Below are 69,887 nucleotides of genomic sequence, written 5' to 3'. Positions count from 1 at the left end.
TTAGTTTTTTCAAGTGGTACAGGGGACCTTCAGAGGTGTCTTCTGAGCATCCTAGAGGAAAACAATTAACATGTGCAGTACATGTTCGTGAGAGTCTCACCAGTTCAACGAGGGGTCTCATTAGTGTGTCGCCCAAACTGTTTGGATGCTACAGACAGAAATAGGCAGATCACCTGTACCGACTTGTACCGTCATAATAGTTTGTAGGCTAAACCGTTCGGACGCTACAGACGATTTTGTGAGAACACCGATTTTTGGGATGTCTCATGGTCTGTCACCTTTCACTGCAGATGCGGAAGTGCGACATAGATGGATGCGGTGGATTGAGATGCATCCAATACAAAATAAACATATCTCTAGCATAAACTGATTTGCATGTGGATATTTTTATTACGCTAATTAGAGTTCCCCTGGGGCGCAGACATCAACCATAAGGTATAAAACCTAATGAGACTAGTAAGGGAACATTCTCTAAAGTTCTGGGAACGCTTGTTGTTAGCTGGGGTGGCCGTTTGGGACATATCCATAATGTATTGTGGGCTGCAGTGTTGGTGTCTGTGGCCACAGCAGATAGCAGAGTGTCTGTGTGAAGAAGGTAGAGCTGTAGTTTCACTGCTTCAGGCTTTTTACCTCTCACATCTCCCTCTGTTCATGTGTGTGTGTGTGTGTGTGTGTGTGTGTGTGTGTGTGTGTGTGTGTGTGTGTGTGTGTGTGTGTGTGTGTGTGTGTGTGTGTGTGTGTGTGTGTGTGTGTGTGTGTGTGTGTGTGTGTGTGTGTGTCTTTTACCACTCTACATCTCCCTCTGTGTGGAATTGGCTTTTCTCCCCAATGACTCCGGTTCCCTCTCGCCATCCTCAGGCAAGCGTGCCTAGTGTGATTGGATATCCTTAATCGTGCCGTCCCTAAATTGCTTTCGGGAAGTGAGGAGTGCTCCTGAGTTCTCTATCTGTATGCCCCCAGGGTTGCTGAGATACGCTACAGTTTTTTGTAGGTTTTTTTGTAAAAATGAGTACTCAACAAGTCTGTACAGGGAGAGAGAAAGACACAGTAAGAAACAACTCAGAGAGATATAGTATTGTACGATGTCTCTCCAAAAGCCTATAGCTGGTTTCAATTCTAAAGAGATCATTTGGCTCACTCACAGATCTTAGAGCGTTATGACTGAGTGAAGATTCACCCTTTGGGAGTAGACAAGACAAGTAGAGAAGTGTTGAACAAGATAGCAGGGGACTCAATTAAATTGCACAGCTCACAGATAATGATGGGTGGTATGAAGAATGGTTAGGTCTACTACTGTTTGTTAGGGAGCTGGGTGAGAGGAATGGTGTTGTGTATTTGTATGTGTGTGTATGTGTGTGTATGTGTGTGTATGTGTGTGTATGTGTGGTTTGGTAACATGGTTTCTTGTGACCCCCGGAGGGCGATACGGAAATGGTTTCTGTTACGAAGTGAAGTGAACGTGCTGCAAACTGCTCTCCCTGTTGGACAGCCCCGGGCTCGCTCTCGCGCACTCTCTCTCTCTCTCTCTCTCTCTCTCTCTCTCTCTCTCTCTCTCTCTCTCTCTCTCTCTCTCTCTCTCTTTCTCTCTCTGTGTGCTCCATTCATCATCTCCTTCTGCTTGGTGACATTGTGCATCATAACAAACAAACAAAGAAACAACAAAACAGAGTGGAAGAGAAATATAGAAAGGAGAGGTAGGGGAGGAGTGGAAGACAGGGTAAGTGTTTTTAGCATTTACAGCATCTCATGGTTGATTTCAAAAACAAAATACTTATTACAGCTCATGTTGTGTTTCATCCCTGCAGAGCTTTGCGTGTATATACATTATAATACCAGAATAAAACGTATAAAAGTACATGAGCGAGTGTCTTATTATCTTACTATATTGTTATTTAACTTAGATGATCAAATTTGCTGTATTATTCAACTCTGCCTTCGGAAAGTATTCAGACCCCTTTACTTTTTCCACATTTTGTTACATTACAGCCTTATTCTAAAATATATTTACATAAGTATTCAGACCCCTTTACTTTTTCCGCATTTTGTTACATTACAGCCTTAATCTAAAAAATATTTACATAAGTATTCAGACCCCTTTACTTTTTCCACATTTTGTTACATTACAGCCTTATTCTAAAAAATATTGACAGAAGTATTCAGACCCTTTTCTATGAGACAAAAAATTGAGCTCAGGTGCATCCTGTTTCCATTGATCATCCTTGAGATGTTTCTACAACTTGATTAGAGTCCACCTGGGGTAAATTCAATTGGTGCATGTCAGAGCAAAAACCATGCCATGGTCAAAGGAATTCTGTAGAGATACAGAGAGATCCTTAATGAAAACCTGCTCCAGAGCGCTCAGGACCTCAGACTGAGGCAAAGGTTCACCTTCCAACAGGACAATAACCTTAAGCATACAGCCAAGACAACGCAGGAGTGGCTTCAGGACAAGTCTCTGATTATCCTTGAGTAGCCCAGCCAGAGCCCGGACTTGAACCCGAACGAATATCTCTGGAGAGACCTGAAAACAGATGTGCAGCAACGCTCCCCATCCAACCTGACAGAGCTTGAGAGGATCTGCAGAGAAGAATGGGAGAAAGTCCTCAAATACAGGTGTGCCAAGCTTGTAGCGTCACACCCAAGAAGACTCAATGCTGTAATCACTGCCAAAGGTGCTTCAACAAAGTACTGAGTAAAGGGTCTGAATACTTATGTAAATGTGGTATTTCATGTTTTTTATATTTGAAATAAATGTGCAGAAATTGATAAAAACCTGTTTTTGCTTTGTCATGATGGGGTATTGTGTGTAGACTGAAGAGGGGAAAAAAACAAGGTAATACATTTTATAATAAGGCTGCAATGCAACAACATTTGGAAAAAGTCAAGTTGTGTGAATACTTTCAGAAGGCACTGTATGCATTGATGATTTTTACAATTCAAACCTGCCATATAACTTGAAGAAAAACCCAACAGTAATCCAATTACATTAACATATGGTCTACAACAGTGCCTCAACTACTATAGCTACTGTATCACCACAACCATTACTGACTATTACTACAAACCTTACAACCTATATGCCAATCATGGCTATAACCACTATAAGTGCGCAACCTGCTGTACAAGCTAATCAGTATGGTAATCAGTAATGGTATGGTCATGCAATACACCCTGTTCTCGTGAGTGAGTGGTGTGATGGCCAGGTAGCATGCTCAATGTTCAACAAACTCTCACAGTCTTACTGCAGACTTAGATGTTTTTGCACTTTCTCCGAACAAATTTCGAAGTTGCTCCAAACGTCAAATTTCGAAGTTAAGGGTTAAGATTTTAGATAGGGTTAAAACAATATGTTTAGGCATTCATTCCAGATGGTTAAGTTATAAGTTCATGTTTGGGATAGGGTTAAAACGAGTGTCTATCACTGGGATTGCCTGAGGACCAGTCAGTGTGAAATTCACTGTCTGGAACGTGACCATTATTTGATTCTGGAAATGGTCCTCTCAGGTGCTCTACAAGCCAGAATGTTGAATACAATTATATTTTAACTTACTCTGCCGATTGTCCATGGGGTTGGTCCTTCAGCTGCTCGAAATTTGAGATAAAATATCCACAGGAAAGTATTTTTTACCTGACTTTTTAGATAACCGGTACTGAAGTTGAAATTTCGATCACCTGGCACAAGCGCAAATCCATGTAAACAGCTGTAAGACTTCGGTTAGTATGTATGGTTCATGTTCATGTACTTCCGTCTTGTGCCTTCAGTCATGAGCAAAACATCTTGATTGCCGAACACATTGACCCGAGTTTTGAAGTCGGTTTAATCATACTTTCCTGTGGATATTTTGTCTCAAATTTAGAACCAATACCACGGACAATCGCCAGAGTATATTTAAATACAGTATATTCAACATTTGTGACAGACAAGGGACGTTTACGATTTGTCTATGTTAATGTGCGTGGTGTTGTCTACATCATTTTTAGACATCGTCATATTTCGTACCTACTGTAGCACTGGGATTGGAAACGCCACGGGATTACACCCATCCACCATCCTCGTCCACAACACCCAGTCATGGGTTTACGCCCATCCACCACCCTCGTCACAACAACCAGGCAAAACCTAAGTTTACTTAATGATAATAGCCTCCAGTAGCTGGTTTTATAGACACTTCCTGACATCTTCAGGACATGGACAGACGGCCACTTTTGAAGTCAATCTTGAGCGATCTGGCTGTCAATGTTCTAGGACCAGCCAGCCAGACAGAAGGATGGCCATTAGGCAACATCCTTAAGGAACTCCATCCCACACAGGGCACAGTAGCGCCCGTCCAGAGGTGTGACTGTCGAGAACAGGATCAGGTTGAGAGGTCACTTACACCTGAATCCCCCTCCGCACCCACCCAATGACACACACAAACACCTGAGTATAATGCACACACATACACACACACCAAATACACACACCCCACCCCCTCTCCTGAACAGGGAACGGGAGATGCTACAGAAGACACTCTTTCCTCCCCCTCCTCCCCTCCTCTTCCCCCTTTCCCTCTCCTCCTCTCTTCCTCCTGAACATCTGTGGTAGCTACAGACGGCGCTGTGCTATCTCTGCAGTACAGGAAGAGGCTGAACTGAGCTACTGAGCTCTGATTAGATTACACAACAGCAGAGTCACACAGCAAGTGTATGGAACCAGCACAGGGACACAGGCAGGGGGAGGTGTGTGTGTGTGTGTGTGTGTGTGTGTGTGTGTGTGTGTGTGTGTGTGTGTGTGTGTGCCTGCACATCCTTCAGGGTTACCACTTTCTAATACCACAGAGGAGGCATTGACTAACCCTCAGGAAGCCTTCTCCATACACAGACACACACAGACAACATATTACGGTCTCCTCCAATGAGAATCAAAGTAACACTTCTTCAACACGTAATAGAAATGCATCCTTCCTTCTGCCTCCTAGTTCATATCACCATCTCCTAAGGAAGAAAGACAGAACCCCTGTATTTTCTGTGTTATTTACTTTGTTCATTCTGCTCTCTTTGGGGAGATAAGATACTCTGTTCTTTGTGGCTGTGTACGGATGGTGGGATGGAGTGATGGAGGGACGAGGAGTGGATAGAGAGATGAAGAGTGGATGAGTGTTAAGGAAAGGCTGTAAAGGGAAAGGAGCTGTGGCCTGCCTGCTATTCTATCCGGGTCTGTAGATGTGTGACTCTGTGCTCCAAAGACCTCTGTCTATATCACTCTCTGTCTCAGGCGCTGTCCCACTTTCCAAGGCTAGCCAGAGAGGCTCGCTTCCTTCAGCCCAGAAAAGACAACACAGGTCTATCTATTTTCTTATCTCTCCCCTCTTCCCCTCTCTATCCCTTTCATTTCCTCTCCTGCTGCCTTTCCTTCCTGTAGCTTCCTGTAGCTCCCTCTTTTATCTGTTATCGCTCTCGCTCTCTCGCTCTCTCGCTCTCTCGCTCTCTCTCTCTCTCTCTCTCTCTCTGTGTGTGTTTCTCTCTATCTCTGTTTCTCTCTCTCTCACACTCTCTCTGTTTCTCTCTCCCTCTCTCTCTCTCTCTCTCTCCCTCTCTCTCTCTCTCTCTCTCTCTCTCTCTCTCTCTCTCTCTCTCTCTCTCTCTGTAGAGGTGTAAAGAGCCAGGAAGGTTCAGATAGCTCTATCTCTCCCTACTCCAAGCTGTCAGCTCCAGCCGTTGCCACGGCGACTGACTATTGTCATGGCAACCCCGGTGGGTTGGAGGAGGAGGGAGCGAGAGGCTGAGTGGAAAGAAAAATGAGAGAGAGTGAGAGAGGGAGAAGTCACTGTTTTTTCTCATTAAACGATAAAGAAACCACTGTGCCTCTAATCTGTGTTTCGCTGCCACTTTATCAGCAAAAAATATCAGGGCCGCTTCCTTCGGAGTAAATAGCAGTGGGCCAGTCCATTTGGTAGTCTAATGATAACCATTTATTAATAGTGATGCCAGAATTAACTGGGCCTCAGCATACATACAGCACTACAGGCTTTTCACTATTTCTCATTGGTGCGTAATGAGAGAGATAGGAGGAACAGTCATCATGTTTGGTTAGGCTCCTGTTCCTTTTTTCCTGCCTCTAAAGAGCAGGGCTTTCGTCCTGGGTTTCAATTGGGCCATAACAAGGGAGAAGGGATGCAGGTCAGTGGCTCTGTATAAATACGTTTAACCCCATTACCGGCTGTGTGAACGTGAATACAGCCAGCCTGAGTCCACCGCCACCCGCACTCTCCCCAGGGATAACCTCGGCGCTCATACACACACAGAGACACAGGCACACAGACATGCATGCACAAAGGCACACACACACAGGGGCACACACATGCGCTCACGCACATGTACACACAGAGTCTCACACACACACACAAAGGTATACACATGCATTTATGCAAGCACAAACACACACACTAAGAGGCGCTCTTACATTGGTCCTTCACCAGAATAAAGTGCAAGTCAGGCATAGAAAATCAATATATGATACATTTTCTCATTCCGCACAGCTGGGGCAACACGGCTCAGTGCCCCCCTTCTGTGTGTGTGTTTGTGTGTGATGTAGGCACTCTATGTTGAAATAGCACCTAATAGAAATGCATTAAAAAGACTTCCGAGCTGCGGCAACCGTGCAGGCGAAGGAATAAAAACAGATAACCTATTAGGAAGATTGATGGCTATACTGAGCGGACAAGTCTATTCTCTGTCTGGCCAGTGTCAGGTTATGCACAGTAAGAAAAGCCAAGCCTATTCTCTCTCTTTCTCTCTCTAGATTTGTTGTCTTTACGTCTTTTTTTTCTTCTTTTCGCTGAGTCCTTGACTTGCAGTCTCAGTCGCTATGGTCTAATTTTGTTTCAACCTCCTCCACCTCTAAAATAACATTGATTCCTTGGCCTCACACAGGAAAGGCAGGTCACTCTTATTCCTCTGTCTGTTCTGTGATCGTCATTTCACAGCGCTGAAAGATAATTATATCGACTCCCCTAACAAGGTCAGTGCTGTCCCAAATGGCACACTACATAGTGCACTACTTTCAGTGCACTACATCAGGAATAGGGTACCATTTGGGACTATTTCCTACACAGTGCACTACTTTTAGCGCACTACATCGGGATTAGGGTGCCATTTGGGACTATTCCCTACACAGTGCACTACTTTTAGCGCACTACATCGGGATTAGGGTGCCATTTGGGACTATTCCCTACACAGTGCACTACTTTTAGCGAACTACATCAGGAATAGGGTGCCATTTGGGACTATTACCTACATAGTGCACTACTTTTAGCGCACTACATCGGGAATAGGGTGCCATTTGGGACTATTCCCTACACAGTGCACTACTTTTAGCGCACTACATCGTGAATAGGGTGCCATTTGGGACAATTCCCTACATAGTGCACTACTTTTAGCGCACTACATCAGGAATAAGGTGCCATTGGGACTATTCCCTACACAGTGCACTACTTTTAGCGCACTACATCGGGATTAGTGTGCCATTTGGGACTATTCCCTTTATAGTGCACTACTTTTAGCGCACTACATCGGGAATAGGGTGCCATTTGGGACTATTCCCTACATAGTGCACTACTTTTAGCGCACTACATCGGGAATAGGGTGCCATTGGGACTATTCCCTACACAGTGCACTACTTTTAGCGCACTGCATCGGGAATAGGGTGTCATTTGGGATGCAGCCCAGAGGCCATCATCCTCTGATGTGTTAACAATGTGGAATGGAAGGTCACCCAAGTACCACCATTGCAGATTTTATTACCCTTGAGCTCTGAGCCACCGACGTGGGCCACTAGGCCACCATTTTGTGCCTCACATCACAGTCGCGAGTGATGGCCAGGTTAGATGGATGGTCAGGCCTGCAACTGGCAGTTGGTCTCGGCTCAGTGAGATTAGCATCGTAGCGGATGGCATCCATCATATGGCTAGCAGGCCAAGCACCCCCCCCCCACACACACACACCTGTGCTGTATATCTCCTCAGTTACAGGGGGATGGAGGCGAGGCAGTGGGATTGAATGGGGGAATGTGTTGGGGATTCAGAGGCAGGGACATGGCTTGTTTAGAATACAACAGGGATAAAAGGGTTGGGGGTCAGACAGAGTGGTAACACCACCACCACTCTGCCTAGACTTATTATAATCTGCCTGACGGGGGGGGGGGTATGACATCCCACATCCCAGCCAGGGTTAATATAGCAGGGCTGCCTGTATGACGTTCCCTGTACTCTCCTCTCCTTTCCTTTTGATGTGTCCGTCATGAAAGAAAACTCCCCGTTCGCATGCCGTCTTTGGAGGAAAGTAATTACATTCAGACATACAAAGGCCTTTCTATAATACCCAAAATTCACCCAGGCCCCTGCCTCCCTTTCTCTCTCTCCATCCCTCCTAACCCCTCCCTCTACCCTTCTACCCCTTCCTCCGTTGCCAAGCTTCTCCATATCTGCAGCTTCATGCTACTACAATGTGTCTGTCCATCAGGAATGCTGGCATGCTGCAGTATGTAGCATACCCTCTCCTCCTCTCCTCCCATCATTTCACCATTCGTCCTCTCACCCTGCATCCCCCCGCCACCCCATCCTCTCTCTCTCCATACAACCCTTTCTCTCTCTGACGTGGTCATGAAAGTACGGCCGCAGTTCTAATCAGACTGATAATTAGAATAAATTAGGCCCACTGATTCAATTAACCTTTTTCAAATTTGTCTCCCTGCGATGTAGCCAGTCGTTTTTACATCCTGTCAACATGGGCTCCCACAGCACAGGACATCAATCAGGCTGGGACGGGCCACTGGAGGGTACGGGAGGGTTGGAGAGAGTACAGGACGGTTACAGTGTCCCTGCCCATATTTAAAATGGGCAGGGACACTGGAGTGATAGAGGTAGATATGTATAAGCGTGAAGTGACTAGGCATCAGGATATTCTGTATGATAAACAGAGTAGCAGCAGAGTATATGATTACTGTATGTGAGTGGGTGTGTGTAGAGTCAGTATAAATGTATGTGCATGTTACGTGTGCGAGCAAATGATGGAGTGAATGTTTGTATGTGTGTGGAGTGTCAGTGTGCGTAAGTGTGTAGGGCCCTGTGAGTGTGCATAGAGACAGTGCGAAAATTTGACTCAGATAGTCCGTGTAGCCATTTTGTTAGCGATTTAGTTAGCTATGGACTGCTACTCATTTCCATTTCTCCAATGCGCCATTACAATCTTTCTTTTTTCTATTTTTTCTCAGTCGTTTTCAGCTTGAGTCAGAGGTTTGAACCTCTCCCTCCCATCCTCCCTGAGTGACAAAGGTGATACCACTCCTCCTCAAGACAAGACAATGGCCAAGCTACTTTGCATTCATCTCTGACTTTGCATCCAAAGATGACTCTCTCTCCTCTGTTCTCATCCTCCTAGATCTATCTGCTGCCTTCGACACTGTGAACCATCAGATCCTCCTCTCATCCTACCTGGCAGGTCGCTCCTACCAGGTGACGTGGAGAGGATCTATGTCTGCACCACGTACTGTTACGACTGGTGTCCCCCATGGCTCGGTTCTAGGCCCTCTCCTCTTCTCTCTATACACCAAGTCACTCGGCTCCGTCATATCCTCACATGGTCTCTCCTATCATTGCTATGCGGATGACACTCAACTACTTTTCTCCTTCCCTCCTGACACCCAGGTTGGTGACACACATCTCTGCATGCCTGGCAGATATCTCAACTTGGATGACGGCCCACCACCCAAAGCTCAACCTCGACAAGACGGAACTGCTCCTTCTCCCGGGGAAGGCCTGCCCGCTCATAGACCTGCAAAGAACCTTGGCGTGACCCTGGACAACACCTTTCATTCTCTGCAAACATCAAATCAGTGACCCGCTCCTGCAGGTTCTAATCCAGGCACATCGGTAGAGTACGACCCTACGTCACACAGGAAGCGGTGCAGGTCCTAATCCAAGCACTTGTCCTCTCCCGTCTGGACTACTGCAACTCGCTGTTGGCTGGTCTCCCCGCTTGTGCCATCAAAACCCTGCAACTTATCCAGAATGCTGCAGCCCACCTGGTTTTCAACCTTCCAAAGTTCTCTCATGTCACCCCGCTCCTCCGCACACTTCACTGGTATACAGTCAAAGCTCGCATCCATTACAAGACCATGGTACTTACCTACGGAGCAGCAAGAGGAACTGCCCCTCCCTACCTTCAGATTATGCTCAAACCCTACACCCCAAACCGAGCACTCCATTCTGCCACCTCAGATCTCTTGTCCCTCCCACCCCTACGAGAGGGCAGCTCCCGCTCAGCCCAGTCCAAGCTGTTCTCTGTCTTGCTACCCAATGGTGAAACCAGCTTCCCCCTGAAGCTAGGACAGCAGAGTCCCTTCCCATCTTTCAAAATCATCTGAAACCCTACCTCTTCAAACAGTATCTTAAATAATCCTCCTCCCCAGCCAGCTATCTTAAAATGAATGCACTAACTGTAAGAGCTTCTGCTAAATGACTCAAATTTAAATGTACAATGTAAATGTCGCAAAGATGTCCATAAACTTCCCCAGTTTATCATGTCCACTAAATGAATGAGGTTGTCCAGTCCCCACTTCATGTCCATGGCAATAATTTCACAGAAAATATTTAGTAATTTAGCTTTGAGGAATGGTGAAGACCCCTCATCCTCCGAGGGCCGGCTGGAGCCATGCATCTTACCCACCCGGCGTGCCTAGAGATGATCCATTCTAATCGCATCAATTGCACATTACTTTAGGGCCTGTGATGCATCGCTCGTCTTTAGCCAATCCATTACATATTTATCACACACACGGAAGGGCACCTGTGTCGGTGGGTCGGGCCCCTACCCCCACCCCCTGCTATGGCGTGACAGGGAGCTGATCAGTAAGATTGATTTGGTGGGGGCTGAGGGGGGGTATGTGGATGAGAGGGTGAGGATGGGTGTGGGGGTGGGAGGCATAATTTGGGGTTTTATGTGTGTGTGTGTGTGTGTGTGTGTGTGTGTGTGTGTGTGTGTGTGTGTGTGTGTGTGTGTGTGTGTGTGTGTGTGTGTGTGTGTGTGTGTGTGTGTGTGTGTGTGTGTGCAGGGGCGTGTGCGTGTGTAGTTGTGGGCCTTTGGACTAAACACTATAGCGCTGCGGAGCAAAGCAAGGCGAAGGGCCTTCCTGTGGGATTGCACAGAGAACAGAGGCTTCTAATGGGCCTTATTGATCCACACACACAGCCCAGTGACTGATGACAAAGTAAAAGCCCCCTCCTTCCAATCAACTGCCCCCCTTCATCCCATCCCTCCCCCATCCCTCCCTCTATCTGATCTCTCCTTCCCCCATCCCACCCCTCCCTCCATTTCTCCCTTGCATCGCTCCCTCCATTCCTCCCTCCCTTCCCGGGTCCATCCGAGAGATAGTGGGTTGTCTAACGGCTTGCCTGCTGAACATTTTATCACAGGGCATTTCTGGTTGGTAGTAGTGCTGTCTCGTCTGGGGCTCTAATGAGGAACAGGGTTGGATTCCAATATGTGAGCTGTTGTATATCACCACTGTGAATACATAAGCAGCTAGACAAGGCCAGGGCTGTATTTAACCAGAGATGTGATTTGTGTCATTGGTTGTTCAGGTACCAAACCGAGGGTCCTGAAGCACACACACACAGACAGACGGACAGACAGACGGACAGACGGACGGACGGACGGACGGACGGACATACAGACAGACAGACAGACAGACAGACAGACAGACAGACAGACAGACAGACAGACAGACAGACAGACAGACAGACAGACAGACAGGCGCACACGCACACGCACACGCACACACAGAGAAACAGAGAAACAGCGTTATTCAGGGTCCCTGTGGGAGCTGTTAGCTATAAACACACAGGACAGGAGCCTGTCTCTGATGACGTTAGTCCCCCAGTGAAACATCACCATCACCACCATTGTGGTGGGTCTGATTTCCTACCATCATAAAACATTGACAGACATTTATGTCCAGCACAACGAGTCCACTGTTGTCATTACTTCTGTTGACATGACAACAGTGGGGGGTTCATAAGTGTGTGTTTGCAGGCTCCCCCTGGGATTGGTGATGGTGGACGATAACATGGACTCATCATCAGCTCCACCATGGTATCCATGGTAATGATGAGTCAGTGCCAGTTTTCCAAACACTCATAATTAAACAGAGAAGAAGCCACGTTTGAGTTGCGACAGACTAGAGAGTGAAAGGAGAGATTGCCTGTTATTGAGATGACGGTAAGGAAAACAGCTCACAAAATGCCATTATGCTTGTTGGTGTTGTTGTATCAGGGCTCACTGTTATCAGATTAGGTAACAGTGCCAATTATGAAAGCCTCTCTCGCTGCTTCTCTCTCTCTACCTCTTTCTCTTTCTCTCTCTGCTTTTTATTTCCAAATCAAATTAGTGGGGGGCAAAACACACTCCCCCGCTGTGACGCAAAACACACACACGCACACACACGTTAACAAGAGAAGCAGGGGGAAAAAATCTCTTTATTTTATACACTGTACGTACCCACAAAAACACCCCGGCACACACATTCTACAGCCCACTACTCACACACCCCATCTCTGTTCTCCAATCAGAGAAAGTGGATCCCTGGCATATGCCTCCTCACCCTGGGCAATCACAACATTAACTTCCTCAGTTTCATGTTAATGAGAGATCCTGTTCCTGCTTAATAGCTGGCTGTGCTCGACTCACAGAGAAAATCAATTCTCAGTCATTTCCACATATCCCGTCTACTGCTGCTTTAGTCCCTTCAGCAGCAACAGGGACTGCCACAGAAAACCCATTATGGAGAACAGGATAAAGAGATACAGAGAGAAAGAGATGGAGAGAGAGAGACAGAGAGAGAGGAGATAGAGATGGAGCGATAGAGGGAGATAAAGAGCGAAAGAGGGAGAGAGGGGGTGGAGAGAGGGGGAGAAAGAGGGGGAGAGAGAGAATGATGGAGGGAAAGAGGGATGCAGAGAGAGAGAGAGGGATAGGGATGAAGATACTGAGAGATGCAGGGAGGGAAAGAGAGAGAGGGGGGCTAGAAATGGAGAGAGAGGGAGAAAGAGAGGGGAGAGAGAGAATAATGGAGGGAAAGAGGGATGCAGAGAGAGAGAGGGATAGGGATGAAGATACTGAGACATGGAAGGAGAGAGAGAGTTACAGAGAGAGAGGGGCAGAGAGAAAGAATGAGAGTGGGAGCATTTGTCAGGAAGAGAGACAGGGAGATGAGAGGATGAATGAAAGAATGGATGAGAGGATGGAGAGAGAGGAGGAGTATGGAGACAAAAGGAACAACCAATCCCTATGCTGTCGGGCTGATGGGGGGGGGGGGGGGTCTGGAGGAGGAAGGGATAGAGGGATGGATTGATAAGAGGTTGGGCCTATGTAGGCCCCTAGGGATGAAGGAGAGGAGAGAAGAGGAGAGGAAGGCACTGGCCGATTGATGGGGAAAGAGAGAGACATAAGCATAATGACACATAATAGGCCCCTAACACTTAACAACAAACAGCCACATCGCTTCTTCTGCTACATGCAGCGCAGCACGGCTCGCAGCATTAAAAAAGCATTTTTCTCAAGATGTCGGTACCAGTAAGCTGCATCACACACGTGGACAGGGAATCATATCGTTCCTGGAGCACAGTGCTCGATGCAGGATAACACAGCAATAAGCAGTGTGTATTTATGTAATACTGGCCAGCTAATATTCCCCATCTACAGAAGCATGCACAATTGGGAAATTAGAACCATAATTGAGAAATGTGGAAAATCCATATTTCGAGGAAGAGGAGCATGAAATTCTGTATTAGTCATATGTTAGATGTTATTATTCACAGTGAAATGTAGCCATGGCTATGGACTCACCTAATCCCTAGGAATAAATGAATGTTGTCATCAGTGATCAGATATCATGTGGAAGCTGAATGACGAAGGAAAGGGGGCAAAGATAGGGAGAGACGGGAAGCCACAGAGACAAAGGAGCAGTAATACAGAGACCATACATATACTGACTCAGGATCAGGAGTAGTATGGAAGCAGGGAAGCTAGATGAGCAGGAGTAGATGTAGAGGCTTCCTCAGAGAAGAGTCAGTGTACTGTAGTTAGGTTACACCGTGCTTTGGAACAAGGCAAGTGGAAATTGATAGACTGGAGTGATTCACCAATTGGACTGACAAGATCCTTTGTCCGATTCAATGGCAACACTGCAGTGACCCAGATCAAGTGAAACCCTCCTATCTGCTAGTGCTTGAATGGTAACCTTTGTAATGTCCAAGTGCTCAGACCCAGACTCATCACAGGGAGAAAAGAATGAGGGAGTTTCTGACCTTTTTCAGAGTTTGATAGTTTCTGAAAGACTGATAGTTACTACGGTGAAAAGGGGCGAAGACAGGCAATGACTGTACGATGATGACTCAACAGCATGCAGCCACACAATGGTCATAGTCTTGGTTTCCCTGGCTGTGACACTCATAACGTCCAATCAAATCAGTGTCCTATTGGCTGAATTTGAATGTGAAGTGGATTTGCACTCCTTGTGGAAAGAGACGTGTATCATTGTGTGTGTCTATCTGTGAAAGTGACAGAGAGTAAGGAAAATAGGGGAGAGAGTGAAAGAGAGAGAGAGAAAGACAGAAGAAAACGAGAGAGAGAAGAAGAGGCAGAGAGGAAGAGAATATCAAAGACATGTCTAGGGAGAGAACATTAGATAGACTGACAGCGGGACCATATTTTCACACTCACAGCAGTGTGGGAGTCCGTAGGGTCCCCCTCCTCGCCACTACATTGCCATCGACCCGGCCACTTCCTAGTTCACCTGCTAATGGAGAATGGAGCTGACTGGTTTAGCAACTCACTGTTAACAAGCCCCCCCCATGCTGCTATATTGGACCATACCAAGATGTCTTAAAGGGTTGAGGGTAGAGACGCAATAAATACCCAGACTAGACATCACACGTCATACTGTCTATTGGTTATTGATGGTCATGAAACAGGATGCGGGAGTGATTATCATTATACTGTGGCCCCTATGGCACCTGGCCAAAAATAGTGCACTGTAGAGGAAATAGGGTGCCCTTTGTGTGTCCACAGTATGATGGACGTCCTGTCAACAGTAGCCCACATTGCAGGGTTTTATTTACTTCTACAGAATAACACAACGCTAACACGATAATAACACAATAATGACACAATGCTCTATGTCCCATGGCACATTTGTCTAACTTCTTGAGAATAACACTCATTTTACTGTATGAGGCTCTCTGTGTCCCACTACCCCCAATGAGTAATCCATGTTTACACTCAGTCTGTCTGGACCACAGATATCATACAACACAATACAATAGAACACGCCAGCAGCGTCATCCCAGTTGGGCAATTAGCAAGACAGAGATTAGAGATATAGCCCAGTTCTTTTACAACAATATCACTGTGACGATGACTCAGTGCCCACCCAAATGGCACCCTATTCCCTATGCAGTGCACTACTTTTGACCAGAGCCCTGTGCACTACATAGGGAATAGGGTGCTGTTTGGGCGGCAGCCAGAGTAATTCCAGCACATGACGTTCCTTTCTCCTTAAGCACTCAGACACAAATCAGCACGGCGTTGAGTTTGGTCACCACACCTCCACTCCAGACAGCAGAGCTAAATGACTTTGCAGTTGGCAGGGAAGGATGTCTCCTGCTCTGTACCCGGAACAACTCATTCACTCACACTCTCTCCCTCATTTCCGGGATGTCGGTCGAAGGGACACTCTCACTGCGGTGTTCCTTGAAACTAGGGCTCTGTACAGGCTGAAAGACTCAGCGGTAGGACGGTCATTCAGTGGTGACTGCTGTTGCGTTTGTCACTATTTGACCAACCGAGTTTTGAAACCAGGTTATCTGCAGTGGCTTCACTGTTACATAAAGAGTCCCTTCCCAGTCACAGATATCCCCTCATCAGCACTACTGATCATTTTCCAACATCGTCTCAGCAGGTTTATAGTGTGCTATTATACCTACGCACGTTCACAGTGGTATTTTTCCAATCCTCTGCAGCCCTTATTTTGTGTGTGGGGGTTCAGGTCCGATGGACACCCTGCCTTGTGTCAGTGGGAGTGAGACAGAGATGCAGACACAGTGCATCAGGGTAGGAGCGTGTCTGGCAGCCTGTCTGTAAGGTAGCAGTGCATGATGAGATCTGGGTAAACATTGCCTTAAATAGAGAACACGCTGCACTGGTGACAGAAGACAGACCGACTGATAGGCATTCATCCATCTACTCTCCTACCTCTGTATGCTTTCCTATACAGAATACTGTGGTGTGTGTGTGTGCATGTTTTTGTATGTGCATGTTCAGATGTATAGGTCTCTTTGTGTGTGTGTTAGCATGTGTTTTTGTGTAGATATGTGAGGCGATCAAAGAGTTAATACTCTAAAACTGTACTGGCTTGCCCCCTATTGGAGGACAGCATTCATACCAAATGAAGTGAAAATAAACATGAATATAAAACGTTTCTCACACAAACCATGTTTTCTGCAAATAATTATTTCCACAATAGATATTTCAAAAATGACTATTACCTTGCATTGTCCTAACACAGAATGTAACAGAAGAATCTCCGGTCTAAGACTACTTTAGGACCCAGTCTATTGCAGATGAGAGGTTTGCAGTGAAGGAGACCATGCAGGGTGAAAGGCAGAACATGTGTTCACCTTGGTTCATTCTCCCCTCAGCGCCTGCAGCCTTCACTTTCTCCACAAGTCATTATGTATCAGTGTGAATTGAAATCATGTTTCGTTTCCCATTCCTTCTCTTTCGAAATCAAGTATAAAAGACTTCATTTCAGGAGACCTTGGATCTTTTCAATAGCTCCCAAATGCACACACACACAAGCATGCTCACATAAGCGAGCATGTGTGTGTGTCTGCGTACACACACACACACACACACACACACACACACCTCTGCACAAAGCAGGAGGGATTTTGGTGCTACTCTGCACCTGTCTGTGCATAAAGACATTCCTTCTGGATGTGCAGTCTATTCATTGCATTTAGTGTGCCTACATACCTTTGGGAGAGAAAAGCATTGAATTACTACTTTTTCACTGCAATCCCTAAAGGAACTAGCAATAGCAAAGGAGAAGGAAAGAGGGCTGAAAGAAATGAATTATTCTCCTCTCAAACCTCATGTAATGTATTCTTGCAAATAAACATTTTCTTTCCAACAGTGCCATCTACTGGTAACATACCCAACTCCACTCAGCTATGCAATAAGTAGACATCAAATGATGAAAAGCATTTTTATTTAAACATATATCGAATGTTATATATCGAAACATACAAAATGCACATGCATGAAAGACTACAAATATATAAAACTATTATTTGCATCCATGGCTGCAATGTAGGTTACAACCATCAAAATATTTCAGACCAAAATTGCCTTCCTACAATTTAAACCTTCCAATTGGGCTAGCTGCTGTATTTACACAGCAGTCTTAGTAAGCATATATTACTGTATCATTAAACACATGAATCAAAAGCAGTATAATAAACTAATTGAACAAATCTCATAGGTTTAAAATAAAAGGTAACTGGCATAATTTCAAAAGCAATCAGTATTGTGGTATAATTTTCTCTGTAGACTAATACACATTAAGTAATTGTTAAAATGTGGAACACAATCTTGATTTAACATAGGTCATTTTATCCATCTAAAATACATGTTTCCTTATATGTTGAGAGTTGAATAGATCACAGCACTTTCCTGTATGTATGGACATGAACACCAGTTAAAAAAACAAGCACACTACATTTAGACAGATATTACAAATAGTAACTATATATATATATATATATATATGCAGTACCAGTCAAAAGTTGACACACCAACTCATTCAAGGGTTTCTTTACTTTTACTATTTTCTACATTGTAGAATATTAGCGAAGACATCAAATTAACACATATAGTATCATGTAGTAACCAAAAAAGTGTTGAACAAATCAAAATATATTTTAGATTTTAGATTCTTCAAAGTAGCCACCCTTTACATTGATGACAGCTTTGCACACTATTGGCATTTTCTCAAACAGCGTCACCAACAGTCTTGAAGGAGTTCCCACATATGCCGAGCACTTGTTAGCCGCTTTTCCTTCACTCTGCGGTCCAACTCATCCTAAACCATCTCAATTGGGTTGAGGTTGGGTGATTGTGGAGGCAAGGTCATCTGATGCAGCACTCCATCACTCTCCTTCTTGGTCAAATAGCCCTTACACAGCTTGGAGGTGTGTTGGGTCATTGTCCTGTTGAAAAACAAATGATAGTCCCACTAAGCCCAAACCAGATGGGATGGCGTATCGCTGCAGAATGCTGTGGTAGCCATGCTGGTTAAGTGTGACTTGAATTCTAAATAAATCACTGACAGTATCACCAGCAAAGCACCCCTACACTATCACACCTCCATGCTTCACGGTGGGAACCACACATGCGGAGATCATTCGTTCACCTACTCTGCGTCTCACAAAGTGATGGCGGTTGGAACCAAAAATCTCAACTTTAGACTCAGACCAAAGGACAGATTTCCACCAGTCTAATGTCCATGCTCGTGTTTCTTGGCCCAAGCAAGTCTCTTCTTATTGGTGTCCTTTAGTAGTGGTTTCTTTGCATTAATTAGACCACGAAGGCCTGATTCACGCAGTCTCCTCTGAACAGTTGATGTTGTGATGTGTCTGTTACTTGAACTCTGTGAAGCTTTTATTTGGGCTGCAATTTCTGTGGCTGGTAACTCTAATGAACTTATCCTCTGCAGCAGAGGTAATTCTGGGTCTTCCTTCCTGTGGCGGTCCTCATGAGAGACAGTTTCATCATAGCGCATGAAGGTTTGTGACTGCACTTGAAGAAACTTTAAAAGTTCTTGAAATGTTCCGCATTGTCTTAAAGTAATGATCGACTGTCATTTCTCTTTGCTTATTTGAGTTGTTCTTGCCATAATATGGATCTTCCGTATACCACCCCATACCTTGTCACAACACAACTGATTGAATGAAACACATTTAGAAGGAAAGAAATTCTACAAATTAACTTAAGGCACACACATTAATTGAAATGCATTCCAGGTGACTACCTCATGAAGTTGGTTGAGAGAATGCCAAGAGTGTGCAAAGCTGTCAAGGAAAAGGGTGGTTACTTTGAAGAATCTCAAATATTTTTCTATTTGTTTAACACTTTTTTGGTTACTACATGATTCCATGTGTTATTTCATAGTTTTGCAGTCTTCACTATTATTCTACAATGTAGAAAATATTAACAATAAAAACCCTTGACTGGTACTGTATATAAATAACAAAATGATCATTTTAATAAAGTGCTATTCTTACCTGATTTGACCCTGCTGTGACTCTGTTGGGATCTGAAAAAAGGAAAATCATATAGTTACGCTTCATCTACACAAGTTACATTCAACAAACCATTCTGTTTTTCCACACACACACACTACTCACCGACAAGCCTGGGTTCACCCAAAGCAAATTCAGAGTAATGAACTTCCTCATTCTCATCTTCACCTGTTTGACCCTTCTGGCTCTCTGGTTGTAAAACATTTTTGCCAAAATGTTAACACAGTTGTAACTTTTGTGTAACTTCCTATATCGGTTGGCACTGTGGAACATTCCGAATGTCATCTTGAAAGTCATCTCTACTTCCTCCTTACTGTACCAGTGGAGGCTCCTCAGAGGAGGAAGGGGAGGACCATCCTCAGTGAATTTCATGCAAATAAACTGTTCAAATATTGTCTTCTCTCTCAATGAGTCAACTACTCACCACGCTTTATGCACTGCAGTGCTAGCTGGCGGTAGCTTCTGCTTTCAGTATTAGATTCATTCTGATATTTTGATTGGATGGACAACATGTTAGTTAATGATGCAAGCGCTCTGAGGTTGGACGACGTCCTCCGGAAGGCGTCATAATTACTGTGGAAGACTATGGAAGGGGGTGAGAACCATGAGCCTCCTAGGTTTTATATTGAAGTCGATGTAAGATAACTGTACTCCGGCTACAACATGGTGTGACCCTACAGAGTACTGTTGAGGCTACTGTAGACCATTGCAAAACAGTGTGTTTAAATCAGTTATTTGGTGATGAGAATATTTTTTGTATAATTTTATCCAAAAAGGATAACTTTAATGTTTCACTATAAATAATAGTGGATGGTCCACCCATTCTTCCTCTGAGGAGTCTCCACTGCCATATCTATATTGTACATCATATTAGACCCAAAGTGGAGAAGTGTATACCTTGGACTCTTCGTGAATCTGTGGTGTTATCGTAGACTGGGTCATTCTTCTGGGTCAGTGGTAGGTTCGTCACAGCTTTGAAAAAAGCGATCATTGCAAAAACGTTCACACAACTGTTGAAATAGGCCTAAATTTAAGATGTAGCAATCCAACAAGTTTGATCAGCAATGTGGTCATTATCAGTGTATTTTACCTGTCTTCTTCCTCTTCAGGTAGAACACCAGAGCACCAACCAGGACCCCAGCAACAGCCATAGCAATGCAGGCCACAATGACCACAGTCTGCAGATGGTTATCTGTGGTAACCAAAAAGACATGAACAAAGAGTATGAGAGAGAACATGCTGGGATATGATACCTGAGTACTTACTACACAGCTGACGCCATTTGCTAAGTGTAACGAGTGTGCTGAGAGTCGGGAAGCAAGTACAAGGAGTGAGTTTTTTATTAAATAAACACAAAAAACACAAAACACAAACACACCGACATGAAACAGTCAATAACACCTGAGGAAAGAACCAAGGGGAGTGACAGATATAGGGAAGATAATCAAGGAGGTGATGGAGTCCAGGTGAGAGTCATGAGGCGCTGGTGCACTTGACGATGGTGACAGGATCAGCAGTCTGATGACCTAGAGGCCGGAGAGGGAATATACGTGACAGTACCCCCTCCCTGACGCCGACAAAGGGGATGAACCCGGGGATCAGGAGCGAACCGGTCATGCCGTCTGAAGCGCGGAAACCTGGCGATCCGGCTGGGGGCGTGAGAGCCAGGCGATCCGGCGGAGGCATGAGAGCCCGACCAGCCGGCGGAGGAATGAGAGCCCGACGAGCCGGCGGAGGAATGAGAGCCCGACGAGCCGGCGGAGGAATGAGAGCCCGACGAGCCGGCGGAGGAATGAGAGCCCGACGAGCCGGCGGAGGAATGAGAGCCCGACGAGCCGGCGGAGGAATGAGAGCCCGACTAGCCGGCGGAGGAATGAGAGCCCGACGAGCCGGGCGGAGGAATGAGAGCCCGACGAGCCGGCGGAGGAATGAGAGCCCGAAGAGCCGGGCGGAGGAATGAGAGCCCGACGAGCCGGCGGAGGAATGAGAGCCCGACGAGCCGGCGGAGGAATGAGAGCCCGACGAGCCGGCGGAGGAATGAGAGCCCGACCAGCCGGCGGAGGAATGAGAGCCCGACGAGCCGGCGGAGGAATGAGAGCCCGACGAGCCGGCGGAGGAATGAGAGCCCGACCAGCCGGCGGAGGAATGAGAGCCCGACGAGCCGGGCGGAGGAATGAGAGCCCGACGAGCCGGCGGAGGAATGAGAGCCCGACGAGCCGGGCGGAGGAATGAGAGCCCGACCAGCCGGCGGAGGAATGAGAGCCCGACGAGCCGGCGGAGGAATGAGAGCCCGACCAGCCGGCAGAGGAATGAGAGCCCGACCAGCCGGCGGAGGCATGAGAGCCCGACCAGCCGGCGGAGGAATGAGAGCCCGACCAGCCGGCGGAGGCATGAGAGCCCGACGAGCCGGCGGAGGAATGAGAGCCCGACGAGCCGGCGGAGGAATGAGAGCCCGACGAGCCGGCGGAGGAATGAGAGCCCGACGAGCCGGCGGAGGCATGAGAGCCTGTAGCGGCTCCCGGACCCGGTGTCATTTACATTGACACAAAAAAAATGCTTCCCTTAGGTGACGTGTTATTCTGTAACGAGGGCGCTGAGAGATGGGAAGCAATTACAGGGAGTGAGTGTTTTAATAAATAAATAAACAAAACAATAAAAACAAAACCCAAACACCACGACAGATATAGGGAAGATAATCAAGGACGTGATGGAGTCCAGGTGAGTGTCATGAGGAGCTGGTGGGCTTGACGAAGGTGACAGGTGTGTGGGATAATCAGCAGCCTGATGACCTAGAGGCCGGAGAGGGAGTATACGTGACACTAAGACTCTAAATTCATCACAGTTTAAATTAACAGGGGCCCAAGGGCAATCCAGAGACATTGATTTGGTTACTTGTATGATGTACAGTATGTTGTTTATGATGATGTCATCTAACTGAATCTTTAATAGATTCCAATCATTCAGATGGAGTGATCTAATGTAATCTACAGACATGTGTTACCTTTCAAAGTCAATGTTGATGTAATGAACTCTGATCTTCCAGCAGAATCACTGAATCTGAGGGGAATGCTTGCACTGAGCATGCCCCTGTGAACACCACAGACTGCAAGTGCAGCAAACAAGTTGTTACCTGTCATTGAAGACATTGTTGTCTGTGTGGGGAGTGTGAGGGTCAGGGAGGCTGTTACTCTGAGCATGCCCTCTGTGAACACCACACACTGCCAGTGAAGCTGGTCGCTACGGAGGCTGGGCAGGGTCACACTGAGCATCCTGTTGGGGTGACTGTTTGTCAGGACCTCCTGTTTGACCAGCAGCCACCTGCTCCCCTCCATCCTCATCCAGGCCAGGGTCACAGGGTCACCGCTCACCTCCGACACCTCACACCTCACCACCACGGGCTGGCCACCAGGGGGCCCTCCAGATTCAGATACTAAGATAAAGAACAGAAAAAAGTACTGTACTATACTTTGACTGAAAGAGCAGTAACTGTAACAATGTACTGAACAGCTGATTAAATTAAATGATTAAATGAAAAGTGTATGGTTGTCCTAGTAACCAACAGTCTGTGTGAACAGAGTGTCTGCTCTCTCAAAGACAAAAGCAAAGTTACCTCGAATGGTTGTGAGTTTAATCATGCCGAATCTTTGGCGATCATAGAAACATTCGAACGTTCCACTATCCTCAAATGTCACTGGTGAGACATGCAGTGGGAAATCATATCCGTTGAATGGGGGAGATGAGAATCGGTCACTTCTGACTTTGTCCGATGAAGTCAGAGTAACAGATGTTGTTGATCTCCTCATGGTCCATTCGGCTCTCCTGTATGGGGAACTATACCTGCAGATCAACTTCACCTCACTGCTGTTGCTGCTCTCTCGAAACAGATGTATCAATGGTTTATTAAATGTGTCTGGAAAAAAGAAACATTAAAGTGAAAATGCTGATGATAATGTTGGCCTGTATAGTGCAATTGTATCACCCTTTTCTTTGTATTATTGAGGACCATATTCCTGAATATTTAACATTTGGTCAATTCATGTATTAATGTATTACATTCATGTTAATAAATCTTACCTGTTAGCACATTCAGTGTAATATAACCTGTAAACAACAATTCTCCATTCAGTCTGAAATTGCAGTTGAATCTCCCCCAGTAATTCTGATCGACAGTGTGGATGATCATATGGGCCGTTCTGTTGTAGAACAACGTGGTGTTAGAAGTGGAATCTCCATCTCTTTCCCACTGAAGTGTGGCCCCATCTGGTATGCTGGACACCTCGCATCGCACACTCACATCAGATCCAAGATACGCTTTATTAACATTATAGTTTGGTGTCTCTGCAAAAAGGAGACATATATTACTTTACTTCAATTTGTTAAAAGTAGATGAAACGAGCAGAAAAGTGGAAATCAGTGGTTTACATCTTTACAAATCTAAAATGCTTGATAATCAATAATGAAACGATTACAACAGCAAAAGTTTGGCTCTAATTCTGATATTGACGAGGCGATATACATTGATATTTAAAATGATTCAAATTATACACATTGAGAAACTGAACATGATAAATATACCTTTAAACACAAAACTAAACACCTCAAATCTCGCCAGAACAGCTGAAGCTGGTTTGGTTTGCATGAACACAAACTCTCCAGCATTTTCAAATTTTGTTTGGATAGAAAGATCATATCCTGTTCCTTTTGAGAAAGGAGCCTGTGTGTTCCATGAAGGATTTCTATTCCTGGATGAAGTGATTTGGGCTACTGAAGTGTTTGAGTGTCTGCCATCATGTGAGGTCCACATCCATAGGTGCGCTGTCCCTTCCGGAACTGCAGGGGAAACTTGGAGAGTGACTCTTTCATTGGGCTTGTTAAGGAAAAATATCTTCTTTGACAATTCTGTGGAGGGAAGATAATCAAAACGATAGGACAAAAAGCTGCAAAATATCTTTATATTAATATTATTCACTGTTCAAATCTCACATTTTCTCTCACTCTCTTTCTCAGACGACTCTTCAATAGCTTCATCATAATTGTATGTCATGCTTTAAAGGGGCAATCTGCTGATAGAACAACAACAAAGCAGTTAACCTGCTACTGATTTGGGAAACAGCTGAGGGATGGGCCTGGAGATATTTCTAAAACTGTTTTTAATATTTACAACTTATATTTGGGATACTGGTGGGGTACAACAGCTGAACTCAGCTCATAAGGCAGTTCAAATCTTCAAGAATCAATGGGTGTACATCAGGATGGGCAACTTTGATGGGGGTGGGAGCCACAAAAACTAAACTCATCCTGAAGGGACGTAAATTCCTTGCAGGTCTGCATAACCACATACGCATAATCCCCCCCGCCACCACATAGTGAGAAAAACATTTCAGCAGACCCCATCTTGACAGCGGAGAGAAAAAAAAATGTTTTAGAGTTAATGTTGTACAATTCTACAGGTTGATAATGTTTTACTAATTCCCTGCAGTTCTACACATTTTGCCATAGGGTGAGGAGAAATGTTTGCAGTTTTTAATATGATATCTGAGTGAGACTGACTAACAAAATCAACGGGGGCCCACCGGACGGTATTTGGACCATGATTACTAAGTTAGATAGCTAGCAGCTAGACTAACTTACCAATAAAAAAATTGTTTAGCTGACATGGACTAATTGACTGACAATCTGTGACTGCATCAGAGAAAAACTGCTGAAGCACAACCAAATTTAATAAATGTCACATTGTACATTATACTGTTCTAACTTGCAACAGTAGGTTGAGATGCAGACTGAGTAAATTATTTTACTTTTTTAAATGTATTACTTTAATTGATCCGAGGGCCTTCAGAAGGGGCGGGCCACCAGTTTCCCATCCCGGGTGTATACAGCCGTGGGAGGTAAGGGTGCTGAGGCTGCTGCAGCACCCTCTGAAAAATCTGAATAAAAATATCCTTAAAAATTCACACAAAAATGCAACCCCCTTGATAAAACATTCTCAGCCCCTCCCCCATCCCCCGTTGGCTAACAAAATGTACTGCATCCCACCCCAAACTACTTCCCGCGGCTATGCTGGTGTATATCATTCATTTAAAGGTCTCCAAATGGATGTAGCAACTACAGATTACCTCTTTAAATGGTGACTCTTTAATGTCAAATAATTCAACCAGAAACACGTTACTCACGTTCAGCTGAGAGTCCCTGACCGCATCTAGATATCCACAGCAGGATCCACAACAACGTTACACCCATAGAGCCTCTGTACTGCCCCATGTTGCTGTATGTTACTGTTCTGTTCCCCTCTCTACTCAGTAGCCAACTCATATCATTACTGACGTCTCTGATAAATATGTTCAGGAAATGACTGAAGAAAAGAAGAAGTTCCAAAACTACACGTGATGCAATTTAAAATGAGTGCAAGTCTGAGGACATAGGACTTCATAAAATCTCACTTTACTGGTATCAGCCATATACTGTATGTAGCATGCAGGGATTAAGGAGTAGGATTAAGGGTTAAATTATCAATGCCACCCCACCGTCATAATAGGCATCAATGGGATCAAAACAATAGTCAAACATGTCACAGTTTAGCAACATGTAGCAGAATATAATGTAAATGCTGTGCAATTAAAAATAATAGAAGTAGTATTATTACAAGGATGTTACAGATATTATAATTAATATGGAAACAAGACATTTTCCTTTTGAAGCAAATAACAGTTGGTGAATTTTTTGAAATTCCATAGACCATGATGTCCAAATGCAACCAAAGGCTTTCAAAACCAAAAAGCTGAACTTGCTACATTATAGTCAGTCTGTCACGTCCTGACCATAGAAAGCTTTTATTTTCCTATGGTAGAGTAGGTCAGGGCGTGACAGAGGGTTTTGTCTAGTTTATTTATGTCTATGTTGGTTCTAGTTTCTTTTTTCTACGTTGGGGGTTTGTCTAGTTTATGTATTTCTATGTGGGGTTCTAGTTGTTGTATTTCTAAGTTGGTATTTTTTGGGATGATCGCCAATTAGAGGCAGCTGGTCATCGTTATCTCTAATTGGGGATCATTTTTAAGTTGTTGTTTCTCCCACTAGGAGTTGTGGGAGATTGTTTTGAGTAAGTGTATGTTCCACCGCTTTGTCGCGGTTTGTTGTTTTGGTCATTAGTATGTCTTGCAGAGTGTCACAGTTATAATGAAATGTGGAACGATACACACGCTGCACTTTGGTCCACTCCATCATATGACAACCATGACACAGTCTCTTACAACAGTCCCTTCAAAATTCAAAGCTTTTCTAATACAGGACAATCAGATGGTAAAATAAGCTGAGACACTGTTGCCAAACTAGTATTAACATCACCATTTATTGTGTACAAACATTACAGACTGAGGATGAATGGAAATGTACATTTCTAGGATGAACTAAATAATATACACTGAGTGTAAAAACATTACTATTTAGTCATGACCATTCACCCTCTGAATGCCACACGTACACAATCCGTGTCAATTGTCTCAAGAATCCTTCTTTAACCTGTCTCCTCCCCTTTAACTACACTGATCGAAGTGGATTTAACAAGTGACATCAATAAGGGATCATAGCTTTCCCCTGGATTCACCTGGTCAGTCTATGTCATGGAAAGAGCAGGTGTTCCTAATGTTTTGTACACTCAGTGTAAATTATTCTTTTGGAAAGATGCTTACAGTATCATAACATGGTCATGTTTTCAATATTAGTCTTTGAGGGGAAGGTTGTTGGTGATTAACACATTAATTTAACACCAATGAAGTTTCTTTTGCCAGACCTTTTGACAGAACACAGTGTGTCATGTGGTAATTCCGTGTGAAAGACGTCACGGGTTGGTACAGACATGGGTGGGAAAGCTATATTTCAACACAGCCACAGGCCATAGGCTAGCAACAAGGCTATACATTAGTCTCCTCCAGTTGAGCAGGTTCCTCCTTTTGTCTCTGTGTCTGGGTGCCTGGATGGAAGACACAACAACACATCAACCAGAAGAGTATGCAATGATGTCATTTACACACACTAATTCAATAGTTTTCCACTCAGTACTTCTGAAAGGTGATCATGTATGTTACTTCATAATGTTAATTTGAGTTCTAGTTCACTACAAAATCAAAGTTGGTCATATGTTTGGAGACTTTAAAAGCGCTCTAATGCAGAGAAGGATCCACGTCCCATGTGAAGGCTAGCTCTGCCTCGGTCCAAAATGAAAGAGAAAGATTGGTACTGTCTAAGGCAGACATTTTAGATAGTGCCTCAATGTCCCATTCCTTTGGGATTGGGTTGGATGTCTTTTTTTATGGAGAGTCTATCCAAGAGGGAGTGTCTCCTTACCGTTTGGTCTTCGACAGTAGAACCCGAGAAGTCCCAGAATTCCTAGGGTGGCAGCCATTGTAATCACCCCTCTGACCACTGTCTCGGTGCCCATCCCTAAGAAACAGAGACTTCTGTTAGATTATATTAAACATAGGATCCTCTCCAGCATGGTAACCTATTTATTTTGTTACACTAGGCCTATGCCAGGAGAAAGCAGAGGTCCAGTGAGGAAAAATGTGGATGGATTGAGATAGGTTGGAACAGATTAGGTCAAATTGAAGAGAGTCTATCATAACAAGTTGTTACCTGTCATTGAAGACATTGTTGTCTGTGTGGGGAGTGTGAGGGTCAGGGAGGCTGTCGCTCTGAGCATGCCCTCTGTGAATACAGCACACTGCCAGTGCAGCTGGTTGCTACGGAGGCTGGGCAGGGTCACACTGAGCGTCCTGTTGGGGTGACTCTCTGTCAGGACGTCCTGTTTGACCAGCAGCCCCCTGCTCCCCTCCATCCTCATCCAGGCCAGGGTCACAGGGTCACCGCTCACCTCCGACACCTCACACCTCAGCACCACGGGCTGGCCACCAGGGGGCCCTCCAGATTCAGATACTAAGATAAAGAACAGAAACAAGTACTGTACTATACTTTGACTGAAAGAGCAGTAACTGTAACAATGTACTGAACAGCTGATTAAATTCAATGATTAAATGAAAAGTGTATGGTTGTCATAGTAACCAACAGTCTGTGTGAACAGAGTGTCTGCTCTCTCAAAGACAAAAGCAAAGTTACCTCGAATGGTTGTGAGTTTAATCATGCCGAATCTTTGGCGATCATAGAAACATTCGAACGTTCCACTATCCTCAAATGTCACTGGTGAGACATGCAGTGGGAAATCATATCCGTTGAATGGGGGAGATGAGAATCGGTCACTTTTGACTTTGTCCGATGAAGTCAGAGTAACAGATGTTGTTGATCTGCTCAAGGTCCAGTCGGCTCTGCTGTATGAGACACTATTCCTGCAGATCAACTTCACCTCACTGCTGTTGCTGCTCTCTCGAAACAGATGTATCAATGGTTTATTAAATGTGTCTGGAAAAAAGAAACATTAAAGTGAAAATGCTGATGATAATGTTGGCCTGTATAGTGCAATTGTATCACCCTTTTCTTTGTATTATTGAGGACCATATTCCTGAATATTTAACATTTGGTCAATTCATGTATTAATGTATTACATTCATGTTAATAAATCTTACCTGTTAGCACATTCAGTGTAAATATAACCTGTAAACAACAATTCTCCATTCAGTCTGAAATTGCAGTTGAATATCCCCCGGTAATTCTGATCGACAGTGTGGATGATCATATGGGCCGTTCTGTTGTAGAACAACGTGGTGTTAGAAGTGGAATCTCGTTTTCTTTCCCACTGAAGTGTGGCCCCATCTGGTATGCTGGACACCTCGCATCGCACACTCACATCAGATCCAAGATACGCTTTATTAACATTATAGTTTGGTGTCTCTGCAAAAAGGAGACATATATTACTTTACTTCAATTTGTTAAAAGTAGATGAAACGAGCAGAAAAGTGGAAATCAGTGGTTTACATCTTTACAAATCTAAAATGCTTGATAATCAATAATGAAACGATTACAACAGCAAAAGTTTGGCTCTAATTCTGATATTGACGAGGCGATATACATTGATATTTAAAATGATTCAAATTATACACATTGAGAAACTGAACATGATAAATATACCTTTAAACACAAAACTAAACACCTCAAATCTCGCCAGAACAGCTGAAGCTGGTTTGGTTTGCATGAACACAAACTCTCCAGCATTTTCAAATTTTGTTTGGATAGAAAGATCATATCCTGTTCCTTTTGAGAAAGGAGCCTGTGTGTTCCATGAAGGATTTCTATTCCTGGATGAAGTGATTTGGGCTACTGAAGTGTTTGAGTGTCTGCCATCATGTGAGGTCCACATCCATAGGTGCGCTGTCCCTTCCGGAACTGCAGGGGAAACTTGGAGAGTGACTCTTTCATTGGGCTTGTTAAGGAAAAATATCTTCTTTGACAATTCTGTGGAGGGAAGATAATCAAAACGATAGGACAAAAAGCTGCAAAATATCTTTATATTAATATTATTCACTGTTCAAATCTCACATTTTCTCTCACTCTCTTTCTCAGACGACTCTTCAATAGCTTCATCATAGTTGTATGTCATGCTTTAAAGGGGCAATCTGCTGATAGAACAACAACAAAGCAGTTAACCTGCTACTGATTTGGGAAACAGCTGAGGGATGGGCCTGGAGATATTTCTAAAACTGTTTTTAATATTTACATAGTTTACAACTTATATTTGGGATACTGGTGGGGTACAACAGCTGAACTCAGCTCATAAGGCAGTTCAAATCTTCAAGAATCAATGGGTGTACATCAGGATGGGCAACTTTGATGGGGGTGGGAGCCACAAAAACTGAACTCATCCTGAAGGGACGTAAATTCCTTGCAGGTCTGCATAACCACATACGCATAACCCCCCCCCACCACCACATAGTGAGCAAAACATTTCAGCAGACCCCATCTTGACAGCGGAGAGAAAAAAAAATGTTTTAGAGTTTATTTTGTACAATTCTACAGGTTGATATTTTTTTATTAATTTCCTGCAATTCTACACATTTTGCCATAGGGTGAGGAGAAATGTTTGCAGTTTTTAATATGATATCTGAGTGAGACTGACTAACAAAATCAACGGGGGCCCACCGGACGGTATTTGGACCATGATTACTAAGTTAGATAGCTAGCAGCTAGACTAACTTACCAATAAAAAAATTGTTTAGCTGACATGGACTAATTGACTGACAATCAGTGACTGCATCAGAGAAAAACTGCTGAAGCACAACCAAATTTAAAAAATGTCACATTGTGTATTATACTATTCTGACTTGCAACAGTAGGTTGAGACCCCGACTGAGTAACATTTTTATTTCTTTATGTACTTCTTTTATTGATCCGAGGGCCTTCAGAAGGGGCGGGCCACCAGTTTCCCATCCCGGGTGTACACAGCCGCGGGAGGTAAGGGTGTTGAGGCTGCTGCAGCACCCTCTGAAAAATCGGAATAAAAATATCCTTAAAAATTCACACAAAAACGCAACCACCTTGACAAAACATTCTCAGCCCCTCCCCATCCCCTGTTGGCAAATTTCTTTTTACTGCATCCCACCCCAAACTACTTCCCGCGGCTATGCTGGTGTATATCATTCATTTAAAGGTCTCCAAATGGATGTAGCAACTACAGATTACCTCTTTAAATGGTGACTCTTTAATGTCAAATAATTCAACCAGAAACACGTTACTCACGTTCAGCTGAGAGTCCCTGACCGCATCTAGATATCCACAGCAGGATCCACAACAACGTTACACCCATAGAGCCTCTGTACTTCCCCATGTTGCTGTATGTTACTGTTCTGTTCCCCTCTCTACTCAGTAGCCAACTCATATCATTACTGACGTCTCTGATAAATATGTTCAGGAAATGACTGAAGAAAAGAAGAAGTTCCAAAACTACACGTGATGCAATTTAAAATGAGTGCAAATCTGAGGACATAGGACTTCATAAAATCTCACTTTACTGGTATCAGCCATATACTGTATGTAGCATGCAGGGATTAAGGAGTAGGATTAAGGGTTAAATTATCAATGCCACACCACCGTCATAATAGGCATCAATGGGATCAAAACAATAGTCAAACATGTCACAGTTTAGCAACATGTAGCAGAATATAATGTAAATGCTGTGCAATTAAAAATAATAGAAGTAGTATTATTACAAGGATGTTACAGATATTATAATTAATATGGAAACAAGCCATTTTCCTTTTGAAGCAAATAACAGTTGGTACATTTTTTTAAATTCCATAGACCATGATGTCCAAATGCAACCAAAGGTTTTCAAAACCAAAAAGCTGAACTTGCTACATTATTACATTTACATTACATTTAAGTCATTTAGCAGACGCTCTTATCCAGAGCGACTTACAAAATGGTGCATTCACCTTATGATATCCAGTGGAACAACCACTTTACAATAGTGCATCTAAATCTTTTAAGGGGGGGGGTTAGAAGGATTACTTTATCCTATCCTAGGTATTCCTTAAAGAGGTGGGGTTTCAGGTGTCTCCGGAAGGTGGTGATTGACTCCGCTGTCCTGGCGTCGTGAGGGAGCTTGTTCCACCATTGGGGTGCCAGAGCAGCGAACAGTTTTGACTGGGCTGAGCGGGAACTGTGCTTCCTCAGAGGTAGGGGGGCCAGCAGGCCAGTGGTGGATGAACGCAGTGCCCTTGTTTGTGCACTGCAATTATTGTCAGTATCTTACAACAGTCCATTCAAAATTCAAAGCTTTTCTAATACAGGACAATCAGATGGTAAAATAAGCTGAGACACTGTTGCCAAACTAGTATTAACATCACCATTTATTGTGTACAAACATTACAGACTGAGGATGAATGGAAATGTACATTTCTAGGATGAACTAAATAATATACACTGAGTGTAAAAACATGACTATTTAGTCATGACCATTGACCCTCTGAATGCCACACGTACACAATCCGTGTCAATTGTCTCAAGAATCCTTCTTTAACCTGTCTCCTCCCCTTTAACTACACTGTTCGAAGTGGATTTAACAAGTGACATCAATAAGGGATCATAGCTTTCACCTGGATTCACCTGGTCAGTCTATGTCATGGAAAGAGCAGGTGTTCCTAATGTTTTGTACACTCAGTGTAAATTATTCTTTTGGAAAGATGCTTACAGTATCATAACATGGTCATGTTTTCAATATTAGTCTTTGATGGGAAGGTTGTTGGTGATTAACACATTAATTTAACACCAATGAAGTTTCTATTGCCAGACCTTTTGACAGAACACAGTGTGTCATGTGGTAATTCCGTGTGAAAGACGTCACTGGTTGGTACAGACATGGGTGGGAAAGCTATATTTCAACACAGCCACAGGCCATAGGCTAGCAACAAGGCTATACACTAGTCTCCTCCAGTTGAGCATGTTCCTCCTTTTGTCTCTGTGTCTGGGTGCCTGGATGGAAGACACAACAACACATCAACCAGAAGAGTATGCAATGATGTCATTTACACACACTAATTCACTAGTTTTCCACTCAGTACTTCTGAAAGGTGATCATGTATGTTACAAAATCAAAATCAAAGTTGGTCATATGTTTGGAGACTTTAAAAGCGCTCTAATGCAGAGAAGGATCCACGTCCCATGTGAAGGCTAGCTCTGCCTCGGTCCAAAATGAAAGAGAAAGATTGGTACTGTCTAAGGCAGACATTTTAGATAGTGCCTCAATGTCCCATTCCTTTGGGATTGGGTTGGATGTCTTTTTTTATGGAGAGTCTATCCAAGAGGGAGTGTCTCCTTACCGTTTGGTCTTCGACAGTAGAACCCGAGAAGTCCCAGAATTCCTAGGGTGGCAGCCATTGTAATCACCCCTCTGACCACTGTCTCGGTGCCCATCCCTAAGAAACAGAGACTTCTGTTAGATTATATTAAACATAGGAACCTCTCCAGCATGGTAACCTATTTATTTTGTTACACTAGGCCTATGCCAGGAGAAAGCAGAGGTCCAGTGAGGAAAAATGTGGATGGATTGAGATAGGTTGGAACAGATTAGGTCAAATTGAAGAGAGTCTATCATAACAAGTTGTTACCTGTCATTGAAGACATTGTTGTCTGTGTGGGGAGTGTGAGGGTCAGGGAGGCTGTTACTCTGAGCATGCCCTCTGTGAACACAGCACACTGCCAGTGCAGCTGGTCGCTACGGAAGCTGGGCAGGGTCACACTGAGCGTCCTGTTGGGGTGACTCTCTGTCAGGACCTCCTGTTTGACCAGCAGCCCCCTGCTCCCCTCCATCCTCATCCAGGCCAGGGTCACAGGGTCACCGCTCACCTCTGACACCTCACACCTCAGCACTACCGGATGATTCCTGGGGAATCCACTAGGCTGCACTGCAGAGACTGAAATGGAAATCTGGAGATCATTGGGGATCTGTCATCTGTTTTCTCAAATATAAGTAAAATTGATTATTCTGAAAAATGCACCTTGGATATTTAAAATGATAATGCTCACCCTTTAGGGTTACCACATTAATAGAGGCAACTAGGAGGTTTTCAAAATAGCAGTTGAACCTCCCACAATCTTCAAACTTCACCGGTGAGAAGTAGAGAGGGAAGTAGTGTCCATTGAAGTCCCCGTATGAAAATCTCTCATTAAATGTGTCATTGGATCCGTACATTGCAGTTGTCACAACCTGAACGTCTTTAGCTGTAGATAGTGGGGTCCAGGACCATAATGCATGGGTGTACCTATCTGATGTCATACAAAGCAGTGTCACCAGAGAGCTGTTGGAGCTCTCTCTGTACATTGTGAGAGTGGCATCAGACGAAACTGTGGAGAAAACCATTGCGGTGTTCAGTCAGAGGGGAAAGTTTAATTTCATTTAAATCCAAAGTCTAAATGGCATTACGGGTCCATTTTGTTGTAAATGTAACAAATGTGATCACCATTTATCCATTTAAAATGAGACTAATATTATTGATTGTCAATGACTACTGATCAAGAGGAAAACATTCAGGTTTCACATAAAGGTTTTGATATTTCAGTTAGATAAGAACACATTTTGTACCTTCCTCAATTCTGACAGCATTAGAGACATTATATAACAGTGTTCCATTCTGTCTAAAAGTGCAGTAGTATGCCCCCTGACTGTCCGGATGAACACTGTGGATGACCATATGGACAGTGTTATTGTAGGACAGCGTGGTGTTAGAAGTGGGACCTTCCTCTCTTTCCCACTGCAGTGTGGCCCCTTCTGGTAGGCTGGACACCTCGCAACTAACACTCACATCAGAACTCAGACGAAATGAAGGCCAAAAGGAAGGTGTAACTGAAAAAACATGGAATTTAAAAATGGTTACAATGTAAACTTACTGTCCAAACTAAAACAGTAATGTGAATGAACAATTACGGTGAAGAAATTATTTCTGGAAGCTGGCTTTTGAAACGATTTAATCATTGGAAGCTATTTTGTCATTATGGAAGATTCACGATGGCTTGTCTGTGCAAAACAGACACAGAATTGACTTACTTTTTGTGGCGAAGATCTCAATCTTAACCAATGGGACATTTGTTCTTACCAACAAAAACACCCCTGCACATTCAAACTTCGGCTTCACTGTTACGTCATAGTCTATGCTGCAAGAAAAGTACTCTGTGAAAGGTGGACTAACCACTAGCCTAGAGGATATTGCTCTGGCTATTTGAATCTCTGAGTATCTCCCATCATGTGAGGTCCACTCCCAGCTGAACTCTGACTCGTGAGGTTGAGCCAGGTCTGACACAGACAGATGCACACTCTCTGTCTGACCAGAGATAAAGAAGATGCTCCTCTTCATCACTGTGTGTGGACAATGAGACACAGATCTGGTCAAATAACATTTTCAATTCACCCTATAACAGTTTCAAAATACACAGATTATTTATTGTGAATCTGGTTTAAAGCCCCTTGTTTTAAAAATCAAGGACAAACAAGATGTTCAGAGCAACAAAATAATGATGATGAAATACATACAGTAAAAACTGAACTCACCCTCAGCAGAATTCCCTGATATGCATAACAGGATCCACCACTGAATAACCATAATGTGGTCCATACCCTGACCTGACATTTAACTCCGGTTCCACCAGTATCTGAGAAACAACTCCAGACAAAGTGAAGGAGCATAGCACATTCTTACATTGAAACAGCAGCTTGCACAATTTCCGCTATCTTGTTCAGTTACATCTCATCATCTCACTATTGCATTCATCATTGTAGCAACTTGTTCTCATGATCTGATAATGTGAAGGTTTTCTCAGTTGATTTGAACCGTTGGTATTTGTGTTACCCATTTTGACCATTGAATGCCATGGTCGGATGGCCGAGCCAGGCGCTGTCTGATAACTAATTTAATTATAGTCTAATCTAATTTAGGTATAGTTACAGTAATGGAATGGACCCAGAAAATTGTATGTGGTTTTATTCTCAATTACGTTAATAAAACTTGAACAAAAAACACACCATGGGAAAAAGGTACAATTTGAACTGGAATTGAACTGGAATTGAAATAGAATCAACTCAAACTAGGAACGATTTTACTTAACATGATCTATATCACCAGACCTATACAGTGATTCATTAAAAACATATGGTACAGTATGGTAAAGTGAAGTGCATAGCAATGTTATAATGGGGTTACGTCCATTAAGGTTCATTAGCTTTAAAGGCACAATGCAGCTTTTTAAACATTTATATTAAATCATTTCTGGATAACAATTTTGATTTTTACTGTAATAGATTTCCATTAAAAGGGGCACAAAACACTTTTTGGGAGTGGTCTGCATGGGAAGGGAAAAACTGAAACAGCTGTTATTGGCAGATCGTTTTGGAACTCTTTGTTATTGGTCTATTAACCAATTTACCACATGGTGATGTCATGATGGAAAACCAAAACTTCCGCCCATTCAAACCCGCTGATTAAAAGGTCCTTTGCAGATTGTATTTTCAACCAGAAACTTTCAGGAATTAAAACTTATCCATTTAAAAAAAAAAAACTTTTACAGTGTTAGTTTCATCAGCTGTTTTAAATGGGCCTTTAAATGGAGGCAGCGTAGCCTTGTGGTTAGAGCATTGGACCAGTAACCGAAATGTTGCACGGTCGAATCCCTGAGCTGACAAGGTACAAATCTGTTGTTCTGCCTCTGAACAAGGCAGTTAACCCACTGTTCCTAGGCTGTCATTGAAAATAAGAATTTGTTCTTAACTGACTTGCCTAGTTAAATAAAGGTAAAATAAAAAATAGAAGTTAGAGCCATGGCTCAAATTGCATGGGTTTTGATACTGTTTGATTCCTGAAAGTTTATAATGAAAAATTGTTATATGAAGCAGGATTAGCATAATAAACATAATACATACATAGCTTAAATGTATTTGATAGACAATCCAATGCTGAAAGCCTTTGATAGTATATGTCTATGTACTTTCTCTGCTACCACTGGAGTTGTCCAAAAAGCTCCCCTCCTTGGTTTTTTATCGGTATGGTACAAAGCATAAGCATGACAAGAGTGTATAAGATCATCCACTCAGTAGCGTATTCATCACAGTCACTGAATGTAGACAGCATAATTATTTTTACAACTTTTATGTTTTAAGCAGACCACCATAGTGCCTGTGCCCAAGAACACTGAGGTAACCTGCCTACATGACTACCGACCCGTAGCACTCACTTCTGTAGCCATGAAGTGCCTTGAAAGGCTGGTTATTGCTCACATCAACACCATCATCCCAGAAACCCTAGACCAACTCCTATTTGCATACCGCCCCAACAGATCCACAGATGATGCAATCTCTATTGCACTCCACACTGCCCTTTCCACCTGTACAAAAGAAACACCTATGTGAGAATGCTATTCATTGACTACAGCTCAGCGTTCAACACCATAGTGCCCTCAAAGCTCATCACTAAGCTAAGGACCCTGGGACTAAACACCTCCCACTGCAACTGGATCCTGGACTTCCTGACGGGCCGCCCCGGGGGTGCGTGCTCAACACGGGGGTGCGTGCTCAGCCCCACGGCCAGGCACTACTCCAACACCATCGTTAAATTTGACGACGACACAACAGTGGTAGGCCTGATCACCGACAACAACGAGACAGCCTATAGGGAGGAAGTCAGAGACCTGGGCATGTGGTACCTGGACAACAACCTCTCCCTCAACGTGATCAAGACAAAGGAGATGATTGTGGACTACAGGAAAAGAGGACCGAGCACACCCCCATTCTCATTGACGTGTCTGCAGTGGAGCCGGTTGAGAGCTTCAAGTTCCTTGGTGTCCACATCACCAACAAACTAACATGGTCCAAGCACACCAAGACAGTCATGAAGCGGGCACGACAAAACCTATTCCCCCTCAGGAGACTGAAAAGATTTGGCATGGGTCCTCAGAACCTCAAAAGGTTCTACAGCTGCACCATCGAGAGCATCCTGACTGGTTGCATCACTGCTTGGTATGGCAACTGCTCGGCCTCCGACCGCAAGGCACTACAGAGGGTAGTGCGAACGGCCCAGTACATCACTGGGGCCAAGCTTCCTGCCATCCAGGACCTCTATACCAGGCGGTGTCAGAGGAAGGCCCTAAAAATTGTCAGACTCCAGCCACCCTAGTTATAGACTGTTCTCTCTGCTACCGCATGGCAAGCGGTACCGGAGCACCAAGTCTAGGTCCCCAAGCCATAAGACTCCTGAACATCTAGTCAAATGGCTACCCAGACTATTTGCATTGCCCCCCCCCCCCCTCCACACCACTGCCACTCTCTGTTGTCATCTATGCATAGTCACTTTAATAACTCTACCTACATGTACATACTTCCTCAACTAACCGGTGCCCCCGCACATTGACTCTGTACCGGCACCCCCCTGTATATACTGTTATTTTTTACTGCTGCTCTTTAATTACTTGTTACTTTTATCTCTTATTCTTATCCGTATTTCTTTGAAAATGCACTGTTGGTTAGGGGCTCGTAAGTAAGCATTTCACTGTAAGGCTGTTGTATTCGGCGCGTGTGACTAATACAATTTGATTTGATTTGTTTTGAAAAATGTGTTTTGTAGATGTGCTTTTTTAAGTGTGTGATGATGAATGGCTCACACTTATGATGTGTTCTTAGTGGGTGTTTCATAAATGTTAGAGTTGGGATTGTTTTCATAGATGAGCTCAGGTATGTCTTGGTCTTAAACAGACAGTTACAAAAATGAAGAAGATAAAAACAGAGTTACATCTAACATGCCAGTGTCACTGCATCCATTGGAAATGTGTTTAGTTTTTTGTGCAAGTATACTGTATTGTAGATACCTTTGTCTCTCTCATCTCAGTCAGTGGTAGGTCTGTCATACCTTCAAGGTAGAAACAAAACATTACTTGAGACAGGTCCATCTTAACATAGAATAGCATTACATTTAGGAACACAGTAGAAGTTAGAAATCAGTGTGGCTACTGATCTCCCTCCTGTGGAAAACACCAAATCTCATCAGGATCACAGCAATGGCACACACCAACCCAAAACAGGCAACAATGATCACAGGCTACAGACTGCTCTCTGTCAATGGCACAGAGAGAGAGAGAGAGAGAGAGAGAGAGAGAGAGGGAGAGAGGGAGAGGGAGAGAGAGATACATGTGTGATATGACGGGTTGACACCAGTGCCTCGCATTCAATGGAGGCTACTTTTCCAAAAGGTACAAATGATGTGGCTAGAACTATGGCTATAGGAACTATGGCTATAGACACCTGTAAATGTATTCTTTGTAATAATGTTTTAGGCAAAACATTTTATACAGAATGTTCTACTCATAAAGTGTCTGTGAGCTACGTACCTATATCGTCGGGCATTGTGAGGGTCAGGGAGGCTGTTGTTCTGAGCATGCCCTCTGTGAACACCACACACTACGGAGGCTGGGCAGGGTCACACTGAGCATCCTGTTGGCATGACTCTCTGTCAGGATGTCCTGTTTGACCAGCAGCCCCCTGCTCCCCTCCATCCTCATCCAGGCCAGGGTCACAGGGTCACCGCTCACCTCCGACACCTCACACCTCAACACCACTGGCTGGCTTCAGTGGTCTAGCTTGAAACCCCGGAATGAGAATCTCTGAGGATTCTCCTGCATTGATACCCCGTTTGGATGTTCTCTCTATGCTGAAGCCACCTTCACCGATGTTGCATGTTGAGGGTTTTGGGTGTTGTCAGAAACCACCCTATCAATGATTCTTTCAGACAGAGGGTGGACAGATCCTGCTCTTGTGGGTATCGGGATATAATCATGGACTTTCTACAGAAGGTAAGTCTATGTCCACTTAAAACTTTGCAGATGGGAGTTCTTAAGAGTAATTATTCACTTAAAAAGTCACGTTTCAATAATGTTGCAATTTTTATGTTTGCAACTGGCTTGATAGCATACAGTCGTGCACACATTTTGCTGCCGTAAAATGACATCTAAAAAGGATAATTGTTTTCTACTGATCTACACAACCTACTCCACATTTTGAAAGTGAAAGAAAAATTATAGAACATTTTCCAAATTACTAAGAAACATAAAATGAGGCTGTATTGATTGCATATGTCTTCAGTCACACCCCAGAGTTAATACTTGGTGGATCGAAGCACCTTTCGTACCCATTACAGCTATGAATCATTTTGAATAAGATTCTACCAACCTTATCCTATAAGGTTTTACCTGGGCTTTGCTCCATTCACATTTCTTTTGATCCTAACAAACTCCCCAGTCCCTTCCGGTGACAAGCATACCCATAACATGATACTGCCTCCACAGTTTGTCAGGATAAAAAAAAATATCAAAGGAGCAAAACCCAGGTAAAAAATTAAAGGAAAACCCACCTCTGTCACGTCCTGACCCTAGTAAGATGTAATTTTCTATGGTAGAGTAGGTCAGGGCGTGACAGGGGGTGTTTTGGGTTTTCTATGTTTTCTATTTCTATGTTTGAGTTCTGTTTTTTCTGTTTCTATGTTGAGGTTGTTTGGGTTGATCTCCAATTGGAGTCAGCTGATCCTCGTTGCCTCTGATCGGAGATCGTATTTAAGTGGGGGTTTTTTCTTCCTGTTTTTTTGTGGGTGATTATCTTTTGAATAGTGTGTTTTCCTCTCTGCGTCACGGTTTGTTGTTTTGTGTGTATTCAAGTATTTTCATGTATTGCATTTAGTTTCACTATAAATAAATATGTGGACTACGAACACGCTGCATTTTGGTCCGATCCTTCGAACAGCCGTGACAACCTCAGTCTTATGAAAACCTAACCCTGGGATAGAGGTTTATTTTCAGTGAGACAATTACACTTATTTTTCTGCCAAAGACACACCAGAATGGTTTTATAACAGGTGTTGAGTGTTCTTGAGTGGTCTAGTTTCAGTCCTGACTTAAATTTGCTTGAAAATAAGAAACAATGTTTCAACATTGCTGTCCATCAATGATTCCCAAGCAAATTTACTGAGCTTGAGCAATTTGAACAAAATCAGTGGACATACAGTATGTTGCCCTAAGACATGGATGGGCAGGTTTGAAGGGGTGGGGGCCACAAAAAATCTGTGCACCCACATCCAGCGGAGAGAAGATTTAGCTATTTTAGAACTAATTTCATGCAATTCTACTCATTTTGCCAGGAGAGGAAAATTAGATGTTTTGCAGCTAATTTTCTGCAATTCTACACATGTTGCGATAAGGTGGAGAGAAATGTTTTCAGTTAGTATCTGAGTGAGACTGACTAACAAAAATCAATATTGTCCCCCCAGCCAGTAATTCAACCATAATAACAAGCTAAATAGCTGGCCGCTAAATTAACTTAGCAATCAAAAAATGTTAGCTGTCATGGGCTAATTGACTGACTGTCAGTGACTGACATAACAAGAGAAATTACGCCGTGTGTATTCTACTATTCTAACTTGCAACAGTAAGTTGAGACCCCGACTGAATTCCCCGACTGAGTTTTTTTTTGTGGAAATTGATCCGAGGGCCCATCCCTGCACTAAAAGTTGTGCAAAGTTTTTAGAATATTATTCAAAATGATTCACAGCTGTAATGGCTGCCTAAGGTGATTCCATCAAGTGTTAACTCTAGGGTGTGAAGAAGTATGCAATTAGACATCTTTGTTTTTAAATTTTTGTATTAATTAAGAACATTTTTTATAACTTTCCTTCACTTTGAAAATGTGGAGTAGGTTGTGTAGATCTGTAGAAAGACAACTGTTTTGTTCTTTAAAAAAAAAACAAAAAAAACATTTTTAACATGGAGTTTATTCTTTCTCTCAGAGCAAACCAACCATTTTCTCTTGGCTCAGTATGAACTTTACTGTCAAATGTATATGTATATTTTCAATGTTTCCATTTGTTGACTGGCAATATTAAACCTTTTCAATTGTAATATGCCGACATCTATATATTATAGGACATGAGCGAAGGGACTCAAGTACATATGGGTCATCAAATCAAATCACATTTTATTGGTCACATACACATGGTTAGCAGATGTTAATGTGAGTGTAGCGAAATGCTTGTGCTTCTAGTTCCGTCCGTGCAGTAATATCTAACTTCTCTGAAGTCCACGGTCATCTCCGTCATAGAGTAATTGCAACATTTATTATGTAATTCAATTCAAATTACTTTGTTTTGTCTGTTATTTCCAAATTGACAGCTGGTTTAGATCCGAGAGTGAGTTGTGAGTTTTCTCCTCTGCCAGATTCAACTGCACTGCAGCATATTAGAGATGGAAATGCTACTTCTAACACCACATCTACAACAATCCTACTTACATGAACATGCACAACGTTGATCAGCACAGCCAGGGGAGATATTATTACAGAATGGATATATTCTATGTCTATAACACACTGAATATCATAAATGGTGAATAATACATTTTCCTATCTCTTTGAAAAATGTGTTGTTTGTATCTTGTGAAATTGTATAAAAGTTACTATTATCACTATTTTGCTTTGTAGATGATACAGATTTTTTGTCAGTATTGTTTTCCTTGTTTTTAGAGTAACATTTTCAGCAAATGTCTTATAGTTTTTTTCATTTTCTTAATTTCTTATATTTTCTCTTCTTGTTGAACGGATAAATCAGGGCATGCTTTTAATAGCAATATGTATATTTTATTATGTCTTCTCAGATAGAAAGAATCCTCCCTACGCTCTGTATAGAGAGAGTTCCAACATCAGTGAGATGACGTTGAACTGCAACTCTGGAGATGAACCTAGCAGAACAGCTTGGTACTGATGTACTTCTTATACAGTAATCCTCAGTGACATATGCTATCACTTGACCGGCCACTTGAATGGCAAAATTATTGAAACTTTGCTTTGGAAGAATTACTCTTAAAGTAACTGTCCATTCTCCAATTTATGCTTTGGCCACAAATACGAGTAAAGGATGAGTCAATAACATTATTTGGGTATTAACAGAATATGAACTTTTAACAGTGAGATTTTCCCTGGACACTTATTTTAAGACCCCCCTCAGCAAATAATGAAATTGTATTGCTAGAAGGTTTTATTCAATGAACTGAGACTTCACTTCTGCAGAAATTCCATGATTATAGCCCAATACACATGCCAGCAGAATACACCAGAGTATTCTTATTGAGCTGTGGCTCATAGTCATCATCATAGTCATCTCTGTTTTCACCATAATTGTAAAACCCTAGTCATTTGTTGCTTTGACAAAGTTATTTCCGAAGATTATTATTCATTTCATGTGATTAGTGGTTCATTTACGTCTGTCCTTCATTTTAAAGTCAACCCTTTTACGTGAACTGAACTGTCGTTCTAAAATGGTGAAACTATAATATATATATATTTTTAACATTGAACATAGTCAAATCCTAGTGTGAAAGCAGGTGAGCTGGTTGTAATATTTTTGGCAATTTGCTAGTGTTTTGTGGTGGAAAACTGAGCAGGTCGAGCGTAACATGTCAACTCTGTTACCCATAGATAGATAGGCTAGAATTTTTTTTAACAATTTAGCAATTTTTGTGAAACTTTAAGATAAATAATTAAATCGTCAACCCTGTTACGGTCAACCCTGCTACTTTATTTGCCACTTAAAGTGGCAATCAGCAGTAGAAGCAATTACAAAGCTGTTCCCCGCCCCTGTTTCAGTAAAAAGCTAAGGGATGGGGCTGGAGAACTGTAACCACTCTCAAATATCAAAATGATCGTTTAACCGTGTTTTGAGGCTATATAGTGTTTGTTAAAATGTACTTTGTTTACAAACATTGGAATAGAGCAAGGTTATATCTTGGGTTCTGATGGTGTATGACAGTTCAACTAAGTTCATGAGGAATTTATAAGTTATATTCTTCAAGAATCAATAGGTACATATCATTAATTTACAAGTCCAAAAATAGATGTTGTCGTGTCTTTGGGTACCATTAAACGGAAGACATGTTTATCAATTAACTCCCTGTAATTATTATCACGCGATTAAACTGATTAATCGTTTAATTGTAATTAACTAGGAGATCGGGGCACCAAGGAGAATATTCAGATTACAAAGTTATAATTTTCCTAACATAACTTTCCTATATTATTATATAGGCCGATTATCTTCTGGTTTAAATGGTGTGTTTTACCTCTAGTCCAGTCTCATTCCAAACGTCGTAAATTGTTGTATCTGCACGAACCCAGTCTTTACTAAAATCATCCATACATCAATTGTCTTAAAATCATTTATTTACTACACTAAGTAATTAACAGAAAAACATACAAACAGTAATTATCGTCACAAAGGATTGGTATAGTAATGTACCCTAATGGCTAACAAGCATGGCTGGTCTGTTAGACAATGGGTCATAAACGGTCAGCTGAGAAGTTACACAGAGTTCATTAATATTAACAATTGACAATTGAAGGCTCACTCATTCGGGAACAATTGCAATCAATATATATTTACGCTCATGTGTCGTCGTGATCCTTGTTCGAGAGTTCTGTTCTGTTGTGGAGTTTTGTCCGCGTTCTCTCTCTCTCTCTCGGTTAGAATGGATCTTTCAGAGCGACATTCATTAATGTCGTCATAGAATGGTTGTTTCGTTGGTCTTCGCGTTCGATGATATAATTTACTTAGCTGCAGACTAATAATTATAATCAAAGACTTGTTCTTATTCTGTCGGTCTCGATAGTCTAAAAGTTAACCAACCACGTGGTATAGTTCACTTTCAGTAGAGTACTTGGATGGTCAAACCTCTGGCCATAGAGTGTAGGCCTGGTCTGAAGAAATGTAAATCAGGGGGTGTTTTATAGTGCCCATAGAACAGGCTTGTCAAATGACGCCTGGTCCTGTATGGGTCCCTGGGGGCGTGCCTATGACTGAGTTAGATTTGGTTACAGAAATACAATTCTATTACATTACATCAGTACATAGCATCTCAATGTCTTACAAAAGCTTTATCCTTATTAATACATTCTATACAACCATTATGATGCTATTATATAAACAGTTTTATGGTAACATGGCTATATTGTCTCTTCTGACTATCACAAAATTGTACCAAGCGGATCAGTTCGTAGCTGGATTCTTCACCAATCTTCCATACCTTCTCCAGAACACAAAATGTCGCTTGGCTCTCCAATTCTATGAGTTGGAAGAATTTCCTGTGTCTCTCTATGGGCCATGTGGCCAGAGACTCTCCTGGAATTTTAGAGTTTTTACGACCCTTTACACACAGGGTGGATTGGGGGGAAGGTAGGGGGTGGTGGTGCAAAAGGGAGGGGTCAACTGTCCTCCCTGTACCAAAAGAGGCCAACGTCATGACAATGTATCAACTGCTGATTGCCCCTTTAACAGTCACTTACTATAGTCATTTTGTTATTTAACCTCTTGAGATGGGTAAAAGTGTTTATATGAAGTTGAACATGTGCTATTTATGAAAGAATGTTAAAATGAGGTGAAATCAAACCAAGTTACACTCCTAAAATGCAGCAAATTGGTGGAACGACGCTATTATGAGCAGCATGATGGAACACAGATTTTACATTGCACTAAAATCTGAACTATCAAGGCATGGACACATAAAACTGAAAGCTACTGTAACTTCATGTTTATTGTCAGCATTTATAATTATTTTCTTTATCTTTCTGTACAAGTGTATGTAATGAAAAATAATCTAACAAAAAATAAACATAAAAAATAAAAATAAACATAAAGGCTGCAAATAAATTCAGTGCAGTTCCTTCCTATTTCTATGGCCCTATATGTTGTCTTATATTGCTGGTTTGTCATCACTACATTCCACCATTCACTCCCTCTAGAAATTATTTGGTCATTTAGTCATGCTTCTAGGGGGGGGGGGGGGTTAAATCACTTGCTTATCATCACGTAATTACTGTAAATTTAAATGTAAACATCTCCAATGTTATACATGCTCTGGATCAGCAAGGGTTACAATAGGTTCAATATTCTGGACAGTCAAGGGTTAACACTGAGGCCCCAGCATGCATATGGCTATTTGGACAATCTGGGCACACTTCCGGTAATACTGTGAGAGGGACCTGGCAACTTTGCTTACGTGAAATATTCAGCTGAGAGAGAAACACATATAGCTTTACAAGCTCCATTGCATTTTGGAAGGTGATTTTGTTATATTTGACATCACAATTGAGTATGACTTCATTGCAAACTTTCAGAAGACTATTTAAACGTTTCTGTACTTGTTATTGTTTTAAGCTATTGTTCAGGAAACTGTTCTGTTCGATAACCTAATCCCTGCATCATGGGATCCAGTCTAGGTTGTCACGCCCTGACCTGAGAGAGCCTTTTTTATGTCTCTATTTAGGTTTGGTCAGGGTGTGATTTGGGTGGGCATTCTATGTCCTTTTTTCTATGCTTTGTATTTCTTTGTTTTGGCCTGGTATGGCTCTCAATCAGGGACAGCTGTACATCGTTGTCGCTGATTGGGAGTCATACTTAGGCAGCCTGTTTTCCTTTGGGCTTTGTGGGTGGTTATTTTCTGTTTAGTGTTTTGCACCTGACGGAACTGTTCGGTTGTTCTTTTGTTTTGCTTGTTCCTTTAGTGTTCAGTTGTACATTAAAATGACGAACACTTACCACGCTGCATTTTGGTCTGATTTCTTTTCCCCTTCATCTGAGGACGATGAAGACCGTTACATAGGTTCACAACTTTTGTCTTAAATGCACAATCTAAATGAAAAAAGTGTTAAACAAATCAATATATGTTTTATATATCTGAGATTCTTCAAAGTAGCCACCCTTTGCCTTGATGGCAGCTTTGCACACTCTTGGCATTCTCCCATCTAGTATCATGAGGTAGTTTTTACGTTTTTGCATTTCAATTAGCAGGTGTGCCTAGTTAAAAGTTAATTTGTATAATTGATTTCCTTCTTAATGCGTTTGAGCCAATTGGTTGTGTTGTGACAAGGTAGGGGTGGTATACAGAAGATAGCCCATTTGGAAAAAGACAAAGTCCATATTATGGCAAGAACAGCTCAAATGAGCAAAGAGAAATGACAATCCACTCCAGAGCTCTCCCCGAGAGGCATGAGACGAGGGCGGACACCCTCTCCCTTCCCGAGGGAGCTGGTTGAACGGTGGCCAGGTATAGATGCAGTTGTAATAGGAACCCCCTGGCACCGTGCTGAGGTCCCATCATACTCCCTGGGAAGGGAGAGACGCATCCCACTGGGACTGGATCCAGGAGGGACGGGTAGAGGTAACCCCGGCTGCGCTGGTCGAGGCTTCCTGTCTCTCCCAGCGGTCCATGGTCTGGACAACGCGATCCATCGTGGCACCGAGATGTTGCAGCATTGCCGCGTGTTCCCGGATGTGCTCCTCGACTCCTCGGGCCGGGCTACCGGCTCCTGCTGACTCCATGGGTGGTGTGAAATTCTGTCACGGTGAGCACTACTGGAGGAGAAGTTAGGTGCAGGAGAGCAGAGAGTTGTGAACAGGCGTACACTTTATTTGGGCAGAGGCAAATAAACAGATGGACGCCACTGCGTCAAAACCTCCAGCCAAAGGGAAAAAGTGCAAGGCGCGAAACAGTCACAAAAATGAGCACAAAGTTACAATAATAATAGAGGAGCCGATTTCGGCGGAAGTCGTGACATTTATTTAAGATTTTTTTTGGTTACTACATGATTCCATATGTGTTATTTCAGAGTTGTGATGTATTCACTAATATTCTACAATTTAGAAAATAGTAAAAATAAAGAAAAACCCTTGAATGAGTTGGTGTGTCCAAACTTTTAACTGGTGCTGTATATTATCTGTATTGATCATCACATTTACACTATCACAAGCTATCACTCTCCTTTAGTGAAGGCTAGTTAAATAGTGTCTCACTGGTCCTCTCTCTTCAGAAAGTCCAGCCTCATGCTCTAGCTGTGGACCTGGGCTGTGGGATGGGGCAGAACTCACGCTTGATGGCCCCACACTTCCAGGAGGTGGTGGGCATCGACATTAGCGAGTGCCAACTGGAGGAAGCCAGGGCAGTGGCAGGGTTCAACAACATCACCTACAGGTGTTTGAACGTGTGTGTGTGTGTGGTCTAACTTTACTATCCTTTTGAGGTCCAAAAGTCCTCACAAGGATAGTAAAAGAAGAAAAATGTGACAAGCGGGGACATTTCGCCGATACTATTTTAAGCTTAGGAGTTAGGTTATGGGTAAGGGTTAGGAGTTAGATTAAGGTTTAGTTAAGGGTTTTGGGTTAGGGTTAAGGTTTAGGGTCAGGGGTTCGGGGTTCGGGAAAATAGGATTTTGAATGGGAATAAGAAATGTTGTCCCCACCTGGATAGTAAAACCAAGGTGTATGTTGTTTAAAAATGAACAGTGATGACAATCTGCAGAGACGGTCAATTACACTCAGCAGAAAGGTCAGCAGTATCTTCCCACTTTCAATAGGCCCCTAGTTAATACGTTAGTTTATGTAGAAATCCTCCATTTTGTGGCTGTCTTAATACTTACAGAAAAGGCACTGCAGAGGAGCTGCCGTTTCCGGATGGTTCTGTGGACCTACTGACTGCAGCCTCAGCGGCCCATTGGTTTGACCAGCAGCGGTTCCTCTTGGAGGCAGGCCGGGTCCTGAAGCCTTGCGGCTGCATGGCTCTGCTTGGCTTTGCTGATAACTTCAGACTCCATTACGGCTCATGTGGGGACAGACTCACTGACATCTATGAGGAGGTGACAAACAGATCTAGAATGACATTCAATTTTTATGGCGACAAAGCAATGCCAATTAATTGGTTTAGTGTGACATATGTTTATTTTCAGTGGGTACTACGTTCAGTTGTTGTATTCATGTAAAGAATGCTTATAAAATGTTTGTTTATTGAGACATGTCTCTTGTGAAAAATATATAATTAATCTCCATGGAATCACCTGTATGAATCAACAAACCCTCACAATTCTGTGTTTGATATAAGTACCACGTTTCCTGACTGGTGAGATTTTACTTTGCTATCCCCAGGTCAAGAAAGTGCTGTTACCATACACCAGCACACAGTTAGCAGTGGCCAACACCAAACTACAGGAGCTTTACGCTGCTATCCCCTTCCCTGACAAAGAGAGGTAACTCATACAGCCTCTGTGGGAACCCAGTAGAACAGCCAGTTACACATTAAAACATTTCTCATGGTGTGACTTTGACCCTGTGACTCTAAGTTTCTATTTGAGAATGAAATATATATATATACAGAAGTAATGTACTCCCTCCTAGTGACTCTCGGGTGGTCAAAATCAAATGTTGTACTCAATAAACTGCAGGACTATTCAATTTTATGACTTAATTGACTTAAACCTCTTGGCCCCCTTGGGAGCTTTGGGCATCCACTATGACTCTCCTCTCAGTTCAACAGTGTGGGTATCTGTTCTTCTTTCAGGATTGAGTGTATCCCACTGAAGCAGCAGATCTCAGTGAGGAACATAGTGGGCTTCATGGAGTCCTTCTCCATGTACCAGGCCTTCCAGAGGGCCGAGCCTGATGCTGCCACCGCACTGCTGCAGAGAACACTCGACAGGTAACAACCCTGGTCAATCAACGGATGAATGAATGACTGAATGGATGGATGAATGGATTATAGGTGAATGAATGAACTAATGAGATAATAAAAAATTATTGAACAAATAAATTAAGAAAGAAATGAACAAATAAATACAAAATCTCATCCATGCCACTTTTCTGGTCCATCCCACATGGAATTATTTTATAAAATATATTGATGTCATATTGTTGCAGGTTTCTGAAGGAGATGGGAGTCACATCACCAGACACACTCATGGAAGTGACAAGGGAGTATTTCTGTGTTCTGGCATCTGAACCGGAGTGAACACTCTTTAAAGTGTGAATGTGTTTGTGTGTAGACAGATGTGTCTTAAGCTTGTGTTTAGGCTTGTGTGAATCATGTTCAAGCTGTTATTAGAAATATTATTCTGTTCACATAAGATTTCATTGAAGTCCCTTTGGTTTTGTCTGCACTTTTCTATTATACAATGTAATGTAGAGTAAACTATTCACCTTAGTCACATCATTACCAAAATGGTTGCCACCTTTAGTATCTTCCTTGCCTGAGATTTACAATAAAATGTCTGCAGACACAATTGTAAATGTTGAACATTATTTAACTTCAGGGCCGTATCAAGTGTCTCAGAGTAATATTAGGAGTGTGGATTTTAGGATCGGTTTTGCCTTTTAGATCACAATGAAAAATATAATATGGACAGCAGGGATCTGATCCTAATCTGAGACACTTGATACTTAGGCTGCGTTTAGACAGGTAGACCAATTCTGATATTTTTTTCACTAATTTGTCTTTTGAGCAATCAGATCAGATCTGAAAAGGATCTGATGTGAAAAGATCTGATGTAAAAACATCAGAATTTGGCTGCCTGTCTAAACGTAGCCACACTGCCCCAGATGTTTTAAAGATTTTTATTTTATTTTTTATATGCTGTATGCATGGGTTCAAACAAATTCATAACATTATGCAAACTGAGAGAAGACCTTTAACCGGTTCTTGGACCAGTCCTTCAGACATTGACCGTTTATGATTAACTCTTTCAGTGAGCTAGTGGTAGTGCAGCTCAGTACAAAGCCTGTTGATTTATGGCTCAGTGATCAGTTGGAATAGGGTTTTTATCTGAGTAAGGAGACTGAACTCATCAGGCTTTTGTATTTTCCCACATCAATCACAACAAGGAAAACACCTCATAGGAAAACAAGTTTCTGATCCTTCCCCCATCCCATCTCCATGGGACGTCTTATTGGTTCTGACACAGCACACAGCTCTCTTTGACCCCATGTAACCCTGGCCCAGCCTCATTAGCAAACAACCCACATCCCCATGAATCCGCTGCACTGCCCCTTCCTCTCTCTATCTGGGGCCTGTCTCATACTAGCCTGGCCAAGCACCTAGTGGTTTCCCTGGAACTGGCCCTGTGAAGAAAGGGAATCTCCTGCGATGAGTGTTGTAGGGTGTGTGTGATCACATTCCTTAACGTAGCCTCCACAACCCAGTGAGAAAGAGAGGTTGCAGGAGTTTTAGTAAAAACTTTATGAAAAGCAGGTCTCTTTCTGGGTTGGTGAATACCATTGTATTCCTGTGTTGTTTTCTCCTGTAGTATAGCTCAGTGACATGGATGGCCCATCATCTGTTTGAAGGTAAGGAGCATGCTGCCTCCTACTGGAAATACAGAGTCTCAGCTCATTGAAGAGGTCATGTTCTTCCTGAAGAGAAAGGTAGGAGTGACATACACCTGTTACACATTATACAGACTTGGTTTTCCTAAATCAAATATCATGGATTATGCATGCTCAGATTAAATGGTTACAGTCTTCTATGGATGTGAAATAGTTACAATGGAAAATATTATTGCGAAACATTACAGAATTATATCAATGCATGTTTCGTTCTAGCTTTTTAATGTTTTTGCACCAGAAAAAGATGGTCTATTTACATTCTAATGCCTTTAAAAATGTTTGCATGTACTAACAATGTCACATACATGTGTGTGTGACGTTGATGTGTCCTGTTTGACAAAGGGGCATGCAGCCCTTTGACCTGGCAGTAGATGTAGGGTGTGGGTCGCGTCAGGGCACCTTGCTCCTGGCCTCCTCACTTCTCCTCGGTGTTGGGGACCGACGTGAGCCCTGCCTAGCTGGAGGTGGCCCAGGAGCATGCAACCGTCACTAACATCTCCTAAAGGTCAGAGCCAACCCCAGAGGGGAGAGGAGGAAGGTGGACTGGACTGGAGGGTCATGTTTTGTTTTGAGTAACACTAACGTGGACTCAAACTCTTTTTACATTACAGTGAAAGATTTTTTTTATATAAGTAGGCCTAGTAGACTTGTAGGTACAAAATCATTTTATTCAGGGTGAATTTGACATGGATTTACCAATACCGTCTCACTCAGAACAGTCTTGCCTTATGTAACAGTACCACAATTTGATGGGAGAGGGGACTGAAGGGTTAAAGTCCTTTGTTGATGTGGACACAGTGAAATTAGGCCAAGGGCCAAACCGGACAATGGGACCCTTGTCTCCTCAAACTCGTACACGTCTTCCTGTAGTGAGCAAACATAAAAGCTAAAACTACTGATACTATTCTGGAACAGTGCCATCTGAACTATATCTCAAGAACGAAACCACAAAGTCGTGTGCAAATTCGAGCCTGGTTCCCATCGGTTTTTTAATGTTTTGCCATCTCCTATAGTGGAGGTGACAAGTTATTTGAAATTAGCAGCCCAGTTGTCATAGTAGATATTTTAACCTCTCCTTTATGTGACTAAGTGATTACTTGCAGTAGCCTCCTCTATCCCCCCCTTTATATACAGTATCTCTCCTCCTTCCATGTAATGATTGACAGATCCTAGTAAAGGAGCAGATCAGTCTCTGTGTCTGTGTCTCTGTGTCTCTGCTGAGTCACTGCAAGCTGGAAGGAGCACTAGGCTAGCGGAGCAGACGACAGCAGAGCACCATGACCCACCGGCTGTTTGAGGAGAAACACCATGCCTCCATCTACCAGAGGTACCGCTTTGTACCCCCAGAGGAGATCAGAGACATCATCCTGCAGTACCTGGAAAGGAAGGTGTGCCAAGAAAAGATAATATTACTGTTATAGACTGTCTTCTACATGACGTTAGACTTGCACAGTTGGCAGCTAAGACAAATCTTAGGTTGTCTAAGATAGGTCTTTGGTGTAATGGTTCCACGCAGTGTCCGAGATAGAAATGAAAGTAAAAAATGCCCTCTATTGCATAACATTTCAGGATTATGACATTTTAAATCAGATGTAGAAACCATATATCTCAACCATTTCCTGTTTCTAAATGCTTTTAAGTCTTGTGACAATAGGTTACTAAACTGTCATCCATTATCTGTAACGCCCTGGCCATAGAGAGGGGTTTTTGTTCTTTATTTTGGTTAGGCCAGGGTGTTACATTGGGTGGGCATTCTATGTTCATTTTCTATGTTGTCTGTTTCATTGATTTTGGCCGTGTGGCTTCCAATCAGGCACAGCTGTTGTTGGTTGTTGCTGATTGGGAGTCACACATAAGTGCCTGTTTTTCCGTTGGGGTTTTGTGGGTAATTGTTTCTGTTACGTATTGCACCTGACAGTACTGGTTGGCTGTCAGTGGTCTCGTTTTTGTGTATAGTGTTCTTTCGTCCATTAAAATCATGATGAACACTAACTCCGCTGCGCCTTGGTCTACACTCTCTCCCGACAGCCGTTACGTTATTACCGTAAGCTTGAAATTCAGCATGCAATGTGTCATACCTATAGAGCAAAGACCAGCGTGTAAAATATATACATATATATCTGTATTGAACATCACATTTCCTCTATCACTAGCTATCACTCTCCTTTAGTGAAGGCTAGTTATATAGTGTCTCACTGGTCCTTTCTCTTCAGAAAGTCCAGCCTCATGCTCTAGCTGTGGACCTGGGCTGTGGGACGGGGCAGAACTCACGCTTGATGGCCCCACACTTCCAGGAGGTGGTGGGCATCGACATTAGCGAGTGCCAACTGGAGGAGGCCAGGGCAGTGGCAGGGTTCAACAACATCACCTACAGGTGTTTGAACGTGTGTGTGGTCTAACTTTACTATCCTTTTGATGTCCAAAAGTCCTCACAAGGATAGTAAAAGAAGAAAAATTTGACAAGTGGGGACATTTTGTTGATCCTATTTTAGGCATAGGGGTTAGGTTATGTGTAAGGGTTATGAGTTAGATTAAGGTTTAGTTAGGGGTTTGGGGTTAGGGTTAAGGTTTAGGGTTAAGGGTTCGGGAAAATAGGATTTTGAATGGGAATAAGAAATGTTGTCCCCACCTGGATAGTAAAACCAAGGTGTATGTTGTTTAAAAATGAACAGTGATGACAATCTGCAGAGACGGTCAATTACACTCAGCACAAAGGTCAGCAGTATCTCCCCACTCTCAATAGGCCCCTAGTTAATATGTTAGTTTATGTAGAAATCCTCAATGATTGGTGCTGTCTTAATACTTACAGAAAAGGCACTGCAGAGGAGCTGCCGTTTCCGGATGGTTCTGTGGACCTACTGACTGCAGCCTCAGCGGCCCATTGGTTTGACCAGCAGCGGTTCCTCTTGGAGGCAGGCCGGGTCCTGAAGCCTTGCGGCTGCATGGCTCTGCTTGGCTTTGCTGATAACTTCAGACTCCATTACGGCTCATGTGGGGACAGACTCACTGACATCTATGAGGAGGTGACAAACAGATCTAGAATGACATTCTATTTTTATGGTGACAAACCAATGCCACGTAATCGGCTCAGTGTGTCATATGTTTATTTTCAGTGGGTGCTAAGTTCAGTTGTTTTCATGTAAAGAATGCTTATAAAATGTTTGTTCATTGAGACATGTCTCTTGTGAACAATATATGATTAACCTCCATGGGATCTTCTGTATGAATCAACAAACCCTCACAATTCTGTGTTTGATATAAGTACCATGTTTCCTGACTGGTGAGATTTGACTTTGCTATCCCCAGTTCAAGAAGGTGCTGTTACCATACACCAGCACAAAGGTAGCAGTGGCCAACACCAAACTACAGGAGCTTTACGCTGCTATCCCCTTCCCTGACAAAGAGAGGTAACTCATACTGTGGGAACCCAGTAGAACAGCCAGTTACACATTAAAACATTTCTCATGGTGTGACTTTGACCCTGTGTCTCTGAGTTTCTATTTGAGAATGAAATAAATATATATATATATATACAGAAGTAATGTACTCCCACCTATTGACTCTCAGGTGGTCAAAATCAAATGTTGTACTCAATAAACTGCAGGAGTATTCAATATTATGACTTACTTGACTTAAACCTCTTGGCTCCCTTAGGAGCTTAGGGCATCCACTATGACTCTCCTCTCAGTTCAACAGTGTGGGTATCTGTTCTTCTTTCAGGATTGAGTGTATCCCACTGAAGCAGCAGATCTCAGTGAGGAACATAGTGGGCTTCATGGAGTCCTTCTCCATGTACCAGGCCTTCCAGAGGGCCGAGCCTGATGCTGCCACCGCACTGCGGCAGAGAACACTCGACAGGTAACAACCCTGGTCAATCAACGGATGAATGAATGACTGAATGGATGGATGAATGGATTATGGGTGAATGAATGAACTAATGAGATAATAAAAAATTATTGAACAAATAAATTAAGAAAGAAATGAACGAATATATACAAAATGTCATCCATGCTACTTTTCTGGTCCATCCCACATGGAATTATTTTATAAAATATATTGATGTCATATTGTTGCAGGTTTCTGAAGGAGATGGGAGTCACATCACCAGACACACTCATGGAAGTGACGCTGGAGTATTTCTGTGTTCTGGCATCTAAACCGGAGTGAACAGTCTTTATAGTGTGAATGTGTTTGTATGTAGACAGGTGTGTCTTAAGTTTGTGTTTAGGCTTATGTGAATCATGTTCAAGCTGTATTAGAAATATTATTCTGTTCACATAAGATTTCATTGAAGTCCCTTTGGTTTTGTCTGCTCTTTTCTATTATACATTGTAATGTAGAGTAAACTATTCACCTTAGTCACATCATTACCAAAATGGTTGCCACCTTTAGTATCTTCCTTGCCTGAGATTTACAATAAAATGTCTGCAGACACAATTGTAAATGTTGAACATTATTTCACTTCAGGGCCGTATCAAGTGTCTCAGAGTAATATTAGGAGTGTGGATTTTAGGATCGGTTTTGCCTTTTTGATCACAATGAAAAATATAATATGGCCAGCGGGGATCTGATCCTAGTCTGAGACACTTGATACTTAGGCTGCGTTTAGACAGGCAGACCAATTCTGATATTTTTTTCACTAATTTGTCTTTTGAGCAATCAGATCAGGTGTGAAAAATATCTGATGTGAAAAGATCTGATGTAAAAACATCAGAATTTGGCTGCCTGTCTAAATGTAGCCACACTGCCCCAGATGTTCTTTAAAAAAAATAATAATAATAATATGCTGTATGCATGGGTTCAACCAAATTCATAACGTTATGCAAACTGAGAGAAGACCTTTAATCGGTTCTTGGACCAGTCCTTCAGACATTGACTGTTTATGATTAACTCTTTCAGTGAGGTAGTGGTAGTGCAGCTCAGTACAAAGCCTGTTGTTGATCTATGGCTCAGTGATCAGTTGGAATAGGGTTTTTATTTGAGTAAGGAGACTGAACTCATCAGGCTTTTGTATTTTTTTTGCACAAATTTGTTTACTTCCCTGTTAGTGAGCATTTCTCATTTTCCCAAATAATCCATCCACCTAACCTGTGTGGCATAACAAGAAGCTGATTAAACAGCATGATCATTACACAGGTGCACCTTGTGCTGGGGACAATATAAATACTCTCTAAAATGTGCAGTTTTGTCACACAACACAATGCCACAGATGTCTCAAGTTTTGAGGGAGAATGCAATTGGCATGCTGACTGCAGTAATCTCCACCAGAGCTTTTGCCAGAGAATTGAATGTTCATTTCCAAACCATAAGCTGCCTCCAACGTTGTTTTAGAGAATTTGGCAGTACGTCCAACCGGCCTCACAATCGCAGACCATATGTAACTACGCCAGCCCAGGACTTCCACATCTGGCTTCTTCACCTGCGGGATTGTCTGAGACCAGCCAACCGGACAGCTGATGAAACTGAGGAGTATTTCTGTCTGTAATAACGAACGCTCTTTTGTGGGGAAAAACAAATTCTAATTGGCTGGGCCTGGCTCCCAAGTGGGTGGGCTTCTGCCCTCCCAAGACCACCCATGGCTGCGGCCCTGCCCAGTCATGTGAAATCCATAGAATTGGGATGTGAAATCTATAGATTAGGGCCTAATGAATGTATTTCAATTGACTGATTTCCTTATATAAACTGTAACTTAGTAAAATTGTTGCATGTTGCATTCATATTTTTGTTCAGTATTGTTATAAAGGCAAATATTATTGCAATACATTACAGAATTATATCAATGCGTGTTTCATTCCAGCTTTTTAATGTTTTTGCAGCAGAAAAAGATTGTAAATATACTTTCTCCTGCCTTAAAATGTGCACATGTACTAATAATGTCTCATACAGGTGTGTGATGGGGATTTGTCCTGTTTGACAGAGGGGCATGCAGCCCTTTGACCTGGTTGTAGATGTAGGCTGTGGGTCGGGTCAGGGCACTGTGCTCCTGGCCTCCTCACTTCTCCTCGGTGTTGGGGACCGACGTGAGCCCTGCCCAGCTGGAGGTGGCCCTGGAGCATGCAACCGCCCCTAACATCTCCTGCAGGTCAGAGCCACCGCCACTAACATCTCCTACAGGTCAGAGTCACCGCCCCTAACATCTCCTACAGGTCAGAGCCAACCACAGAGGGGAGAGGAGGAAGGTGGACTAGACTGGAGGGTCATGTTTTGTTTTGAGTAACACTAATGTGGACTCAAACTCTCTTTACATCACAGTCATAGAATACGTTTTTTATAAGGAGACTTACAAGATTTGTAGGTACAAAATAATTTCATTCAGGGTGAATAGACATGGATTTACCAAGTCCATCTGACTCAGAACAGTCTTGCCTTTAGTAACAGAACAACAGTGTGATGGGAGAGGGGACTGTAGGGTTAAAGTCCTTTGTTGATGGGGACACAGTGAAATTAGGCCAAGAGCCAAACCGGACAATGGGACCCTTGTCTCCTCAAACTCGTGCATGTCTTCCTGTAGTGAGCAAATATAAAAGCTACAATTACTGATACTATTCTGGAACAGTGCCATCTGAACTATATCTCAAGAACGAAACCACAAAGTCGTGTGCAAATTCTAGCCTGGTTCCCATCGGTTTTTGATGTTTTGCCAAGTCCTATCGTGTCAATGACATTAGGAGTTGGCAAGACAGCAGAAACAGATCTGGTACCAAGCTTGCAAATATCTTTACAGATCTGAGACTAGGCTAGCAAATAACTTTACAGATCTGAGACTAGGCTAGCAAATAACTACAGATCTGAGACTAGGCTAGCAAATAACTTCAGTATAGCCTGTATTATGTAGCCCTGATTGTTATGTACAAATTCTCAATTCATACAGTAGATTTGTTGTGTGTTTTTCAACAGCATTTGTCTTTTTTTATCTCATCAGTTTTATGCTGCCCTCGTGTCCTATCGTAACCTCTGCCTGGGCCCCAACTCATTGCTCATTCTGTGTTGAACAGTTGTGTCTAGGCAAGAGTGTGTGTGGATGAACAGCCAGGTCTCATAGACTAGACATAACACAGTAAGCCTACCCTTCCCCTAACCCTAACCTTAACCCTTTCAGCTAACCCTTCCTTAACCCTAGCCTAGCTAACGTTAGCCAGCTAGCTAATGTTAGCAACCTAGCAACCTAGCTAGAATTCGTAACATATCATACAATTTGCAAATTCGTAACTATTGTACGTTTTGTAAATTCATAACATATAACAAGAAGTGTAATTTGTAACATATAATACGAAATGGGTGATGGACATCCACAAATTAATACATACCATATGAAACGTAACATATCTTACTAAATGGAACTTCCCCAGATGTATGTACAGAATAATATGAAATGTAAAGGCATCATTTAACGTTACATCTAACATCTCTCTCTGTCCTCTTCAGACTGTTGGCTGTGATGGAGGTGACCTCCCCAGAGACTGAGGTTGTGGTCGGAGTCAGGTATTTCTACCTGCTAGCCTGCAAGCCAGAGGACTAGCTACAGATGACTGAGACTATGATGTGTCCCCTGTGGAAACTTCAATATTTAGTTAATGAGGAAAAATTAAGGAAGTTGTTATTACTGTGTACATTTATATTACTAAAGCTTGCCAATGAGTGGTATCTTATCTAATATAGTTTGTCTTTCTGGCTCCAGTTTTACGTACTTCACAAGCAGACAAACACAGCCTGTGATATGAGGTGTGTGTGTGTGTTTGTGTGTGTGTGTGTGTGGATAGAATAGGATCCCTCGGAGGAGTAATCTCGAGAGACCAAATGACCCAGTTTGTCACTGAGACAGGAGGACATTGATTCCTTACATTGGGCCTCAAAGCAGAGGGAATAGTATATACTGGGAAAAGTACCTAGCATAGCACTTTCAGTCTCTAGAGGTTTTGCTTCATGGATACAAGCTTCTTTAGATTACTTTCCAGCATGGGTTTTCATTTTGTGTGTGTGTGTGTGTGTGTGTGTGTGTGTGTGTGTAAGCCTGCATGTGTGTATCTGTGTGTGTGGTAAGATGTAGAGAGAGTGGATTTCACAGGAGCTTGTCCTACCTGTATGGGCATAGCGGGGGACATAATTACCTCCATCTGTAGAAACATTCACAGAAGAAACAGTAAATAACATTGCCTTAGGAAAATATGCCTTGAGTCCATCACAATGTTTGGTAAAATATAGTCAACCAGAACATTCAATAGAGAGTGGGTTCCACTCCTGGACCAAAATAAGTAGTGTGCTGTGCCGGATGTCCACCCACTCAAAGCATGGAAAGTGTGTGTGCGCGTGCTTGTGTGTTTGTGTGTGATATAGGGCAGGGAACAGCGGGTTGTTTCGCATCCATACTTTCTCTGAATAAGGGGGCCAAGCTGGGACAAAAGTCCCACATCACTTCTGGAGCCACAGTCACACCAGGTGATCAGAATGAGTCCAGACCAGGACCAGACCACAGGAGTAAAGAATGTATAGATACACCCTCAGTTCTGGGATATTTAATGTCATTGGGGCCTCAGAGTCTACAGAATAATGCTGACACATAAAAACAAAAGATGTATAATAAATCTGACCCCTAGCCTGCTCTGTGGCTGTATATCATGGAAGTGGATGGCAATTAATCAGACACTGACAAAAAATCCTCACTTCAGCAATGACTGAAATGCCTGAACACTGCTGAAAACCCTATAGATGCTTAAATGTTCACATGCCAGATATGGAAAAATAGGGATTTTAGTGATAAGAAGTAATAAGTTATTTCAGCTACTGCCCTGAGGCCCTTCTTATCAGCATTCCCAAAATGAATACTAAGGGTGGCAGCCTTGCTGAAGAAATTATCCCTTTGGAAAGGGTGGGTAGCCGAAGACCATTGTGTCATTGTTAGAACGAGCGGTTCAGGATTGAGGGATTCTCTGCTCCAGATGCCCTATGATATGAAATGCAAAGAGGAACTGGCTGGCCAGCCTCCTGATAACATCTTTCCAAGTGTAACAACACTGCTCTCCAACATCTTCATCTGATTCCAACAAGTGGCAAAAACAACATAGAAAAGCAGTGCTGGCTCGCGGAACTTTTTATTTTTAGGTTTATTTTGGATCGTGGATTGCTCCCATTGTCTCATGCTCATAATCTCTGAGTTTTTATTTAGCTCTGCTGCCTGTAACACTTGGGTAAAACAAAAAAGGTATCACTTGGCACTAACAGACAGTGAAGCACCATTCATGAGACACCAAATGCGGGCCTTGACAGGCAGAGCAAGAGGGCACTGTTGCTTGGGCATCAGAACTGACATAGGCTAATTGGTACAGAAACCCAAACACTGCAAGTCTTGTGTCAGTGTGTGTGAATATAGTAGGGCTTATGTAGCATTGTGAGGTTTGGTTAATTTCCAGTGTGTGGAAGTTAGCTGAGGCTGTAAGCTTTTGTGAATGGGTGGGGAGAAGCAAGGTTTCTTTTTCTAATAACAAAAAGTAAAATGTTGTCTCTTTGGTTTGGCTTTTGATTTAGTCTAATAGGAACTTTTACATGGTATGTAACTAGAAACCATAATTTCCAAAACAATTCTTAGGGCGATTTCACGTAACTTAACATAATAATGTGTTACTTATTTTGACCAACTGTGTTGCCTATTTTCTTTGCTTTGTCTAGCAGAACTAATGTTTTCATTTGATATTTGGCCGGACAACAGTATTGAACGAAACAATTCCTGCACCTCCTTTAATGACACTGGCAGCAGAATTGTTACAGCTGGCTTTACAAGTGGGATGCACTGTTGAGCGCTACATCCCAAGGGCTTCACGCTGATTGTACGGAGATTGTGACAGCTGGTTAAATCGCATCTCTTGACAAGGCAAGAACAAGATGTATGTCAGGAGAAGTGCAGTATTATCATAAGGAGAATTATACTTGGAATACGGAGGAGGAATGGAGGCAAGAGCGGCAGAGGAGGTCTAAGAGAGAGGGAGGGTGAAGTATCGAAGGTGGTAGGTGTGGTGAAGTTCTCAGAGCCCGAGGCTTGCACTGAGGGTCAGGATAAAGATGAGTCTGTGACAGTAGATGAAGTTGTGGAAAAAGTATATCCTTGCCTTTTGGCTGATCCATGTGTGGTTTCAGGGTGGGTGAAAACAGAGTTGGGTAATGTGGAATCAGTAAAGGTAACCAGAAGTGGTCTTGTGATAATTGTTTGTGTTTCTGCTGGTCAGAGGTAGCAGGTGCTCCGTGTTAAACGAATGCGGGCGAGAGATGAGAATTGTTTTGCTCTCAAGAAAAGGGCGCCATTGAAAGGCGTGTTTACTGGGTAGAAGTAAATGTGAAAGCTGACCAACTGAAGGGGAAGATTCCCGGTGTTTGTGATGCTCGTTGTTTGGTGCAACGCAGAAAGGGTGGCGTGAGTGGAGAAACAGAATAGTTATTGTCTGTTCTTTTGAGTTTTGATGTTGAGTCTTTGCCCGACAAAGTGATGTTAGGATATAGCAATAATCCTGTACAAGCTTTTGTGCTGAATACATTACGTTGTTACAGGTGTCAAGCTTATGGGCATGTGGCAGCAGTGTGTAGGAGGGAGGTTCCTAGGTGTGAGAAGTGTGCAGAAGGGCGTGAGACAAAAGAATGTGTAGCATTGGGAAAAGTAGTGGTATTTGTTAATTGTAGGGGTGCCCGTGGGGCTGGGGCTCAGAAATGTCCTGTGAGAGAGAGGCAGGTTGAGGTTTCCAGGGTTAGAGTAGTGCAGAAGTCGTCATATGCTGAGGCAGTGAAGAAAGTAGAGGAAGATGGGTCAAGGGGGAGGGATCCTGAAAATAATGCTGTGAGTAGGGAAAGGGGGTACCTAGTCAGTTGTACAACTGAATGCCTTCAACTGAAATGTGTCCTCCGCATTTAACCCAACCTCTCTGAATCAGAGAGGTGCGAGGGGCTGCCTTAATCGACATCCACGTCTTCGGCGCCCGGGGAACAGTGGGTTGACACCAATCAGGCCCTCGAAGACTGTAGTTGCCTGTCAGGGTGTGTCCTTTCAGGCTGTTGGCCTGAAGTAGGACTAAATAGTGGAGTATGGTATTTATTATTTGTTGTGAGTGTAGCGTTAGATGGTAGGGTATTTGTATGTTTTAAAGAAAATTATGAGTTATACTCCAGTCTAGTAGGTGGCGGTAATGCAACATTTGTTGGATGCCAATCGCCGTTAAACCTCATCGAATAAGAAATTTTTACGTTTCAGTATTAACATTTGTCTTTATATATTCGTGAGGTTGTTTGGCGACTGAAGTTTACTTCCAGAGGCTTGCTTCCGAGTGTCGTTACTTAGGGTGTGGACGGAGCGCTTTCTGTGAGACAGCAGGTAAACAACCGTGCAGACATTAGCTAGTTTATGTGATTTTTTTATATCGCATAACTAACCTCATCAACGTTAAGTATCTTCTAGCTATGTAACTAGCAATTGTTTTCGCTATCTGTTGCAAGTCTCCTTATCCTTGCCACGCTCTACTGTACCTACGTCCACCTAACTGAGGGTGTATTCGTAAATTCAATCTGGAGTGCCAGAGTGCGCTCTTGACGTTCTAATTTTCAGAATGTTATCATATTGTCGGTTCGTAAATTCAGAGCATTTCGCTCTATGTGTTCAGAGTGCACAGTGGACGCTCTGGCCGAGGAGTAATGTTGATCTGGGCGTTCTGCCCAAACAACGCAGTCAAGTAGCCAAGCTAACTGGCTAGCTTTCTAGCTAACGCTACTTACAGACACATGAGAGAACACCTCACTCTGACCATTTTACTTGCCCTAACAGACTGGCTAGGCTGTTTTCATGTTATCCAGAGCATTGGTTACTGTGCTGCTGGCAACAATTTAATTGCGACTTTTCACCGAGGTTTACTGACACCGGCCATATTCAAGGGGTGTTGAGCTTTCGTAAATGTATCAGTTATGCCAGTATGAATGTGAGACAATATATCCGCAGGAAAGTATAATGACATCAACTTTTCAAGTTGTTGGTAGTGTATTCACATTTCTATCATCTGAAGGATGTGCAGAACCATGTGAACACGTGCACCATCTCGGCAAATGTCAATGCATGGGTTACATGCATTTTCATCCTGTTTGCATGTTTCAGGCACTACCAGTGGTTTGAAAATATTATTGAATTCTACTTTCCTGTGGATATATTGTCTCGTATTCCTACCTGCTAAAAGACCAACCAGTCCTGGCAATGTTGCTTGTGGTGAAATTTTCAGATGAGAAACAGCTTTACAAGCTGCATTACATTGTGTAAGGTGATTTTGTTATATTTGACATTACAATTGCGTATAACTTCATTGCAAACTTTCAGAAGACGAATTAAATGTCTGTACTTGTTCTTCTGTTTTGCTATTGTTTAGACAATGTTCTGTTCGATAACCTAATTGCTGCATCATAGGACCCAGTCTAGTTTGACAATTTTGGTCTTAATGCATAATCTACACTAAACAAGAATGTAAACATAACATGTAAAGTGTTGGTTTAATGAGCTGAAATAAAAGATCCCAGACATTTTCCAAATGCACAAACTTGATTTCATCCCTGTTGGTGAACATTTCTCCTTTGCCAAGATAATCCATTCACTTGCCAGGTGTGACATATCAAGAAGCTGAATAAATAGCATGATCATTACACAGGTGCACCTTGTGCTGGCGATAAAATGTGCAGGTTTGTCACAACACAATGCCACAGATGTCTCAAGTTTTGAGGGAGCGTGCAATTGGCATGCTGACTACAGGAATTTCCACCAGGGCTGTTGCCAGGTAATTTAATGTTTATCTTCCATAATCCTCCAATGTCATTTTAGAAAATTTGGCTGTACAACCGCAGACCACGTGTGTGTGAGTGGTTTACTGATGTCAACCTTGGGAACTGAGTTCCCCATGGTGAGGTTATGGTATGGGCAGGCATAAGCTACGGACAATGAACACATTTGCATTTTATCGATGACAAATTGAATGCACAGAGATACCATGATGAGATCCAGAGGCCCATTGTCGTACCATTCAGCCGCCACCATCACCTCATGTTTCAACATTATAATGTACGGCCCCGTGTTGCAAGGATCTGTAGACAATTCCTAGAAGCTGAAAATGTCCCAATTCCTCCATGGCCTGCATACTCAGACATGTTCCCCATTGAGCACGTTTGGGATGCTCTGGATTGATGTGTAGGACAGCGTGTTCCAGTTCCCACCAATATCCAGAAATTTCGCACAGCCATTAAAGAGTGAGACAACATCCCACGATCAACAGCCTGATCAACTCTATGCGAAGATGTCACCCTGCATGAGACATGGTCGTCACACCAGATACTGACTGGTTTTCTGATCCACGCCCATACCTTTTTGTAAGATACCTGTGACCAACAGATCCATATCTGTATTCCCAATCATGTGAAATCCATATATTAGGGCATAATAAATGTATTTCAATTGACTGATTTCCTTATGAACTGTAACTCAGTCAAATCTTTGAAATTGTTGCACGGCGTGTTTTTAGATTTTTGTTCAGTATAAATGCATGCAGTACATGCATAAAACCTTTGCCAGGCGTTTTGACTGTTTTTATAAAATGGAAATATGTATGAGATGTTTTAAACCACTAGTTTATCTATAGGCATGTCCGCATGTGGCCCTTATCGGACATCGTTCCACACAAGAACATCACACACAAATCAGTGTTTTGCAATTTGTCAAGAGGTGACAAGTTATTTGATCTTAGCAGCCCAGGTGTCTCTTTAAACCTCTCCTCTATGTGACTGAGCGACTACTACCAGTAGACGCCTCTGTCCTACTCCTTATATACAGTATCTCTCCTCCTTCCATGTAATGATTGACAGATCCTAGTAAAGGAGCAGATCTGTGTCTGTGTCTCTGTGTCTCTGCTGAGTCACTGCAAGCTGGAAGGAGCACTAGGCTAGCGGAGCAGACGACAGCAGAGCACCATGACCCACCGGCTGTTTGAGGAGAAACACCATGCCTCCATCTACCAGAGGTACCGCTTTGTACCCCCAGAGGAGATCAGAGACATCATCCTGCAGTACCTGGAAAGGAAGGTGTGCCAAGAAAAGATAATATTACTGTTATAGACTGTCTTCTACATGACGTTAGACTTGCACAGTTGGCAGCTAAGACAAATCTTAGGTTGTCTAAGATAGGTCTTTGGTGTAATGCTTCCACACAGTGTCTGAGGGCATTTTTTACTTTCATGTTTATTGCAAAATATTTCAGAATTATGACATTTTTAAATCAGATATAAACATTATCTAAACCATTTCCTGTTTCTAAATGCTTTTGAGTATTGCGACAATAGGTCACTAAACTGTCATCCATTATCTTACGTTATTACCGTAAGCTTGAAATACCTATTTAGCAAAGACCAGAGTGTTATATAATAACACACACACTACCGTTCACAAGTTTGGGGTCACTTAGAAGTTTCCTTGTTTTTAGAAAGAAAAGCAATTTTTTTTGTCCATTTTAAAATAACTTCAAATTGATCAGAAATACAGTGAAGACATTGTTAATGTTGTAAATGACTAATGTAGCATGAAACGGCATATTGTTTTAGGGAATATCTAGAAAACCCTTTAGCTGTGCTAACATAATTGCAAAAGGTTTTCTAATGATCAATTAGCCTTTTTAAAATGATAAACTTGGATTAGCTAACTTAACGTGCCATTGGAACACAGGAGTGATGGTTGCTGATAATGGGCCTCTGTACGCCTATGCAGATATTCCATTAACAATCTGCCGTTTCCAGCTACAATAGTCATTTACAACATTAACAATGTCTACACTGTATTTCTGATCAATTTGATGTTATTTTAATGGACAAAAAATGTGCTTTTCTTTCAAAAACAAGGACATTTCTAAGTGACCCCAAACTTTAGAACAGTTGTGTATATTATCTGTATTGATCATCACATATACTCTATCACTCTCCTTTAGTGAAGGCTAGTTATATAGTGTCTCACTGGTCCCCTCTCTTCAGAAAGCCCAGCCTCATGCTCTAGCTGTGGACCTGGGCTGTGGGACGGGGCAGAACTCACGCCTGATGGCCCCACACTTCCAGGAGGTGGTGGGCATCGACATTAGTGAGTGCCAACTGGAGGAGGCCAGGGCAGTGGCAGGGTTCAACAACATCACCTACAGGTATTTGAATGTATGTGTGTGTTTAACTTTACTATCCTTTTGAGGTCAAAGTCCTCACAAGGATAGTAAAACAAGGAAAATGTGACAAGTGGGGACATTTTGCCATTCCCCATACATTAACAAAAACGGCTATTTTAGAGTTTGGTTAGATTTAGGGATAATAGGATTTTGAATGGGAATAAATGTTTTGGTCCACACTTGGCTAGTAAAACCAACGTGTATGGCTAGTAAAACCAACGTGTATGGCTAGTAAAACCAACGTGTATGGCTAGTAAAACCAACGTGTATGGCTAGTAAAACCAATGTGTATGTTGTTTAAAAAGAAACTGATGACAATCTGCAGAGACGGTCAATTACACTCAGCACAAAGGTCAGCAGTATCTCCCCACTTTCAATAGGCCCCTAGTTAATACGTTAGTTTATGTAGAAATCCTCCATTTTGTGGCTGTGTCTTAATACTTACTGTACAGGAAAGGGACAGCAGAGGAGCTGCCGTTTCCGGATGGTTCTGTGGACCTACTGACTGCAGCCTCAGCAGCCCATTGGTTTGATCAGCAGCGGTTCCTCTTGGAGGCAGGCCGGGTCCTGAAGCCTTGCGGCTGCATGGCTCTGCTTGGCTTTGCTGATAACTTCAGACTCCATTACTGCTCATGTGGGGACAGACTCACTGACATCTGTGATGAGGTGACAAACAGAACTAGAATGATATTCTATTTTTATGGTGACAAACCAATGCCACTTAATCGGTTTAGTGTGTCATATATTTATTTTCATTGGGTATTAAGTACAATTGTTTTCATATACAGTATGCTTACAAAATGTTTGTTTGCTGCCATATTGACACATTTCTCTTGTGAAAAATAGTTTAATTTCCATGGGATCACCCTCACAATTCTTTGTTTGATATAAGTACCATGTTTCCTGACTGTTTCCTGACTGAGATTTTACTTTGCTATCCCCAGTTCAAGAAGGTGCTGTTACCATACACCAGCACACAGGTAGCAGTGTCCAACACCAAACTAAGGGAGCTTTATGCTGCTATCCCCTTCCCTGACAAAGAGAGGTAACTCATACAGCCTCTGTGGGAACCCAGTAGAACAGCCTGTTACACATTAAAACATTTCTCATGGTGTGACTTTGACCCTGTGTCTCCGAGTTTCTATTTGAGAATGAAATACATACATTTGTACATACATGCATACATACAGAAGTAATGTACTCACACCTAGTGACTCTCAGGTGGTCAAAATCAAATGTTGTACTCAATAAACTGCAGGAGTATTCAATATTATGACTTACTTGACTTAAACCTCTTGGCCCCCTTGGGAGCTTTGGGTATCCACTATGACTCTCCTCTCAGTTCAACAGTGTGGGTATCTGTTCTTCTTTCAGGATTGAGTGTATCCCACTGAAGCAGCAGATCTCAGTGAGGAACATAGTGGGCTTCATGGAGTCCTTCTCCACGTACCAGGCCTTCCAGAGGGCCGAGCCTGATGCTGCCACCGCACTGCTGCAGAGAACACTCGACAGGTAACAACCCTGGTCAATCAACGGATGAATGAATGAATGAATGGATGAATGACTGAATGGATGAATTAATGAACTAATTAGCTAATTAACTAATTAACCCGGTGGAGTCGAATGACAAACCGGTGTGTCAGTCTGTTGCAGCTAGAGATACTGTGTCTGTTTTTTGCATTGGATGCGTCTCAATCCAACGCATCCGCCAGTGTCACACTTCCGCATCTGCAGTGAAAGGTGACAGAGCTAGAGCGGTGTTTGTCAGACCATGAGACATCCCGAAAATAATCTGTAGCGTCCAAACAGTTTGAACTACAAACTATTGACCACTGTATGGATAGACTCTCACTCTCACGATGGTGTTCTACGCTTTGCTCTACGACCCCCACAAGTGCCAGGAGACTCGTCCTGAAGTCAGTACCGTCTGTGCTAAATTCTGTTTGATAACGTCCGGACTGTTTGGGCTACAAACTAATGGACGCCCACAAGTGTCACGGGACTCGTCTGAAGGTAACCAGTACCGGTTTAAAAAAACGGATGGAAGTGTGCAGGTAGTTTTGTACCTACCCCAAAAAATGGGTTAAATATGTGTAAAAAATAAGAAAAAAAATCCAGATTTAATTTTTTTATTTTATTGTATTATTATTCTGGTTTTTGTATTTTACACCCTTTTCCCCTGTCTCATCGCTGCAACTCCCCGATGGACTCGGGAGGCGAAGGTCGGGTCACACGTCCTCTGAAACATGACCTGCCAAACCGCACTTCCTTACAACCGCCCGCTTAACCCGGAAGCCAGAAGCACCAATGTGTTGGTGAAAACACCTTTCAACTGACAACCGAGATCAGCCTGCAGGCGCCCGGCCGCCACAAGGAGTCTCTAGAGCGCGATGAGCCAAGTAAAGACCCCCCGCCGGCCAAACCCCCCCCTAACCCGGACGACGCTGGGTCAATACAGCCGTGATCGGGAGTCCGCCTCCAGCCTTAGACCGCTGCGTCACTCAGGAGGCGCAATACCTGAGTTTTTTTTTATATCTCTTAGATTTAGGACAAACACTTCAAAACCTTATTTCTTCTGCTACATTTTTTGACAGTCCTTTTTGCCATTTACGAATGTTGTTCAATGCGTTTCTATCGGTTTAAGTAGACAATTCCAAAAATAAATATTTTATCAAATCATATTCATATAATTTTTTTATATACTTAAAGGGGTCCTAAAATTCTCAATCAAATAGCTAAATGATCCATAGGTATGACCAATTTAAAACAATTCCATCTGTCAGATTAGCCCCCCCCCCCCCTTAGACTCTAAAGATTAAATGAACAAAAAAATGTATGAGGAAATGAACAAATAATTATTTTATTTACTTTAATGCCACTTTTCTGGTCCATCCCACATGGAATTATTTTATAAAATGTATTGATGTCATATTGTTGCAGGTTTCTGAAGGAGATGGGAGTCACATCACCAGACACACTCATTGAAGTGACGCTGGAGTATTTCTGTGTCCTGGCGTCTAAACCAGAGTGAACACTCTTTATAGTGTGAATGTGTTTGTGTGGAGACAGATGTGTCTTTAGCTTGTGTCAATCATGTTTAAGCTGTTGTTAATAGAAGTAGTAGTATTCTGTTCACATAAGATGTCATTGAAGTCCCTTTGGTTTTGTCTCATTTCTTTTATACATTGTAATGTAGAGTAAACTATTAGCCTTAGTAATATCATTACCAAAATGCTTGCCACATTTAGTATCTTCCTTGCCTGAGATTGACAATAAAATGTGTCTGCAGACACAATTGTAAATGTTGAACATTATTTAACTTCAGGGCTGTATAAAGTGTTTCAGAGTAATATTAGGAGTGTGTGTTTTAGGATCAGTTTTTCCTTTTAGATCACAATGAAAAATATAACATGGTCAAGGGGGTATGTGATCCAAGATTAGCACTCCTAATGTGAGACACTTGATACTTAGGCAGCTCAATTCTGATATTTGTTTCACTAATTGGTCTTTTGATCAGGTCTGAAAAAGATGTGTTTGGGATTGTTAAAAATATCAGAATTGGGCTGCCTGTCTAAACGCAGCCATACTGCCCCAGATTTTCTGTTGGTTTCTTTTAATATGCTGTATGCATGGGTTCAA

The 69,887-nt window shown here is 42.7% G+C and overlaps 6 protein-coding genes across 13 annotated transcripts; 3 read left to right on the top strand and 3 right to left on the bottom strand.

Annotated features, from left to right (window-relative positions):
- Positions 1–17,288: 17,288 nt before the first annotated feature.
- On the bottom strand, positions 17,289–25,736 carry LOC106586294 (uncharacterized). Of its 4 annotated transcripts, none has more exons than XM_014173428.2 (10): positions 25,571–25,736; positions 23,973–24,296; positions 23,472–23,735; positions 23,008–23,307; positions 22,528–22,827; positions 20,488–20,589; positions 20,295–20,369; positions 19,503–19,586; positions 19,380–19,411; positions 17,289–17,769 (listed from the first exon to the last, which is right to left on the bottom strand). In XM_014173428.2, the coding sequence occupies exons 1-10, from the start codon at positions 25,707–25,709 to the stop codon at positions 17,734–17,736; spliced, it is 1,656 nt and encodes a 551-aa protein (XP_014028903.1). In that variant the 5' UTR covers positions 25,710–25,736; the 3' UTR covers positions 17,289–17,733. The 4 variants fall into 4 exon arrangements, 3 of the variants coding, with proteins under 3 accessions (XP_014028903.1, XP_045563537.1, XP_014028904.1); XM_045707581.1 differs by having other exon boundaries at positions 23,995–24,296; XM_014173429.2 differs by lacking the exon at positions 25,571–25,736 and adding an exon at positions 24,381–24,480.
- Positions 25,737–26,723: 987 nt separating this feature from the next.
- Positions 26,724–31,239, bottom strand: LOC106586296 (uncharacterized). Its single transcript, XM_045707582.1, has 7 exons — positions 31,077–31,239; positions 29,472–29,795; positions 28,970–29,234; positions 28,506–28,805; positions 28,026–28,325; positions 27,738–27,833; positions 26,724–27,363 (listed from the first exon to the last, which is right to left on the bottom strand). Exons 3-7 carry the CDS (start codon positions 29,016–29,018, stop codon positions 27,305–27,307), a joined length of 804 nt encoding a protein of 267 aa, XP_045563538.1. The 5' UTR covers positions 29,019–29,234; positions 29,472–29,795; positions 31,077–31,239; the 3' UTR covers positions 26,724–27,304.
- Positions 31,240–32,170: 931 nt separating this feature from the next.
- Positions 32,171–35,545, bottom strand: LOC106586295 (uncharacterized). Its single transcript, XM_014173430.2, has 7 exons — positions 35,383–35,545; positions 34,882–35,190; positions 34,420–34,680; positions 33,864–34,181; positions 33,446–33,751; positions 33,158–33,253; positions 32,171–32,810 (listed from the first exon to the last, which is right to left on the bottom strand). The coding sequence occupies exons 1-7, from the start codon at positions 35,459–35,461 to the stop codon at positions 32,752–32,754; spliced, it is 1,428 nt and encodes a 475-aa protein (XP_014028905.1). The 5' UTR covers positions 35,462–35,545; the 3' UTR covers positions 32,171–32,751.
- Positions 35,546–47,704: 12,159 nt separating this feature from the next.
- LOC106586299 (putative methyltransferase DDB_G0268948) lies at positions 47,705–49,950 on the top strand. Its single transcript, XM_014173440.2, has 5 exons — positions 47,705–47,873; positions 48,321–48,534; positions 48,821–48,921; positions 49,233–49,370; positions 49,589–49,950. Exons 1-5 carry the CDS (start codon positions 47,755–47,757, stop codon positions 49,677–49,679), a joined length of 663 nt encoding a protein of 220 aa, XP_014028915.2. The 5' UTR covers positions 47,705–47,754; the 3' UTR covers positions 49,680–49,950.
- A 943-nt stretch (positions 49,951–50,893) lies between these two features.
- Positions 50,894–55,486, top strand: LOC106586297 (putative methyltransferase DDB_G0268948). Of its 3 annotated transcripts, XM_014173435.2 has the most exons (8): positions 50,894–51,088; positions 51,392–51,554; positions 52,216–52,437; positions 53,263–53,423; positions 53,859–54,072; positions 54,356–54,456; positions 54,770–54,907; positions 55,126–55,486. In XM_014173435.2, the coding sequence occupies exons 3-8, from the start codon at positions 52,327–52,329 to the stop codon at positions 55,214–55,216; spliced, it is 816 nt and encodes a 271-aa protein (XP_014028910.1). In that variant the 5' UTR covers positions 50,894–51,088; positions 51,392–51,554; positions 52,216–52,326; the 3' UTR covers positions 55,217–55,486. The 3 variants fall into 3 exon arrangements, with proteins under 3 accessions (XP_014028910.1, XP_045563261.1, XP_014028908.1); XM_045707305.1 differs by lacking the exons at positions 50,894–51,088; positions 51,392–51,554 and having other exon boundaries at positions 52,205–52,437; XM_014173433.2 differs by lacking the exons at positions 50,894–51,088; positions 51,392–51,554 and having other exon boundaries at positions 52,205–52,437; positions 53,263–53,435.
- A 6,639-nt stretch (positions 55,487–62,125) lies between these two features.
- LOC106586300 (putative methyltransferase DDB_G0268948) lies at positions 62,126–69,550 on the top strand. Of its 3 annotated transcripts, XM_045707303.1 has the most exons (8): positions 62,262–62,399; positions 63,712–63,837; positions 64,916–65,131; positions 66,070–66,230; positions 66,701–66,914; positions 67,193–67,293; positions 67,623–67,760; positions 69,189–69,550. In XM_045707303.1, the coding sequence occupies exons 3-8, from the start codon at positions 65,021–65,023 to the stop codon at positions 69,277–69,279; spliced, it is 816 nt and encodes a 271-aa protein (XP_045563259.1). In that variant the 5' UTR covers positions 62,262–62,399; positions 63,712–63,837; positions 64,916–65,020; the 3' UTR covers positions 69,280–69,550. The 3 variants fall into 3 exon arrangements, with proteins under 3 accessions (XP_014028916.1, XP_014028917.1, XP_045563259.1); XM_014173441.2 differs by lacking the exon at positions 63,712–63,837 and having other exon boundaries at positions 62,126–62,399; XM_014173442.2 differs by lacking the exon at positions 63,712–63,837 and having other exon boundaries at positions 62,232–62,399; positions 64,934–65,131.
- The last annotated feature ends 337 nt before the right edge of the window (positions 69,551–69,887 follow it).

This window comes from Salmo salar, chromosome ssa25 (genome assembly GCF_905237065.1).
Source record: "Salmo salar chromosome ssa25, Ssal_v3.1, whole genome shotgun sequence".
NCBI classification, from domain to species: domain Eukaryota; kingdom Metazoa; phylum Chordata; class Actinopteri; order Salmoniformes; family Salmonidae; genus Salmo; species Salmo salar.
This window is presented reverse-complemented; position numbering and strand designations above follow the sequence as displayed.

Bases quoted from the DNA above. Each gene is read 5' to 3' on its own strand.
- LOC106586294 (XM_014173428.2), bottom strand. From the start codon at position 25,709: ATGAGTTGGCTACTGAGTAGAGAGGGGAACAGAACAGTAACATACAGC. The intron at 23,308-23,471 runs GTAAGATTTATT...TCTTTTTTCCAG, and splicing joins TACACTGAATGTGCTAACAG to ACACATTTAATAAACCATTG. The intron at 20,370-20,487 runs GTAAAATACACT...CTTTTTTCAAAG, and splicing joins CCTGAAGAGGAAGAAGACAG to CTGTGACGAACCTACCACTG.
- LOC106586297 (XM_014173433.2), top strand. From the start codon at position 52,327: ATGACCCACCGGCTGTTTGAGGAGAAACACCATGCCTCCATCTACCAG. The intron at 52,438-53,262 runs GTGTGCCAAGAA...CTTTCTCTTCAG, and splicing joins TGCAGTACCTGGAAAGGAAG to AAAGTCCAGCCTCATGCTCT. The intron at 53,436-53,858 runs GTGTGTGGTCTA...TAATACTTACAG, and splicing joins ACCTACAGGTGTTTGAACGT to AAAAGGCACTGCAGAGGAGC.
- LOC106586300 (XM_014173441.2), top strand. From the start codon at position 65,021: ATGACCCACCGGCTGTTTGAGGAGAAACACCATGCCTCCATCTACCAG. The intron at 66,915-67,192 runs GTGACAAACAGA...TGCTATCCCCAG, and splicing joins TCACTGACATCTGTGATGAG to TTCAAGAAGGTGCTGTTACC. The intron at 67,761-69,188 runs GTAACAACCCTG...ATATTGTTGCAG, and splicing joins CTGCAGAGAACACTCGACAG to GTTTCTGAAGGAGATGGGAG.
- LOC106586296 (XM_045707582.1), bottom strand. From the start codon at position 29,018: ATGGAGAATTGTTGTTTACAGGTTATATTTACACTGAATGTGCTAACA. The intron at 28,326-28,505 runs GTAACTTTGCTT...TCTTTATCTTAG, and splicing joins TAAACTCACAACCATTCGAG to TATCTGAATCTGGAGGGCCC. The intron at 27,834-28,025 runs GTAACAACTTGT...TCTGTTTCTTAG, and splicing joins AACAATGTCTTCAATGACAG to GGATGGGCACCGAGACAGTG.
- LOC106586299 (XM_014173440.2), top strand. From the start codon at position 47,755: ATGGGGCAGAACTCACGCTTGATGGCCCCACACTTCCAGGAGGTGGTG. The intron at 47,874-48,320 runs GTGTTTGAACGT...TAATACTTACAG, and splicing joins TTCAACAACATCACCTACAG to AAAAGGCACTGCAGAGGAGC. The intron at 48,922-49,232 runs GTAACTCATACA...TTCTTCTTTCAG, and splicing joins CCCTTCCCTGACAAAGAGAG to GATTGAGTGTATCCCACTGA.
- LOC106586295 (XM_014173430.2), bottom strand. From the start codon at position 35,461: ATGTCAGGTCAGGGTATGGACCACATTATGGTTATTCAGTGGTGGATC. The intron at 35,191-35,382 runs GTGAGTTCAGTT...GTCCACACACAG, and splicing joins ATCAGGGAATTCTGCTGAGG to TGATGAAGAGGAGCATCTTC. The intron at 32,811-33,157 runs GTAAGGAGACAC...TCTTCCATCCAG, and splicing joins CTACTGTCGAAGACCAAACG to GCACCCAGACACAGAGACAA.